At 41.8% G+C, this 72089-nt stretch overlaps 1 protein-coding gene across 1 annotated transcript; it reads left to right on the top strand.

Moving 5' to 3' along the window:
* The first annotated feature begins 10850 nt into the window (after window positions 1–10850).
* Window positions 10851–11543, top strand: LOC147425533 (eIF-2-alpha kinase GCN2-like). Its single transcript, XM_086500079.1, has one exon. The coding sequence runs from the start codon at window positions 10851–10853 to the stop codon at window positions 11541–11543; it is 693 nt and encodes a 230-aa protein (XP_086356205.1).
* Window positions 11544–72089: the final 60546 nt, after the last annotated feature.

Consider the following 72089-nt stretch of genomic DNA (forward strand, 5'->3'; position numbering starts at 1 on the left):
TTTTTGGACATGTCCTCTATTGGTAATCCCTCCTTAAGTTGACAAATGTTGGGAAGGATTGGACAAAGAACCAAGACTATTCCCTATCATTGTAGTTCTTTGACTTGAGTGGTTTTAGGATATAGGAACTACCAATTCCACTTCCATTTTTTAGAATATTGTCTAAACTTGATGTCTCTTTTAAAGAAAGGCTACATTTTGGACAACCCACTAGAGTACAATGTTCATAGAAATATAGTCTAAACTTGCTTACCAAGCCTTAAACTCCACAAATATTGGCTCACAATGCCTTAAAACTCCTTAGAGGTAAGTTTTTATATACGTTTGTGGAGAAACTGAGTAACACTCTCATTAAGTTTGGGTTTTAGATATAACCACTAGCCTGACATCATAATTTACTTAAATACTCATCACAATAATGAGGTAGTGGGACCATACACAATGGACCTACTACCTCATTGAGTATGGTTCCTAGGGAACGGTGAGTGAGTGTGTCTATGCGCGCGCGCGCGCACACACACACACACACACACACACACACACACACATAAACTTGTACATATGGTTGTCATTCTTTGAACTCAACCTATAATTGCATCATCTAACCTTCTCATAATGCTTGGACTTCTTATGAATCCTAAGCTCATAAACCTTTAAGAGATAAGAAAAATGATAAACTCAAATTTTGAAAGAAACATTGTCTAGATACTTTGAGGATGTTGTTGCCTCCTTGTACTGCACATTTTTGTTTTAAAAAACATTGTTTTGACAGAAACTTCTTAGCTAAATTCCAAACCACTAAAGTTTGTATTACATAGAATTGTAGTTATGCTAATATTTATAAATTTTTGATATGAATAACAATTGACAGGCTCTGTGACACATGTGATATGTATCAAAGGTTAACAAAATCTATAATCCTTGCTTAAATATGAGGGTCCTATATTTGCTTAAAGATGTTTAGGTTCTCTAGTGTCCGACCTTGAAGATGAGGACCTAGTTCATCTACTGATCTATTTCTTGTCCTGATGTATAGGATAATTAGAATGAGTATCCATTAATGACTAAAATGTATAGGATAGTTGGAATGAGTATCCATTTTAACTAAAATGTATAGAAATGCTTTGAATTTATTGAATTTGTTTAGTGCATGTGTTTTCTTGTTGTCTGGAGCTGGTTGTCTTTTGAACATGGTTTTTTAAGTAATTTATGTAGAATAGCAACACACAAGCACACACAATATTAAATTGTTTAATTAAGTTAATTAGGTTATATGAATTAAAATTGATGATTGACTTTTTCACACCTTATCTCAAGCACCTTAGTCAGCAAAAGCATGACAAAGAACCTCAAGCTTGGGTGGTGTTCCCACAAGCACCTCAAGCTCCCTAGTCGGCAAGCACGTCAAGCACCTTAGTCATCAAGCACGACAAGTACCTCAAGCACCTTAGTCATCAAGAATGACAAGCACCTCAAGCACCTTAAGCTTGGGTCAGGTTCCCAATTATTTTCTTTGAACATTAAGGCCCTTATGTGCTTGTCAGTAACATCTTTTTGCCTTTGTTGAGAGCTGGATTTAGCCTCCTTAATCTTTTGAAAATATTCTTGTAGGTCACGGCTATACTCATCGGCTGTGAGGATCTTCCCATGTACTTTAAGTAGCAAGGGACTTTTAGGTCTTCCCTCAATTATTTCAAAGGTGCTTTTCCCGTAGAAGTATGTGCATTATTATTGTATGCATACTCTACAAGAGGTAAGTACTTTTCCCATTGTGAGCGTTAATATACTTCGGTAACATAAGTCTTTAGTAGATTGAGTATCGCCAGATTGGCTATCTCACTTTGGCCATCCGTTTGTGGGTGATAAGCCGAAGAGAAATTCAATCTTGTACCTAGATTTTCAAAGAGACCTTTCCAAAAATTAATGGTCATTCTTGTTAGGAGCAGCTATGGTGGGTGCCACCTTGGTGTAGCCATGGCGTGCATGTGTAAGGCAAGGAGGGTGAACAAAAGCGAGAGAGAGCAGAGAGAGTCGACAAAATATGAAAGAAAAATACACGCCATGTTGATTATATCTCCTTTGTAAAAAATTACAATATATAGAAAAAGTGCCATGCAAATTGGCAAAAGTAACTGAAGCTTCATTTGCATGCTCCAAGGGTGTTTTCCACGGGTTGATACCAAAATTGAACGAGGGCTTGAACCCAACAATCTCCCCCTCAATCCCAAACTAGGCAGACCACTCTAATGATATTGCGAGTTTTTGGTGTACTTGTCAACCATGAGTTTTAGGTTCTCTCACAAGCAAGGATTTTTGGTGTATCCATAACCTGGTGCTATGATAGTAAACCCTCGGTTTAGGTGTACCCAGTAACCTCACGAGAAGTAGAACAAAAATGGGACTAAGAACAAATATGTTTGGGAGGTCTTACCACTTATGTGTGACAATGTGTATAACCCGTACAAATTTTGACATGGTTGTGATTGATAATTTGATAGGCTAAGAAACAAAGATTTTGATCGAATATAACTGATAGTTGATAAAATTGACTGACAACTAAGAAAATATGACATAGAGCATGGTAACAAAATTTTGAAAAATCTTTTGATGTATTGAGTACTCCAATCAAACCGTTGCATGAGTCTTCACATACTTTCTTTTTGCATGAGCTTTGAATTTGAAGTCATATACCACGTTCTTGAATCAAATATCCATGCATGATAGATGATTCTTCACATATAACAACATGACTCCAAAATATACTATTCTTCATGTGCCTCGAGCACACCTCATATATAAATCAATAAATTTTGGGAATAGCCTTCAACCCATATAGGGCATGTTGTTTTTGCCAATCTCTGAGGTCTTGCCAAATATTTGGGATCCTCAAGTCATCCTTTGCATTGCCGTTGGTGATTGGTAGCATTCTTGAGGTGGTACTCATAAGAATCTTTAGATTATGTGCCTTGCAAGGATGGTGTTTTAATCTTTCATATGCAATGAGTACCAAAAAAAACAATCCTAATGAATGTAGAAGCACGTTGAGATGCTGTGAGAGAAGCCGTTGGCATAGCGTGTTGAGAAGCTATGTGTGAGAGAAGTTGTCCTTGATGAGCTCCTTGACCTCTATTCTCATGTCTTGAGATTCTACCACCTTGCAACGTTTTGATATGCTGCTATGACTGCCCTGCTTGCAAATTTTCCCTATGCCTCTATGGCCTCTGCAGCGTATTGAAACACTTTGTCTACACCTTGAGATGCCGCTTGTGCTTGTTGACAACATTTTGAGAGGCCTGTCTGCCTGCAACAATTGAGCTTGCCCACCTAGTGGCTCTGATACCAAATGTTAGGAGCAGCTATGGTGGGTGCCACCTTGGTGTAGCCATGGTGTGCAGGTGCAAGGCAAGAAGGGTGAACGAAAGCGAGAGAGAGCAGAGAGATTTGACACAATATGAAAGAAAAATACAAACTATGCTGATTATATTTCCTTTGTAAAAACTTACAATATATAGCAAAAGTGCCATGCAAACTTGTAAAAGTAACTGAAGCTTCATTTGCATGCTCCAAGGGTGTTTCCCATAGGTTGATACCAAAAGTGAATGAGGACTTGAACCCAACAATTCTACGATCTCTATCTGACATGATGGATGTTGGTCATCCATGGTGTTTGAAAATTTGCTTGCTTGCTGAACCTGTCGACTATTGTCCATATTCCCATATTCCCATGGATAGATTTGGGTAATCCAAAGATGAAATCCATGGATATACTCTCCTATGGTGAATTTGGGATAGGCAATGGATGGAGTAATCCAGGTTACTTCCCTCTATCATACTTGTTCTTTTGGCATACTACACATTTTGAAACATACTCTTGTATGTCCACTTTATGGTAGGCCAATAGAAATACGTTTCTACTACTCAAAGAGTAGGTTGAATGCCTCTATGTCCCGCATAGGGAGGAGCATGGGATTCATACATAACTTTCTCACAAAGGGAATGGGTAACACATAGCCTATTTCCGTAGAGAAGATAACCATCCTACAAGGTGAATGGTTCCTCTTTCTTCCCCAAAGCAAGGGTTGACATTATGTCTCTATCATCAAGGTCAGTAGCATACTCATCTATCATAGAAGATAGATAATTGTGAGTAGCTATAAACACTGCATTGACTTTTGATCGTCGTGAAAGTTCAACGGCCACTTGGTTGTGCTTACCATCAATGTCAGCAATATGAAAATTAATTTGCAAAAGAAAAATTTCCCACCTCATTTGGTTGTTGGGGAGCTTTTTTTGCATCATGAAATACTTTAGACTTTGATGGTCTGCTTCTAAAATGAAAGGAGTCCCCAATAAATAGTGCCTCCATGTGTCTAGGACATATAAAACAGCTTAAAGCTCCTTCTCATTAATGCCTAATACTCGTACATCTGTATTGATCCTTCGGCTCTCATATGCTATGGCATGCCCTTCTTGAAGCAAGACTGCTCCAAGGCAATCACCACAAGCATCACATTGGACCTCAAATAGCTTTAAAAGATCCGGAAGCACGAGGACTTGTTGGGAGGTAAGCTTCTCTTTGAGCTTGTCAAAAGCATTTTTCTCCTTAGCAGTGCATGAATACTTAATGTTCTTCTTTGTTAAGTCATGTAATGAACCTGCTATTTGAGAAAATTTTGTTATGAAGCGTCTATAGTATGCACACATACCAATAAAGCTTCTTAGCTCATGTAGATTCCTTGGAATATGCCATGATTTTATTACCTCTATCTTTGATAGATCCATACGGATACCATCTTGAGAGATAATATGACCTAGGTATTGAATCTCTTGAAGGGAAAATTTGCTTTTCTTTTGATTGAGAAAAAGCTTGTTCTTCCTCAATGCTTGGAAAATGACTTGGAGATGTTGCTTGTGTTCCTCCAAAGACTTGGAGTAGATGATGATATCATTAAAGAACACTCCAGTGAATTTTTGGTAGGGTCTAAGGATTTTCTCCATTAGACAATTGAATGTGGCTGGTGTATTAGTCAAACCAAAAGGCATGACTAGATATTCATAAAGGCCAAACGTTGTACAAAACGTGGTCTTTAGAATATCTTCATCCACGATCCTTATCTGATGATAGCCACTTTTAAGGTCAAACCTACTGAAGTAGGTAGATCCTTGTAGCTTATCAAACAGATTTTCTACCCGAGGCATGGGAAATTTGTTTTTGATGGTGATATGGTTTAGTGCTCGATAGTCCACACACATACGGTATGTAACATCTTTCTTTTGCACTAAAAGTACTGGAGAACAAAAGGGAGAGGAGCTAGGCCTCACCATCCCTTTGTTAATCAATTCTTGTACTTGCCTCATAATCTCCTCTTGTTGAGCTTGAGAAACTCAATAAGGAGGCTTGTTAGGCAGTGAGCTTCCTGGTAGGAGCTCAATTGGACGGTCATCATCCCCTCGTTTTGGAGGTAAGTCCATAGAGATATCATCGATGAACACATCTTGGAACCTTTTTAGAAAATTAGACAAATCTAACTCTTCTTGATTCCTACCATTTACATTTGATGAAACGTTAAGATCTTTTAGAGACTCTTTGACAACAATCATGTATGCAAAAATTGAGCTCTTCATTGATTTATCAAAAGCAAGAGGATTTGTAAGTGGTATAGTGCGACCAAACTCATTAGCATCTATATACATGTTCTTTCCCTTGTAGGTGAAGTAGATTCTCCTTTCAAGGAACTTCATGTTGGCAGCCATGCGGTTGAACCATGGTGCCCCTAGGATAGCATCCTCATGTTGGAGAGGAGAGATGAAAAAGTCTTCTTTGTTGACATAGCTTTGGACATGGAGCCTCAACTTCCCAATCAAGGGAGTAAGGACGGCTCGCTGTCCCTTGAAATCAGTGTTGCCCGTTACAGTATCTCCCATCTCTAGAGCTTGAATGCCCAACTTGGTGGCCAACTCCGCTGATATGAAGTTGTGAGTAGAGCCAGAGTCAAACAAGATAAATGCATCATGCTTCCTTACCTTTTCCCAAGAATAGGAGAGAGGTGCACCTTTGCGATGACCATCCTAAGTCTTGGAGCTTCGATGGTGGAATCCCTAGGAGTCTCATTGCAAGAATTTTTCTTGGGGCAAGAATGATGGCCATGTCCTTGCTCTCCACACTTAAAACACTTATGGTCCTTGCAAAAATCTTGAAGCTCTTCAGGAGAGAGTTTTTTTTACCTTTGAAAACTCCCGTCTCCTTGGACCGATTGTTATTGTTGTTGTTGTTGGAATTGCCTTGGGAAGAATTTTGGGCATTGGTTTTCCCCTTGGCATCACCTTTGTCTTTATTTTCCATGGGCTTGACATTCCATCTAGCCCCTTGTTGGAAGTTGATGCACAAAGCAACCATGGTCTGGCGGATTACTTTGGTGATAGAACTAGGCTGTTGAGAGTTGATGTATTTGGCATCTGTTCAGGTAATCCCACACAAAAATATTGCTTTTGCTCGGCAAAGTCTATCTTTTGGAAGAAAGTAGCCTTGATATGTAAATCCCAAAACTTGTTTGCATACTTGACTCATGAGAGAGAAGCTTCAAAGTGCGCCATTCGGTAAGCACTTTTTCCTTTGCATCGCTTGGAAGGGACTGCATCATGATGGAAACTCGTAGAGTTTTCCATGTCTTTGGGGCTTCGCCATTTCCACGAAGACAATCCCATCATTGCCAAGCCAATTTCTGGAAGTGCATAGCTACATGGAATAGATTGGAGGACTCCGTGAAGCCCTCGTCTCCAAAGGCCGCATCAAATTGTTGGATGAAGGCCAACACTATGTCAATTGCACCAAAGGTGCCATCATAGGTGAGAAAAGAGATACTCTTTTCTCCCTCTTTGAATTTATTTAGCTTTTGTGACCTTTGCCATGCAGGGTATCATTTATGATGTCCTCCCCTCTTGTATTCTCTAAGAGAATAGCCATAGCTTTTATCGAAAGAGGAGAAAGGTGAAGAAGAAGGAGAAGAGGGTGACCACTTCCTAGTACTTTTGTTCCTTTGTTTTCATTCTTCCCTTTCAGAGTGATGAGGAGAAGGACTGTGGGTTGAAAATTTCCTCTTGGGAGGAGTTGGCAATCGTCTAGACCGCCATCTTCGTGGAGCCACATCTTCAGAGGAACTTAAAGTTTCATTGCTTTCTTGCTCTTTGGATTCCTCCTCTCGTATGGGAGAGAGTCTTCTTTTGGGGGTTTGTTTAAGAGTACTCCTAAGCTCTTTCTCCTCTTGGAGAGGTAGGGTAATCCTATAAGCACGAATTTGTTGAGTAACTTCGGCTTGCAAAGCAGGGTTTCCCATAGCTTGTTGCAACCTAGTGACAAGATAATTGACAAACATAGGGGCATCATCATTAGCACCTTCATGTGCAAAATCAAAGTTATCAATGTTCATTCTACTCTCTTGGTTATTGTCAACCATGTTAACAAAATCTATGTACTTACTTAGTGTATGCTTTGGCAATTCAAAACATTAGTTGCTACTCCTCTTAGCCTTTGAAAATTGGCACTTAAGTATCTACACACATGGCTCGAAGTGGTTAATTATAGAGAGTGGTGGAGTGGGTCTAATAATGCAAAATTGCCAAGGGCTAGGTCCTTTTGGACTTTTTATGGCTCAATAATGGTAAAGCCATAGGCAAGTCTAAAAGGACCCCATTATTAAGTCCAAAACTCTCGAGGTGTGCACCATATCTCACATAGTGGGCTCAACAAAATTGATAATAGATCCCAATCCCACTTAGCCTAAAATAATTTTCAAAATCAATCATTTATAGGCTACTTAAGGACCTCTCTTCTTAAGCAACAAAAGAGAAACCATCTGATACCAATGTAATGGAAATGGCCTATTAACTTTGAGAGTAGCAAAAATTAGAGATAGCATTTTTGAGAAGCTACTTTGTAAGCATATCGGGTGGACTTAATTGATGGTAGCAACATAAACAAAGCATTTAGCAACCGGGTTCCGTGTGATCATAAGGTCTTATTGACACATTTACATGTTCACAGTAAACATGATCACACGGAACCCGGTTAATGGTGACGTGCAAATCCACAAAATTCTCGCCGGGCTTTTCAGTATCTCCTGCGGGCCCGTCGGGTTTTATCATTTTCACTGCGGGCCCATTAGGGATACTGAAAAGCCCAGCAGGCTGTCAGCATTATATATACGCGGGCCCGATCGGGCCCGCTGGGTGTATGAGCGTCTTGCTTTCATCTTCTGAGAGAGAGAGAGAGAGAGAGAGAGAGAGAGAGAGAGAGAGAGAGAGAGAGAGAGAGAGAGAAAGAGAGAGAGAGAGAGAGAGCGAGCTTGCGACCACCTTTTCAAGTACGTCAAGAGGAGAGAGGAGAGAGGGGGTCGTGTTGGAGCATGCTCCGCGTTGCAGTGCGCGGTAGCAGCAGAGTACCTGACCACACGATCCGGGTATGTGTTGTGTGTGTGTGTGTGTGTGTGTATGCATTGTTTGGTAGAGTGCCTTTTGTCGTAGTGTGCGACAGTAATAAGGTACCTTACCACACAATGGGAGTGTGTGTGTAAGCTGTTCTACGGAACAATGATTATCACGGGGGCATCACCTTGGTGACGCGGGGAAGATGGTGTCCTTGTGGTAAGTATTGGCTTACTGTCTGGGTACTATGTCGGTAATGCCGTGAATCTAGTATCCTTATGGTAAGTCAACTTCCCTTCCCCTTTCCCAAAAAACATATGGACATCGGTCGGTAACGCGGCTATATGATGTTCGTATGTAGGGCATTGTTGGCTAATAGAGTGTCGTTTGTTAGAAGCATATTTTTGCATAAATGTGGCGTTTAGGTTGTTAACCCGGCCATACGAACTTCATATAATTTGTATATGCATGTGCAATTAATTTTTTAAGTATTAAGTATATGAAATACTTGGTCGGTAACGCAGCTGTGAAGAGTATTTCATATACAAAATGTATGAATTGTTTGGCTAATAGAGTGTCGTTTGTTAGAAGCATATGTTTTTGCATAAATGTGGCGCTTAGGCCTAATCGTTAACCCGGCCATACGAACGTCATATAATTTATATATGCATGTGCAGTTAATGTTTTAAGTATTAAGTATATGAAATACTTGGTCGGTAACGCAGATGTGAAGAGTATTTCATATACAAAATGTATGAATTGTTTGATATTGTTGTTTTTAACTGTCCATTTGAAATTATATACTAGCTAATCATATTCAAAAGAATACTTTATCATCGCTATTTTAAATGTTCCATTTATATAGAATACTTTATTCATCAATCATCGCTATTTTAAATGTTCCATTTATATAGAATACTTTATTCATCAATCATCGCTATTTTAAATGTTCCATTTATATAAATTACTTGTAAAAAAGTATTTGCATAGAAATTGCATGTTTAATATTCATTTTTAATCTTTATAAAGGACTCTCAAGCATTATCGCTATTTTTAATGCTTCATTTATATAAATTCTCTGTAAAAAATATAAATGCACACAATTTGCATGTTAAATGTTCTTTTGTATCTTTTTAAAGCGCATCAATTATCATCGCTTTTTGATTGCTATATTTACATAAATTCTATGTAAAAAAGTGTATGAACACAATTTGCTAGTCCAATTTGTATACTTCCAATGTTTTAAATGTTTTTGAAGTTTTTAAGTCGGTGTGTGCTGTTTGGATTAGTATGTGCGCACAGAGAAAAATATAAGTTAAAAATTCAATATATGTTGAAATGTTAGAGACCGTTAACATGTATTGTTTAATCTGAATTAAGTTCTTATAAACCACTTGTTTGAACTGCTTTTTACACGTGTAACAGATTGCAATTTTAAGTGAATATTATATTCAATTTTTATCAATATTTCCTTGCACGTTTGTTAAAGTCTTCAAGTGGCGGTTAAGAGTTTACCTGAGATAGTGTGAGAGTGTTAGTGTCATTCACAACCATGAATTTGTATTTGATATGCTGTTTTTGTATTGTCTAGTGCAAATATGACGCCAGATCAAAAGAAATGTATTATGCGTGCCATTCGTAAAGAATGTATTTAGGCAATCTCATCATGCGCAATTGATCGCATACAGCAGACTAGTGAAAGCGGTGTCTACTTCAAAGACATCACTAGCGCTAAATGGGAGAACACAGAGCGCAAGTTGCGACTTGAAAACCAATACGAGTTGTTGCGTCCAGCTGGGATACAAGAATTTGACCCCCACCACAAGGTCAGGACAGTGTTGGGCAATATGAAAGCATGTTGCAGAGACTCAAAGGAAGATATCCCACCTGCTTGCGACATGTCAAAATTAGAGCTGTGGAATAAATTGTGGGAAGAACAGAAGGTAAAGATGAAGCGTGTTACAGCGCAGGACCAAGTAGCCTTACCCAAGAGATTGAATATGGCCCAAGATGCGCAAGCAGCTTTGGGAGGTTGATTTGATGCCAGCGGCACCGGCACAATCATACGCACTGCTCTGAATGCAAAGTGCACTCATCTTCTCGGCATCCCTCACAAAGCCTTGGTAGAAGGTATGAGGATTGGAGCAGGCTCCTTCGGTGTGTGCATATTGTACACCATTAAAGGCATCTCATTTCTTCCAGAACACATTACGTATGTGGGAAAATGTTACAAGGGAGGGAGTGAGGTGAAATTTGACAGCAGCTTTCAGACAGAGCAAGGAATACAAATGCTTCACCCCTTCATTGTAAGGTGCATTGGGTTTACTACAGAAGCTCCTTGGATCATGATATTCCCATACTACAATGGGGGTACCATGAGCGACATGATGTGTCGCTTATCATTCGCTCACGGATTGTTCAGACGACACATGCACAGGCTACAACACGGCTGGAGGTCATGGCCTGTAGAAAACGACCTTATAAGCAAGATAGACACGGTGTGGATCAAAGCTGTGATCGAGCAGATGCCGAAAATTTTTCATGCCTTAATCGACGGCGTTGCGACTACCCACTCCACCGGTATAGTGCACAGTGACTTGCACCCGTTCAACGTAATGTTGGACTTTACTCGCGTCAATAAACCGTGCATTGGCATCATTGATTGGGATATGATGCTGAGAACACCTGCTAAGCGCATAGCAAATAATTATCGATCTCCAAGCGCACAATCGGACGAAGCAGTTTTGAATGCACAGAGAGCAGATAATGTCGAGATGGCTAAGCGACCGTGGATTACTCCCGAACTATACGATCCACGGTGCACAGATGCATACACAAAAGCGAGTGACATTTATGCATTGGGCTACCTATTCGACATGCTGGCAGTTTTTTGGAGTGCAGCCAGAAAAGTTTATTTTCCAGAAGAAGTTTTTCACCACCCGGACAAAGATGTTATGAGGGCTATTCGAATTAAGGTAGATTGTTGGATGAAGTTAAAAGAGTGGAACCAAAGAAGGAATGCTTCCGACGTGTTGAAATTTTTCAAAGAACATTCAAAGATAGACCCCAACCCTATCCAACATCCACTTATTGAGCTTGCACTATTATTTTATCCGATTTAAACATTTCTATGACATACATGACTTGTCAAGTGTATTAATTTTTTTATTGAAGTGTATTATCTAGTTTGAATTGGTTCACCTAATTGAATCAATTATCTTTAGTCATTTCAAATTTTTCATTTAACTGTCAGTATTTCAAATTTTCCTTGTGGTGCAATTAGTCGCATTTGTTGTGGTTTGATTTAGTGGATTCCGCGCAGTGTCCCCATGAGTGAGAATATATATTTGCTAATGATATTGAATATTTGTCTATCTGTTGACTGCAGCTCTAAGAGAAAACGGCCGATCAAGAACAAGATATTGGCACCCAATCATTGCCTGATGATCAACAACAAGCGGTTGTTAATGCATTTCAGCGCATGAAGTCTCTGGCACACGGCATTTCGGCACAACAAGCGATGTGTACTGCTCGTCAACTCTCAAAGTGGGCAAATCCAAACCATATGCAATGGAAAGAGATCAATAAAGAAGTGACAAAGGACATGATCAAGACAATATGGCCATGTGAGGACACAGAGAACAAGAAAGGAAGGTGAAAGGTTTCGAAGTGCAACCATGATGGTATCAAAGATAACGCTGAGAGGATTTTTTTTGGAGGTTTATGGACATCCCCTGCACAATGCAGATTGTGCACTATATTTTGCAAAAATGTTATATGTTCACTTTGTGCAACAACGACCAGTAGACTTCTCGTCAAAGGAGACAACTATTGCCACTCATGATTTAAGGGAGAGTTGTGTCACTTTCACCCGAGATGAGCTGGCATTGATAGTGGAAGGCGCCGATCACCTACAGTTAAAGAGCGAAGGATATTTACACGACACAGTTGGCAGAGAAAGATGCAAAAATAACACGTCTTTCTATAGCCACCCAGACACCGCAACCCTCACCCTCACAAGTCTGGATGGAGAAAATCATTCACCACTTAAGTCAGAACGTTCAAAACCTGACACAACGAGTGAATCCAACACATGTACAAGGGACACACATCAGCCACCTTGTCTTGCATTCGGATTTGGTCCCCTCGTCTACTTTAGATGCATCCTCATCTTCCCAATGTCCTGTTTGCTACAAGAATTTTTTGATGGATGAAGTGGGTACTATACATTGACATGTGGTCATTATTATCATTTAGTTTTTCTTATTTGTTTGATGCAAAATAGTAGTCGATGTGCAATCTATTCACAAGATATTCCACAAGGAATATATATTATGTTTGGCATGGAAAACGAATATAAATTCAAGCAAGCATGCCCAGATACCCCTAGCACAATTAGAAATCTGTTTGAGCAAGATGTTGCTTCAGGGAAACACAATTGAGATCGACAAACTATGTACTATCGAGAATATGAAGCATTGTAATTACTCAAAACACATTTGAATACAAGGTCTTTTACAATAGTTTTTGACATTTACTCATTCTACTCTCAAGCTATATTGAATCAGTTGAGTTATTATCTGGTTCTAAGTCTGAGTATTGTGGTTCTCCTTGTAATTCAACCTCCACATCAAATTCTCTTCTATTTCATCTACAATGGATTGAGATACACCAACATTGAAATCTTCTTCATCTTCGTTTTGACAGTCATACAACCAGGTTGGCATATCCTCCTTGTAGCCACCACTTTCGATGTGATTCAGTATCTTTTCGTTGCAATACATATACACTAATTTCTCTGCTCTATCTGCTAATAGTCAGTTGCAAATAGTGTTGTGAACATACTTGTACATACTCCAGTTTCTCTCTGAACTTGAGTTTGCTGCACATTGTGCGAGTACTTTCATTGCAAGGGGACGTAAGGTAGAGTAATGCTCTCCACCATTCATCATACATCACTTACATGTAGGTTGCTCTTTTGCCATTACCTGTACAAAATCATTCACAAAAGGACCTTCTTTTAATATAAATGCACTCATTTCTTTGATGCAATCAATTTGGTCCTGAACGTTGGAGTAGAACGTGTTGACCACGTGATAGAAATCACATACCACCTCTGTATTGGACATCAGGTCTAAATTCCAATAATCTGGATCGAGCATGTAAGCCACGCTATGGAGTAGACTATGAACGCTCTTCCACCTTGCATGAAAATACTTAGCCAAAATTTTTTGATGTTTGCCAGAGAATGGTAATCGCCACTCCTTCTCTACTACAGACTCTTTCAGCTCTTCAGGATTTTCAAGACTCTGTTGGACTGACCACCATGTCATCCACACTTTGCCCAAGTTTGGCGCCCTTTGATCAAGATTGTGGATCGCGAACATAACGGGAATCATTACGTGGTATGCATCCATTACACTCCTCCACCAAGCAACCTTGTTTACATTGCCACGTAGACATGTAATTTTATCTTTCACTCTTTCTTTCTACTCAAGCTGCCATTCATCAAAGGTCGCACAATTGAATGTGTCAATCACAACACATTTATTATGGAGAAGTGATTCCAAGGTATAAAAGTGTGTGCATAACCGAGTTTCAGCAGGAAGTTTCAACATCATTGACATGCGCATCCTATACAAATCGAGCACTCTTTGTCGTTTCAAGATAAATTTCACAACATGACGTGCTGTATCAATTATTTTGGTGAACCATGTGGTTTCTTCGCTAGTGTACCAATCTTTCAGCACCAAGTTCAAGCTGTGCGTATTACAACCATTGGCAAAAATGTGTGGAAAACACTTCTTTATTAATTTACTTGCATTTTTACAATTCTTTGCGTTGTCCATGACAACTTGAATGACATGTTCAACACCAATTTCTTGAATTACATTAATCAAGACCTCAGAAATGTATTTGCCACTTTTATTTGCACCAAATCTATCAATCGCCTTTATAAACATTTCTCCCCTTGGACAAACCAACATTACATTGATCAGCGGTCTTCTCTGAACATTTGACCAGCCATCACTCACAATCATACATCTTGAAAGCGAAATATTCCCAAGTATTATTTTGCCAACACCCTCTTTGACTTGATGTAACATTTGTCCAAGAAAACATTCCTTATCGTGTGATAAGAAGGAGCTGAAAATCCTGGACCAAACTCACCGATTTTTTTCCAAGTAGCCTTCCAATGATTGCTGTCTACCATGACCAAAGCACTTCCAGTAAAGAATATTGCTTTGGCGAGTGCTGTTTGTGCTTCTTCTAGAGACTGCACTCGAAAGCTTTGATGTAATGATTTTTGACGCATTTGACAAAGTCCACCTTCATTGTGACGTTTATAAGGAACACTAGCTGGAATTTCCTCTCCTTGCACAGGTTGTTCTCCAAGGTTAGTTGGCATCACTACAGGATCTGTGGAGTTAATATTTGGCTCTGGAACTCTTGACTTGAAGGCACAAAGCTATATATCTGTTGTCTCTTGCCACCCTTTTTGGTGAGCTCTTCTCTCAAACGCTTTGCAACTGCAGGTGCCTGAGAATGTTCACATTTCTTACAACTGTTTTTAGCGCTACCCAAAAAATGATCCCTAATACGTGGTGCACCGCCAGATTTTGTTGTGTGACAAAATTTACATTGCCACTCCATATATCGACCGCATATGTTGTGAGCATAATCCCACTCTTTGCCAAGAGCTTTTTTATTCTTTGGCTTCTTCGTACCACTTGTGCCCACATTTTGCTCCATTGCTTTTAAACTAAAAATAAAGAGAAAAGAACAAGATGCTCAGTTTGGAATTTTTTATTTTATTTTCAATATATATTATAATTTAAAAACCATTCAATATGAAAGTAACCATGATGCACAATATGAGATTTTCAATGCACGCTAGTCAATCCACATATCGATCACCTATATTGTGAGCAACCATACACATTGCAATGTAGTCTATACATGGCATAATAACTATAACAATGCTATGAATGTCTCTATGAAATTATTATTATTATGATTATTTATATGTCCACTTTGATTTGCAAACAATAAGACACATCTAATTTCATTTGCTACAAAAAAACAAATGAAAGCAATAAAATATATGATTGGTCATTTCATGCATTAATAATCTATCGTAATACATAATGCACTCTCTGTATAAACCAATGCATGAACTAACGCAAATAAATCTTCAATATAATCACCCAATTGGGGACTACTTGTACACAGTGAAGGATTGTAGCCCACCCATGCAACCAATTCAATATATAAGCTATTTTAACCCAATCAAGGATTATAGCTCTTATATTGTAAATCAACTCAAATGCAAGACTTCAAGGATCTTTATATGCCCGGTACACTAGTAGAGGACATCCGACCCTTGTCATTTACATATGGTCATCTTCTAAAATCAATTATAGCCCTCATTTGGACCAATGGCTTCTTCGCAATGAGCATGATTCTCCAAGTTTTCAATTGTTTTGGTTTCATACCTTTATGTCGGTAAACGAATTAAAATTTTTTAGAAGTGGTTACAGAATTAAGAATCACGTTCGGGCCAAAAAACGGACCTATGACTCTATAACCTTAGGTCAATTCACAAGGAGATGACAATACCCGGCACTCGGATACACTCCCCAAGGATTTGCCTAGCTAAAAGACCGGGGTTAGCACACTATTTACTATATATAATTACTCCCGCCGGGCTTTTTCATATTCTCGGGGGGCCCACCGAAAAAATGAAAAAGCCCGATGGGCCCCGCAGGGAAAATGAAAAAACCCGGAGGGCTAACCGGCTCTTTAGGTTTTTGCAGGTCAAAATCAAGGTCACGTTAACAATTAACGTGATCACATGATTTTTTTGTTTAAATACTAAAGTTATTTATGTAATCACCCGATCGTGATTACGTTAATGAAATCCCTGGCTGCGGTCCCCCCTCCAATAGGCATTTGTATTATGGTTTCTCCCATCAAGAAAGACTTGTTACAATACAATCTTTATGTTCCTTGTGACCTAGGTGATGCAATGAAGATGGAAAGATTCATGCATCACGAGCATAACATACACTTTGTGGAAAGAATTAACTATCCCAAGCCTCATTACCAAGGCCTCAAACACCTTTGAAGCTGGAGAGAGCTAGCGGGGAATGAGGATAGAGAAGAGGAAGAAGAAACATCTCATAGGAGAAAGAAATAGATCCTCACTTATCATCACTCTTCTTGCTAGCATACATAATAGCAAAGTAATGAAGATGGAGAAGATGGCAAGTTTAAGCATTGAAGCATGGCTCTTGGTTGGATTTTCATTCCATAGCAAAGAGTGTCGGTGTAGGCTCTCAATTTCTCTACTTGCTTGGAGAAGGAGATGGAGCTCTTCCACTTTGCATACCACACAATGAGTGTGTGTGTGTGTGTGTGTGTGGGAGATTATACCTCTCAAGCAGGCCCCTAGATTCCTTGGTCGACCCCCCCTTGTAGCTCATGCTTGAAGCTCATTGGACCCCTCCGGGCCTAGCCAATCACAAGCAAGAGGCAAATAATGCAAGCATGCTAGTCTTGGGACAAGTGTCCCCCTTTTCCCTTTCAGAGAGAGGAATTGATAAGTGCAAAAACAATTGATTAAATTAGCTAATTTATCATTGGACCCCTTGGGAGGTCAACCAATAGGCTTTAGGCACACTATGAGGGCAACATGAGGAGGAACTTGACAAGTGTCGCTTTTGCTTTCTTTGTACCAAGCATGCCTTGTGTGTGTGTGTGTGTGTGTGTGTGTGTTCTCTCTCATCCCCCCTCTTGTGTTGGGGTTAAGGCCTATGTGCCTTGACCAATCGCCCAGGTCATGGGCGCCCGCCCACTGTTACCCTATACTTATAGTGAGTATACTATATAGGGGGAGCTGCCACTTCACAGTCTATCCACCCACATCGTGTGTGTGTCTCCTTCTCTCTCTCTCTCTCACTCTCCGTCTGTGGTGCTCCTCGATCCCCTTCAATTGGTATCAAAGCGACATGTGTGAGAGCGTAGATGGACGGCTTCACGATGAACTCGTCGGCGGCTATGGCGGAGAGGTCACAGATCTGAGCAAAGAAATAGAGGAGGCTTGTGGGCAACCATACAAAGGCTTGCAGGAGAGCTCTCGGGAGCTTCCTAGTGCTCACAGATTAGTCTACAGTTCCTCTACAGATCCGCCCACTGTGTACAACATTTTCCCTCTTCTCGACAAGCTTTGCAACGGCTACATCGGCGACAGATTGGAGCTTGGAGCTTCCATAGACATGGAAGCATTGTGAGATTGATGCATTCAGCTCACGCATCGAGGTGGGAAGTGAGTTTGAGCCTTTCTATGAGCTCAAAGAAGCACAGAAGAAAGTCATTCAGTTTTTGACAGTTTGACAACAGTCCAGTGTTTTGCTCATAACTTGAGCTACAGAGCTCTGATTCCAAAACTTTTTTGTTCAAAATGGACCTGGCTTCAAGCTTACGACTTTGTAGAAGGAACTATTTTCTGATTCGGCGTGCAGAGAAGAGTATGTATGGTTGCGTTTAAGCACAGGTGTAGCTACGAGCAAGTGTTGCGGCGTGAGAAGCTACGCTCCGGGAGTGAGCCTTGTGGCCTTTGCAGTCTCTGTGATCATTGCGGCGTTTTTCGGTTGCCAGGCAACTTGATTTGAGTTTTGACTTGCGTTTTCTCATAGGTAAGAGATTCACAGATTGGATTCGAGAGAGCCAGAGAGAGATAGAGAGACGGATTCTCTCTGGGCCGTGGGTTATGCATCGGTGGATGCTACTCGCACAGGATACTGGTACTCTTGCTGCAGGTAGAGATCTCTCAGAGATCTGAGACAGCAGGTTGCTTCATGTACGCTGTATGTGGGAGCTTTATGCTTGTTTGAGCATGTTTTCTCTCTTGGTGGATAGGTTTCTTCCGATTGCCAGTATCTTGGATGGATTCTCTGACAAGTTTTTGCATTCTTCTCTGAGTAGATTTTGTGAGCTCAAGACTGAGGCACATGCATGTGACATGTATGGTCATATGAGGTGATTTACATGAGAGCTTACTTGACTCAGGTTTGTGTAGATTTGAGCATGCAGTGAGTGTGGATGATACGCATTTGGTAGCTCTGGTTGTGAGCTTGGTGTTCACTTTATGGTTATTTGGGTTTATAGCCATTTTATGCTGAAACTTTGGCGAAATTTTTCAAAGAGTTTTATGCGCATCATTTATGCGATCTAGGTAGAGATTGTGGGGTGCACTCACCATTTGCATGCGGTGTTCTCTACAGGTGGGAGATTTGTGCGTGTGTATGCATCGATACCGCACAGCGTGGGCTTGGTGATTAGCTCACAGATTGCAGTGTGATACTAGAGTAGGCGAGACTTGTATTGACATTGCGAGAGCTCTATTTTGGAGTGTGTCTCACAGGTTTTACATTGTGTTTCTAGCCATATTTGTAGACAGTTTCTAGGTGTTGTTGGTGAGGTGGTTTTGCTACCTATCTTGTTACTTGTGCTCATGGCAGAGACAGGTGATCGATCAGATTGTGACCTCTCACAGATGCGCGTGTTTGATGGGTCAGACTTTGCGGCATGGAGAGATTGTATGCTTAATGCACTGACACAGTGAGGGTTGCATCAACCATTAGTGGTGATGTAGGTAGACCTTTAAACATGTCTGACAATCAGTGGCAAGAGCTAGAGGAGATGGCACTATCTACGCTCTCTTTGCACCTTGCGAAATCTATATATGCTCTTGTTATGTATGAGACTACTTCAAGAGAACTTTGGTGCAGATTACATGATATGTATGATAGATCTGAGTCATCAAGGACTTGTGTGAAACATGTACATTCACGAGTACACCGACAAGTGACATGTTGGTATTGTGGGCATTCTGGACACGTTAGACGGCGCTGTTTTCATCGTATGTGACATCGTAGGAGACATGGCAGTCTCATAGATGTATGTAGTGATGCCATGGACTCAGTTGCTTTGACAGTTGAGGCAGATGTAGTGTCAGAGTATACTAGTGACGAGGATGTAACTTTTACCTCGAGCTATGAATGAGATGCTATACATGTGGATAGTGAACTCCCTTCGCAGTTGTTGCTAGACGCAGATGCTATGTTTCATGTCACGTCGCATTGTGAATGGTTTTGTAGCTATTCTAGCGGGATGCTTGGCAATGTACGTTTGACCGATGGATCGGTGCATGTGATAGCAGGTGCAGGAGATGTGAGACTGTCATTACCGAGTGGTGCATCTTACTTGTTACGACATGTGTGCTATGTACCATATTTGACAGTGAGTTTGATCTCGATTGGTCAGCTTAGAGATTGTGGATGTCAGATTTCACTTCGAGAGCGAGATTTTGTGATGCATTTGGGTTCTCTAGTGAGTGCGAGAGGTGCCATGAGTGGTCCAGGTTACCCATTGCATGTGGATCACGTGAGAGACGGTGTTGTCTCTGTGATCATGCAGCTAGGTAGACAGCGAGAGAGCAGGCGAGTCTCTTTTGCTTGTGGGTTGCAGGATGCTTTGCATGGAGTGCAGAGCAGTGACCTTGTTGTGCAGGTTGCATCTACGGATGCACAGGTAGAGCGGGACAGCTCTAGTGAGTCACAACAGGATGAGTCATCATAGGTGATGACAGAGATGACTCACATGGATGCTGAGATGTCGGGCTATTATGGAGTCATTTCTTGATGTGCTTATGCAGAGCTTGATGTAGATTTAGGACAGATGGATACTCTTGGTACACATGTGATATGCGGTGGGCACGAGGAGTCACTCCACAGCTCGGAGTCAGAGTGCCATGGTCTCTATGATAGGGGACATGATTGCCATGAGTTGAGTTCTGAGTTGGAGGTGGCAGAGGTTGCCAGGGTTGCATCAACATTCAGTGTCCTCATGTACGAGATGTTGATCTCGAGGCCCGACATAGCAGCTGCAGTGGGAGCATTTGCAGCAGGGTTGATTAGTTGTTCGATGACTGATCTTGGCATAGAGCATAGGGGAGGTTTGCAGGTATTGGACCGATACTTGCAGGAGTGCATGAGCTCTTGTAGACTCTTTGCAGAGCTTGGAGCTAGCTCTGTGTGGCTTCCGCAACGGGATGTTTGTCTATCAATAGAGCCGGATGCAGTAGCTCATCGAGAGTCAGTGGGCATAGGTTGAGAGAATCTCTCACCTTCTATTAGTTGTACACTAGTAGATCTTGCTTAAAGGCACATTAGCCTTTAAGTGGGAGGTTGTTGGGGTTAAGGCCTATGTGCCTTGACCGGTCGCCTAGGTCATGGGCGCCCGCCCATTGTTACCCTATACTTATAGTGAGTATACTGTATAGGGGGAGTTGCTACTTCACAGTCTCCCCACCCACAGCGTGTGTGTGTCTCCTTCTCTCTCTCTCTCTCTCCGTCTGTGGTGCTCCCCGATCCCCTTCATCTTGTAGGGCTCATCCCCTTCTTGTAGGGATTGATGATTGACTTTTGCACTCCTTATCTCAAGCACCTTAGTCAGCAAGCATGACAAAGCACCTCAAGCTTGGGTGGTGTTCCCACAAGTACCTCAAGATCCCTAGTTGGCAAGCACAACAAGCACCTTAGTCATCAAGCATGAAAAGCACCTCAGACACCTTAGCCATCAAGCATGACAAGCACCTCAAGCACCTTAGTCATCAAGCATGACAAGGACCTCAAGCACCTTAAGCTTGGTCCAGGTTCCCACCTCAAGCTCAACCCTAGCTTACCTAAGGTCAAAGGACTTTTTAACATACCTATATTCTAGCCCTTGTTTCTATTTATTCTCATACATGAAATGATCAGTTTAATATGATAAAATCATTTGGGTTGGTTAGATATTATTGGGTTGGTTAGATATTAGTTTTATGACAACATACCTCTGTTTCTTCCAATGACAGAAGCACATTGCTACTTGCAGAGTGACTTCCTTTCAATGTAATCTTTCTCGGTGTTTGGATCCACGATTACTCCCTTGCTCTTACAATGTGTCTTAATAACCCTGCACTCATAAGAAGAATTGGTCTAGCCCCCTTAACAAGCTATGGAAAAAGCAATGGCCAAAGGAAAGGTGGGAGCATGTAATGGAGAACATATGGAAGCCAAAGGTTCCACAGTACATGACGGTTTTCTTATGGAAGGTTATTTGGGGTGCTCTACAGACGGGGGTGAAGATTCAAGAGAGAGGGATTGGGTCAGATCGATGCTTGGGGTGCATGTTAGCTAGTGAAGATCTGGCCCACCTGTGCATGGACACCCAGCTATAAAAGGCCTCGCAGGGAAAGTATGCAAGTGGGTCCAGAGAACATGGAAAATTAGTTTTTTCAAGATTGACCTATGCCTTGGAGGTAAAATTCAGGTAGTCTTGCACTCCTCGTCAGCACTCAGATCGTCAGATACTTCTTCTTTCATAATGTATGGAAAACAAGGAACCGCCATGTTTTTGAAGGAGGATTGAGGTGGCAAGCTTCGTAGAAATTATATAGGAAAGCAAAGTGCTAATATGGGCACTCGAACGTAAGCATCACTCGGAGGATTGGTCTAGGACTACTTGTGCCTTGTTGTCAGCTGATGGAATGCCTGGGATGGGGGAAAATCTTGGCCATCGGTAATTAAAAAGATCCCTGAATGACAAGAGTATGGACCTTGGGTATCAAGGATGTGGAGGCGGAGTGGTAGGGGTGGCTACCCTAATAGCCGTTGTAATTACGATCCCTGGATGTTGTCATGGCTTAACATGAGCATGACAAAACCTTGTAATTTTTTGGGCTGCTCAATATAATCCACTCACAATTGTGAGTTTTGTTATAAAAAAAAAAACCCTACACTCAATCTTGTGTGGCTTAGGTACTTATAATGGGCAAGATTCCATGTAGTATTAATGATTTATTGTTCATGTTTTCTTGGTTGCAATTGAGTTTTCTTTAGTGTTTGACCATTTTGAGTTTCTTGATCGCATTTAAATTTTCTTGATTGCTTTTTTGTATGGTCACAATGTATCACATTAACTTGTAAGTTGTCATCATGTCAATTAAAATATTTTGTATCATCTCTTGATTACTTTATCGTAATAAAGACTATGTGATTGACACACATTTGATATCAATACTCTGTATAGCATTGCCGACAAGCTCACAAAACCAAAGCATCAGTTTATAGAGGAGTGTATATGCATGTAGCTTCATTTTACTCAAGAGGATAATCTCTAGAGCTTGTTTGAGGCCTCAAAATTCATGCCCTTTGTTTCACATGTGGTATAAAGAAGTCACTAATGCATAGTGAAATCCAATGCATCACTTTCCTTGAATTCTCGATCCACTTCTTGTAAGCTTCTACTCTTGCTTGACATGTTTTATGTGCTTCAAAATTCTCTCTATTTGGTTTCAAACCAACCTCGGGACACTCTTGTTTACCTGTGATATAATCCCATAAACCTTTGCCCATGATAAAGTTCTCCATCCTGTAAGACCATATGTTGTAGTTCTCTCTGATCAGCTTCTCTCCAACAATCTGTGTGACTTGAGTTGAACTTTCTGCCATCTTCACTCTTTCAATTGCTTCCAAAGGATTTTGACAAAATTTCGGCAGAGTTTCGTTTGTATTTGGACAATATCTCAAGTGACAATCTCAACCAAAGTTCTCATAAACACTAACAGAAAATCTCTGACTGCCAAGGGAAAATCCACTGACTCACTTTGCCACAGACTGACTCAATACTATGTATAAATACTCTAAAACAATGTCCACATGGATCTGTATGCAAATGCAATCCATACGCTATCCTGTACCACATATCCATACATCCACCTTCTTCCCATAGTCGTAAATGACATATGAGGTCTTTCGCGGGGCCAGTCGGGGGTTCGCTCCAGTACCTAATCCACCTTGCCAAGGTACCAAAGATCCCAAGGAAAGGCTTCAAAAAACCTCACTCGACCCTTACAAAGACTGCAGTTTTCCAAAATACATTGACCGCATATCCATACATAACCACAAAGTACTCAATCTAACAATATAACCGCCTCAACTGCTTCCCACAACCTTTCTTACATAGGCGGCTGTCCATAACGGACCCACAACAACCAAATATAATCTTTGATAACACAATATCATGATGCAAAAGCTCTATGTTGCTCTCCAAAACCTGTGTAAATGTTGAATTCTTTACCTGTAACCTGTAAATCTATCGTCGAGTGCAAAACTGGACATCTCCTATGCTTGTGTGAGCTGGCTGTTTGCTGTAGAAAATTGTATATTTTGGCAAATTTGAGTATGCCAATGCGTCCGAAATGCCCAAAAACATAAAGATAGACTCCTGGATCACTGTATTCCGAGGTCGGGTGAGGAAGTTATGACCAAAAAACCTCTCTTTTTGGTTGTTTTCCAGAGCTGCGGAAACCTGTGTATTGATTGTAGCTCCTTAAACTGAGCTCTGATACCACTTTGTAGAGTGCGCAGGTGATGGAGAAGGTAGGAAAGAAGACTACGCACACACACCAACACACATCGAGACACACACACAATTGTTACCCTGCAGCAGCAGCAGCCATTCAACGTGCTGCCCTTCTCTTCTTCTCTTTTAACTATTATCCAAAGTATATTTACAACATAGTATAGTCAGTGTCCAGCCGCCCATAGCACAATGGACATATTCTTTAACATCATATTCTTTAACATATATGGTCTATAGTGAGGAAATATAGTGCCTATTAGACATGCAAGCATCATTTCACTAGTAGGGATTTCTCCTTGCCAGTCACACCTACCTCTCTTGGTATTTTGCTTCTAGAATGGAGGGCGTCATCCTCATTGGCTATTTGGAGCAATTGTAGAAGGACCTTCTATGCAACAAGGCCTTGAAATATGTCAAGGGCACTATTGAGTATGTCAACACCAACATTTGGAGCATTATCCATGGCTTTTAAGCACTCCATTGCCTTCTTGCATGCAAACAATTGCACTTACAATTACATTCATGGAAGTAGCATCATTCTTCACTTTGGATGGCATGGCATTTATGTGGGCTTTTGTGACTAGGGACAAGCTACCCTCTATCCCATCAAGAAGAGGTTTCCTACTTTGACAAACCTGCAGCCATTCACATGAAATGAGTGGATGAATAAGTATTGATAGGTTGCACCTGAATGCATACCTACAAACCACCAATCTATAGCAAATCACAAGATGTATATGGACTAGTGAAGTATATATTAGAATTACTGAAGTACTTGCCCAATGATGACGATGGAGAGGGGGAATGGGGAACACGCCTAGCACACAAAGAAAGGCCTCCCTATAGCTCAGGGCACTCACAACACCCCTATCCTGTCAAACACATCTTCAAAACACGCACTGCTTGCTAGTAGAGTTCCATCTGCACATCACCTAATCACACACACCCTTAGCAGTACCACAATCAAACACACCCATGCCACAATGATCAATCCTTGCCCTTCAGCACAGACAACACACCTGTGTGTGTGTGTGTGTGTATGTGTGTGTGTGCAAATTCACACACTGATTGCTCGAGGTGTACACACACACGTACACGACACGGAAATTTGCACAAGAGCATAAGACGAGAGCAGGGAGGAAGGGAGAATTGACACCGAGAAGCGAGAAATGTTCCTTCACTTTCCTTCAAGACAATCTAGTACAACCGGCTCCGTCAGCACAACCTCGACGAGCACCCAAAAAAGAACCAAACATCGACAGCCTTCGTTGGCGCCATTGCGATGGTGGAGGTTTTTTCTTTGCTTCCTTGCTACCACACACGCACGAGAGCTTCCTCTCCTTGAGATTTCTTCCCTCCTCGATGAGCCAAAAACCCTTGAGCGTAAGAAGAAAAAGAACACCCTCCACCCTGAAGTCTTCTTACTTTTTCTTACATACTCTTTGCCCCTTTTAAAATCCCAAGGCGAAACGACTCCGTGCGCATCGTTGCTCTCTTCCCCTTATTACTTTTTTCTTGTTTTCAAACTTTCCAAAAAAAAGAGTCTTTCCAGCCAAGACTCTTTCTTTTGGGTTTTCTTTTGGGTCTTCACCTTATCCTTTTGCCATTTTTCTTTCTTAGCCTTAAGGCTTATCCTTTGCCTTTTCCTTTCTCCCCCCAAAAATACCCACCATTCAACTTTTGCATTTTCAAAAAAAACTCCCCAAGTACCAGTTGCGCATGCCATTGGTGCTCACACATACACACACTTTTAGTCAACTTTTGGGCCATTCTAAATTGGAGTTCCACCCTACTATCACCACACCCCTTGAACTCCGTTGCATTCAAACCGCCTCACGGCCTCGAGTGACGAGCCATAAATTTGAAAAATCAACCCGACTCGCCTCTATCGTGACTATTTTTCAACCTTAAACTGGGCGTATCTCAGCACCTATGTCTCCAAACATCAAGAAGCAAATTTAGCCAATTCCCCATGTTGCATACAAATTTTTAAAAGCCTTGGCAAGCCTAGAAAAACCTCTTTCCGGTGCACCTATTGAGGAAATCAAGTTGGCACACACTCGACCCCCAACCACATGCCATGACTTGCATGTCTGTGCTCCAAAGGGCAATCCAAAAAGACTGACATGCTCCACAACTCTAGCTTTACACGTGTATCCATGAATTCCAGTTGTTGCCACCTGCCTATACCTTCCCTGCTTGTCGGGGATCTACAAAATCATTCCATCGTCAGACAATCATAACTTTCACACCGGGACTCCGTTTGAGGAGCCATCTGGACCAACTTGCAAAGCATCTCAAAGACCATATTCTAGAGCACCAAATCAGCATCTTGGGCACCTTTACCTGTCACCCCCAACTGGACTATTTTGGGGCCTTTTTGACCAAAAAAACCGCGTTAGACATACACTTCCACTATCATTTGCCTACCCAGGTTCTCCACATTGGCCTTGGTCCCTTGTGCTACAATTGTTAGTACCCATAGCTTGGCATAGAGAACTTCCCTGCACAGACCGACTTTGGTTGCACCATCATTGCCCACCTCCTTGTTGAACATTCATGTTCAACCAAAAGTATCCTTATTGAACTTGAAACTTGCAACACTTTGCAAACACCCAGGCACAATCGAAAGCACAAAACCGTATGGACAATATGTATACTATGTACAAAATTGTATATCTTATACTCTTGAGTCCATTCAAGTGGGTGCCCAACCCCTTGGTCACAATCTGACTCACACCAGGCACCACTCCTCTATTAAAGTACTGCTTGAGCCGTACACCATTTACCCTATGCTTGAGAAGCTTACCATTAACTCTCACCAACTGATAGGTCCCATTCAAAAAGGCCTTTTGGACTTTGTACGGACTCGTCCATTTCTTCTTGAACTCCTTCAAGAAGGTGAAGTCCAAGTAGCTCTCGTATTTCATTACCAGGTCTCCTTCCTCTATCTTCTTGTTTGGTAGACTCTTATTGACTTTGGCCACTGGTATTTTTCGCTGCTTCACATAGTAGTCTGCTGCTGCTTCTCTATCCATCTGTAATGCCTCAAGGCCAACAATCCTATCTTGTAAGATAGCTTGTGGAGTGGCATTGGTGCGCCATATACCTTTCAAAGCACCCAACTGTGCATGCACTGGCAGCCCATAAACCAACTCAAATGGAGTAAAGTTGGTCACCACTTTGTAGGATGTCCTGTAGACCCATAGACACTTCTCTAGATTGATCTCCCATTCTGTCTCTTGCTTATACACATACTTTTTCATCATCTTATGATTTGTCCATTGGCACTCTCCACAAGACCATTGCATTGGGGATGATAAGGCAAGGAAAATCGATGCTGAATCTTTAGTTTCTCCACCAATGCCTGCATAAGCTTGCTTCTGAATCCTTGGCCTCTATAAAAAATGAGTACCCATGGCACTCCAAAACGGCAAAAAATGTTATCAAAAACAAAGTGGGCTACAGTCTGTGCATTTACCTCCTTCACAGCTTTGCCCTCGACCCACCTGGGGAGGTAGTCGATGGCTACCATAACATACTTCTTACCACTTGTAGATTTAAGGAGTGGACAGATGGCATCCAAACCCACTTGAGCAACAATGGCTCCCTGTGACTCGGCTACCAAACATCTCTCTCCTATAGTTTGGCATTTCATTGGCACGTCTTGCACCAATAGTGCACATCCTTCACTACTGAAGGCCACCAAAAACCCACTCTCAACACTCAAAATAGTACTTGAACTTTCCCCTAGTGCCCGCTCTCCTCGTGACGTTTCTCCAATACCAAGTTAATCTCTTATTGATAGAGCACTCTTCTCAGCATCCCGTCCCTGCCATAGGTCAATAGGTCTTCACCTACTAACATAAATTTACGAGCTTTCTGAACTATCCTCCTCCTCTGCAGTTTAGACAAACCTTGAGGACACTGCCCTGTACTCAAAAAATCTTCCACCTCCTTCAATGACTGTTGAGCCAGCAGAGGATCACACCCACATTTTTGCTCACACTCATCATTTTGTAGCCATTGATTGTAATAAATGTCTTTCCGACATTAATTTTGATTTGAGCCATTCATTAAGTAACGGGACTCAATTGAGTTTCCAGCTTGTAATCCCGAAGTAATTTCACTTGCTGATGTAAGTAGTTAGAGATGTTCTCACCTCCAAGGCTGAGGTATATAAGCCAAAGTTTTTGTAACCTAAGGGGATTCAGATTATTAATCAAAGTGAGTTTTTGAGCGCCGTGACTGTGTCTGAGAGAGAGTGAGAGAGAGAGAGTCTTATCTACTTGCTACGCGAGCTACGGAGCCGCCATTGGAGAAGCGACACCGCCATTGTGTTAGCAACGGCGAGAGCTACGCACAGATACCAAGAGTGCGCGCTATCGGCTTCTATGTGTGGTAAGTTCCTACGAGCTTCGGTGTGAGTTTTCTTCCAACTCGTGTGTCGGAATGGAGCGTGCAGCATATCTATAGAACCACAACGAGTAGAGCTACGCATTAGTACCATCGGGGTCAAGTTTCGGTCACCTGTATTTTTCGGCCTGTCTTCATACGCGTTTACCGCACGGAGTGATTATAGGTTGATTTTGCAGTTCAAGTCCTTAGGGTGTTGTTATTACCTAGTGAATAGACTTCCCCTTGAGTTTGAGATCGATTCAATGATTCTAGATCCTATTTCGTATAGCATTCGTTCGTAGTACGGATTTCAGTCACTTGCGTATTTTAGAACTTAGATTTGATTTCCTTAGTAGTGATTGTCATTAGAAGGTCGAGTAGGTGATTTGACACCCACCTAGTTGTTTCCATGCGCCTGCGGGTCAAGCTCCGTCCTCGTCTGACAAATTCTGTTGTTGGTTGAGTTCTCGCTATTTAGCTTCCGCTAGCGGCGTAACCGCCTTAACATTTGGCGCCGCTGCCGGGGACGAGAGCCCTAAGTAGGTGACCTTAGATTAATCCTACGAGGTGAGTCGTATAAACTACTTTGTATACTTTAGTTAGAAAAGATCTAGGAGTGGTGGACTCCGAAGATCTCGAGAGATATTAGGAAGTGGGGTATTCCTGGGTCTTCCGTGTTGACAGTATTTTTAGTTTAGCTTAGATTTGTTTGTTGTTTTGTTGGTGTTGAGTAGTTGTTGATAGAAGAAGAATTTGCTAGTCCGTGAGTGATAGTGGATCTCTTTAAAATCACAATTACCAAACCCATTTTATGATTAGGAATAGCTTAGGTAGGACTTCATTTGATCCTGATCTAGAGCTAGTAATCATTGGAGCATTTGCTTGATATGGTTGATTGCATGTTAGATCACTAAACCGTCGAGTTAGTAGTGAAACTTGCAATAAACAAAAGTCAGAGAAATTTTCTGTGTATCTGGGAGCTGCTGAGCACTTGAGAAAGCTTTAGGAAGGATTCTGTGCCAAAAAACTAGAAATCTGTAACTTTAGACATCATACGCGTATGATGTCTAAATGACCAAACAGAGACCAAAACAAAAATTTTGACTTTACCAAAGTGTTCAAAAGGGGGGTTATACCCTAATTTCAACTTAAAACAAGAGCATTAACACTCAAAGAAACCTAAAAAGACAAGTCGGAGTCCAAGAAACGCAAAGAATAGGAAATTTTGGATTCAGATCTTGTTTTTACATTCAAACCTGACAAAAACACTTGAAACTCAATTATAAACATTGGAGAAGGCTTAAAACCAAAAATAGTCAAAATCTGGGACAAAAGACATCATACGCGTATAATGTCTTTTAGCACATCCATTGCTTATTTTTGATATCTGACCTGACAAAATTGTTACAAACACTGTAGAAAGCATAAATATCAAGTATTGACCCAAATTGATGAAAAAAACATCATACGCGTATGATGTCTTTGACCTAATTTTGGACATATTTTGATACTTTGCCAACACAGATCCATTGTAATAGCTGTATAGAGGTTATATTTCAAGTTTCATCCCATTTGGATCACAATTGACCCAAAACGATTGACCCAAAACGAGTCAAAAGCGGAAAATTGCCAAGAAAAGCTTAAATTAGCCATAACTTGCTTAATCAGAGTTCAAACTGAATTTTGTGAGTGGACAGAGCATAAGGGGGCTACTGAGAGTGAGCATAACCAAAATAGTCCAAATCTGTGAAAAAAGACATCATACGCGTATAATGTCTTTTTGAGCATAACTGCAACAAAATTCTCACTTGATGAAACAGAAGTTGTCCAACTGACAAGATTAAACAATTGACCAAGTATCAATCAGATTGGATCAATTCTGACCACAAAAACTTGGGAAAACGAATTGCCGAGACGGAAAAGTTAAAGTCCTTTAGGGGAATTGATGAATTTGAGATCGGGCAGGAATCTCCAGAATAACCAACCAAAACAAGGGGAACAAGCAAGTGTCATATCAACCGAGGGAAGTGTAAATCAAAGTTGGGTGCAACCATTAGAGCCGATCTTTGAAGGAAGTGTTTCTGATACTTCTTCGGAGAGATCTTACGAGATTTTCACCGAACACTTGGAACACTTGAACCTGAACAATAGAGAAAATATGGCAGCAGGATCATCAAACCCTTCCGCCACAATGAAGCTATTGTTCATAAAATACCAGTACGACAATGAGCAAGGTGCCAAGATCTACAAAGATGGAATGGACCGCTATTGTGTAAAGATAGAAGAGAGACCTAGTGAGTTCAAGGACCTAGTGCCTGTGAGCTATAGCGGAGATAGATATCTAGATGACGAGGGTACCATGTACTTGGTAGTCCTAAACCCTAACATTGTGGACAAGTGGGGATTGATGGGCACCAAAGCCAAAGTAGATGAAGAACTTGAGGAGAAAGCACCAATAATGAACTTCCCTGATGCGAGGTTAAGAAGAGAGAATGAAACTACAAGGATCAACACTGATAACATCTATGTGGGGCTATACAAATATAATAATGGGGAGCAAGATCTCTATTATAGATGTGAAGAACCCTACACTGGAGAGTTGACAGACCAAAAAAGACTTTATGTCTTTACCTACACAGAGGGATCGGAAGTGAAATTGCCGCTTACGACAAGTATGGGAGGCAATACTCAACAATGGGCAAGAAAGAATTAGAAGGATATACATACTTTGGGGGACCACTACATCAGTATTATGTTACTTCTAGCTCACAAAGACCAGCACCAACAAATGGAGTGCAAAACCCAATGACAGCAGGAGGACAAAGAACTCAAGTTGCTGACTCTTTCAGTCAACCTCAGTACTCGAAGCCCGGACCAATGGGATCATTACATTCCAGAGAGTCAATGGATACGAATCGAGGTAGTGCAGTTCCAATCTCCACATATACCACTCCAGGTCCAAGGTTCGAAGCAGAACCATCACATTTACCTCCTAGTAGTAGATTCAGGGCAGGGGAACCGACAAGGGTAACCCATGAAGTCCATGATGCTAGAGAAAGCTTTAGCCGGGACACAGGAGCAATGAGATTGGTAGCAGACCATAGGCGTATGAGACCATCTCAAGTAGCCAAGTGTATGCCAAAGAAGTATGGTGGTTCAGGAGATCCGTATGCACATGTGTCACTCTTTAAGCAAGTCTTAAGAGCTGAGCAGATAACAGATTTCCATACACAATACGAGGGATTTGGTCTTACTCTAGAAGGTACGGCATTGACATGGTTTCAACCACTGAACATAGGGGGATTCCATGACATTGACCATTTGCTAAGAGAGTTTGCTGAGGAATTCTCAAAACGAGGGATTAAGCACAATACGGTCTCACAAATATATGCTTTTAAACAGAGAGAACACGAAAAAGTGAAGGAAGCTTCACTTCGCTTCAAACAATACATTGAGAGATGTCCAGTACGTGAACGACCACAAGATGACAGACTATCTGTTCTCTTTATTGAAGGATTGAGAAACGACACTCTCAAGAAGGACTTGCACTTGAAAGCTTGTACAAGTTTCGAGCAAGTAACGAGAGAAGCATTGTACTTAGTGGATAACTGTACGGTTTATGGAGAGGTGTCAGCGGATACAGATTTTGCATCCAGTAGCTCTTCCTCCGTAGTGAGCGAGACTACCACTAAAAAGAATGTTCAAACAACAACCATGTCAAATGTAGAGCAAATGATAGAAGATGCTCTAAAAAGGATGGCACCATACCAAAAACCATTGCCAAAAACACTGAAATGGTGTGCTATTGAACAAAAATGGACAAACCATCCAACAGAGGAGTGCTATTACAACAAAGGGTATGTAAGGGAGCGTCAGTATGCACCTCCTGCTCAATTAGCACCACCTCAGGTACATCCAGTACCTCGATACCCAACGGGAAATGTACCAGGACCTATGGGGATAGAAAGACCGCAACCGGTATTGGGACAACAACCGCCTTTACCAGGAGCAAGACCAGTGGGCATTAGATATGCACCAACCTTAGAGAATCACGAAGAACAAGCCCTAGTGCCTATTCAAGACTATTATGAAGAATCTGGTGCACACATGTCTCCAACTGTGTATTACCCACCAGAAGAACCCAAACAACCAGAACCATGGGGCATGATTGGGAATGTTGGAATACCAACAGTTACAAGTGCTTCTGATGAAGAGAGATACAATTTGGACGCAAGAACATTGATGTTCATAGCTCATGGAGGGTTAACAGGACAAAGACCATCCTATCCACAAAGGACGAATCAAATGGGACAAAGACCAGCACTAGGACCCTGTTACAAGTGTGGAGGTGACCATCCGATGAATGTTTGTCCACATACGGAAATCATTAGAATTAACGCTTATTGCACTGAGTGTGGGGTTACTCACTTCATTGAGGATTGTTCAAAGAATCCAAACAAAGTGCAAAAGACGACATTGAATATGCTAGAAACTATTCCTACCAGCAGTGGGTCTGAAAATGAAACTCTGATACCAACGCAAGTTGTTACTAGAGCTCAAGCTAAGAAAACCACTAGAGAACCTGAGAATGGAAAGTTAGCGACTGAAGTGGTTAGTCAAGGACCGCGGAGTCAGAGAAACACATGGAAAGCTAGAAAAGCACGCATGAAGTTGAGAAAAGAACGTGAAGACGCTATTCTAGCTGAGGAACTAAAGCAAACTAAAGATAGATTAGAAAAACTTGAGAGTCAAAACGGGAAACGAGAGATGAGCCCGGAAAGAACGAAACAAAAGAGTATCAAAGAAACAACGAGCTTAAGCTCAGGGGGATCAGTGCTAGTCGACAAAGTACACGAACCATTGGACGCACTGATGAGAGCTTACGAAGCTAGGTTAAAGAACAACCAAACACAAGAACAGAGGCGGATGACATACCCAAACGCGGAATTGGAAAAGTAGAGACTTGAAATGTGCCAGAGAATGATCCAGACTGCACAAGCCTTATTAGAACCACCAAAAGAAACAATGAATTGTGGAACGGAAAACCCAATTCAGCAAGAGACTATCGTTTCACGGGTAGCTGAAAAGACTCCCAGTGCACAAAAGCCTGAAAATACACACAAGGATGACCGCATAGTATTGAACACAACCGATCAGGAGATGGAGAGTTTTCATCCAATCATACAGAGGTCTTACGGAAGAGATGAGGATTACAATGAATTTTGGAAACAAGTGAGAGAGGCAAACTTTGCAAACGAGCTAAGTTGCCAAGCTAATCAGACAAATTGGGAAAGGACATCAGGAATCCTCCCATAGTGGAATTTGAGGCACGATCTCAAGTGGACTTGGATCTGCAATCTTACTGGGGAGATGGGGGCTCTGTTAGAACAATGGAGAGCAAACCTCATTCATTGAAAACCTTACCTTCATACTTAGGAGAGTATGAAGCAAAATCCGAGATTAGAGCACTTCCCTCACGAAGAATCTCATCAGAAAAAGTCATGGACTCGCAAGGATTGATAGAGATCTTGTCAACACCAGTGACATGCACTATCACTCTAGCTGAGCTTTTGAGGCTAAGACCACATATGTGGACCACTGTAGGAAAATGCTTGGAGAAATTTGGGATAAAAGACCCAACATCGAGACTGCAAAAGGGTATACAAGAGCTGAGCAAACCACAAAAGAACGCTAAGCCTGTACCCTTAAACAAGGTCGGAGAGTATTGCGAAGGTGAAGAGGGGAATACAACCTTACCAGTTGAATTCCAAGGCGTGAACATGATGGCAATACTAGACAGCGGAGCTGGGATAGCCATTGCTACAAAAGAAATCTGGAAAAAATGGGGGAAACCAGCAATAAGGAAGACTAGGTTGAAACTCCAATTAGCAGATGGACACATGGAGAAACCTATGGGGTTATTAGAGAAAGTCGTAGTGACTTCTTGCGGCATTGAATATGAACATACTTTCGCTATTGTCGATTTTGGCAAGGAGAATAACTATGATATCATACTGGGAAGACCATTCATGAGACAGTTGAAAATGGTCCAAGATTGGGGCTACGATCACATATACCTAAGAAATATGGAAACCACTACACGTGTGAACTTGAAAGACCATAGCTACAAAGATGTGAACCGAACACCGGTAGAGGAGTTTGATTCAGCTACTTTGGCGGGATCCGAATTTCCAGCTTGGTTAGGTAAGCCCAAGGAGTTATGGATGTGTGGGGCCTCGAAATGTGGAAGTCTGAGGCGAGAAGAATATGTTTTAGAAAGGGCTATCGAAGACGAAACTTATATAGGAGAACCCTTTCCAGAGGACACGCTTGAACCATTAACATGGACACACATTCTAGCAACCCTAGATGTTTGTGCAATCCCGGATGATCCCACAACGAAATTTTGCGACAAGGACGGGTACGACGTGGTTCCGTACTTCATGCTGAGAACTATACTCGAAAAAGAAACTAATAGAATAGATGACCTGAAAAAGCTAGACGAGCTTCGCCTAAAAGCAGTAGCTTCTATCTACGCTAAAAAAAGGCGACAAAAAGAATTTTTTGATAAGCATGTGCGGACTAAAGAGTTTAAGGTTGGGGATTATGTCCTAGTTTACACTCTGAAACAGCATGCTAAGAAGCTTAAAAAGAGAGGGATGGGACCTCTGGTGATTAAAGATCTATCACCAAGTGGAGCCGTCAAGCTTGCTACATTAGACGGAGAAGAAATGCCCAATTGGATTAGTGGATGCAGAGTGAAAAAGTATCTTTTGCCGCTAACCCAAGACATGCTTCTCAAAATACATCAAGAAAAGCTGCGTGTCCAGAAAAAGAAAAAGATTATGGAGGAAGCGCAAGCCGAGGCGAAGGAAAGAATGGAGAAAAGAAGACTACTGCGTCAGAAACAGCGCAATGGAGGAGCAATACGAATAAACGCAGTCAGTATAACAGAAAAGGATAATGACAAAGAAGAACCCATCATTGAATGCAAAGTAGGAACCAACCAAATCAAAGCCAGAGCACTATTGGATTCAGGAGCTCAAACTAACCTACTTTCAATCAGTTTGTATAGACAATTGACAAATGACACTAAATTACAAACTGCCAAGCAAGAGTTAAAGAGTTACTCTGAGAATTCAATGAAAACTGTCGGATGCACAGTTTTACATATACAGATTAACCAGTATGTGTATCCTCATATGTTTTACGTGGTTGAAGACCAAGCTACACAACATCCATTATTGCTAGGACAACCATGGCAGAAGCAATACAATGCAATGATTGACTGGAGTTCTAAATCAGTGCTTATCAAATACGAAGGTGAAATTCAATCAGTTAAGTTCACCAAAGAAGCAGAGCCAACTCCAAAGGAAGAATCCAAGAACAAAGGTAAACAACAACCAGAGAAAAAGAAGAAGCAATGGCAACCAAAAGTTTCTATACAACTGGATTGCTCTTCGACGAGGAACTCTCAACAGTGGATAAGGAAGACAAGCAATAATATAACAGCTCAAACTTGGGAAAAAACGGAGTCAAAGTTGGTATGGAGACCAAAAAAGGTTGTGACAGAGGAAACAAAGGTGGAAAACAGAGTCTTCAATACCAGACAACAGAGTGATTCCAGACAATCAAGGACAGCGAAACAGATCTGGATTCCAAAGAAGTTCATGACGGCACAAAGCTATAGCAAGCAAATTTGGATCCCAAAGATTTGTAAGCAGGAACTCCCTTCAGTACAATCAACAAAAACTCCTAGGTATTTCAAGGCGAGGAAATCAACACAAAGAACAAAGCAGGTTTGGGTCGCAAAGAGTTTGTGGCAAGCACAAGCGAAGCGGAAGCAGATTTGGATTGTGAAAAAGAAGAACAAGGTAAAGAAGAATCCGTCTACTGATTCTACTACCGAAGTGCCAAAACCAACCCAAAACCCGACCAGCAATTCTTCAATCAAACAAAGAGCAGCTTTATTGGAAAGACTGTTGTATCATCGCTCTACAATTGCATTGGGAACTTATGACCAAAACAACTTGTGCGCTCCTTGCCGCACTGTCGAAGCAAAGGACTTGCCGATACACCGTATGCGAGCCACAAATGGCTCCAAGCACACAACAAGCCTAAACTAGCAAGCTCAAGAAAACAAAGGGTGTGTCACTCACCGCTCTACGCTCGCCTTCGTGGTGGATTCCTCGCCGCGATGAAGAAGAAGCTGCAGTCGTGCCGCGCTCAACCGCTTCGCCGCCGTCGTGCCTTCGTAATGCTCGATCGCACACACACTCTCCCTCTCTCTCTCTCTCTCACACACACACACACAAGGAGGTGAAGAAGAAGAAGAAGATGGAGATGGAGCAAGAGCACTCTTCAATTGCACAAATGAGAGAATGAGTAAAAATTAGGTTTAGTTGGCTTTTATAGGAGCTCACCCCATTCACACTTGGGCGCCCATGCTTAACCAACTAATCCCTTGAATGTCCAAGTTAAAGTGCGCCTCTCATCGACGATCACTCTACCTTTCCCTATTGGTCCGACAAGCCCGGTACCTGACTCTACCAACTACATAATACGCGTCCATCGTAGGTGATGGGTGTCCGTGTGCCATGAGGGTTAACATGCCCCCCTTCCTGATGTAGATTCCGTCCTCGGAAGCTATTGAGTTGAAGCTGGGTCGTCGAGGTGGAAGAGCATTTGAGATGAATGTCCTTAGCCTTCTTCAGTCACTGCAAAATCAAACAACATTGGCACAGTAATTGCATTCTCTTAAAAAGCATATGCAGTTTTAGGTAGAAAAATTGATTGGTCAAAGAATTTCAAACAATTTGTTAGCAATGAACATTAAATTGCAATGTAATCAAATGCATAAACAGATGTAAAGGCAAAAAATTAAACAAGTCTGGGGTCACTAATTTGACGGTCGAAAAGCACTAGAGATCGAATATTAATACCATGGGTAAGCTTCTTAATTTTCTGTGGTCAATTAAGTTGTTTAATCGCGAGAGCCAAGTATTCATGTTCAAGGGCTGACTAGAGGCTATATCTAGAAAACCTTGTAGTTAAGCTACCATAAAAGGAATTTCTCATGCAATCATCGCCTGACTGATTACTTTTTCTTTGACCCCCCAAGGTCTTTTCACATTGATTCAATTATGATGTGTGTGCTTATTTTGTATGCCTTGGGTTTTTTGCTTTTCAAGGAAAAGCGCCCACACTGGGAACCTCTAGGGCTCTAGTACCATAGGCAATACATGTGAGTGAAGTACCAAATCAAGCTAGGATTTCTCTTCCAGCATAAGATTTTACATTGTGGCACTTTGATTTTTGCTTGTTCATTTTCAGCATTTAAATTTTGTAACTTTGGGGGGTCATATAACACTGTTACATTCCCCAGGCTCATCACATTAGTAAACTCCCTTTATAATACTTAAGCTAAAGGTCGATAGGGTTAAGCCCACTAGAAAGCCCTTGTACATTTCATACAATGCTGCCTAAATCGGATTAAGAACCTAAGTAACCATTGCTTATTAGGAAGGCATTCCCCATGGTATTAAGAGAAGATTTCTAATACCTAGCTTGGTCAAACTAGCTTAGTCGGACTGCTTGATTTTTACACCTAAACAAGTGATTATGACAAAAGATTGCATTGAATTAAATGTTGGATACTAAGCCAATGCGCTGAATAGTATGCTACCAATCACAATCAAAGCAGACAAACATGGATGCAAAAAAGATAAGGGCAATGCTAATGGATAAGAAACACCTGTTTGTGTTGATGGTCGCGCTTGATTTGAAGTGTGAACGAGAGAAAGGTTCCATGAAGGTCCAAATCCGATCAATAGCAACACGTTCCTGTACACACTAGGAAACAAAAGGAATACCTCCAGGAGGCACATCAGTGGGAAAAGAGAACTTTGCTAATCACTCAACTCTAAAACAGAAACACTCCTATCGTACTAATCTTACCTACCCTCCATCACTCAAGTGATGAGGATCGAAGGTGTTTTATGGCATAGGTTTCTGTTTCACTGTACCAAATGTGACAGGTGTAGGTCTGAGTCAATGTTTTGACTTTTATTGTGCATACTCGTTTGCTAATTGCTCTTGCTCTTTTTTTTTTTTTTTTGTGAGTATAAAGCTTTATATGTACATTCCCTAAGATTGGAATTGAGAGGTCAGGGCAAAAGGTTGAGAGGGAAACAAATGAATGATGACTGTCAGCAAACACTCCCCCCTTCCTTGGGTAGATCATACCGTTTGAAATGAGCTTGTCACCCTTTGAAACCAATTGTTCCAGTTGGTAATAGGTGAGGATTTTTGCCAGTAGTTTTCTATTACCCTAGGTGCCTCGTCAAGCTGCAAGGGTGGTAAGGTACTCTCCCAGGATCGAACTTGAAGTGGTTCATCAGGTGATTCTTGAACACTGGGAGGTGTGGATTCTTTTGTAGCTTCATGGAGGTCCACTACTATAGATGGAGGCTGTGTAGAAGCTTTTACCTCTATGGATGTATTACATGAGGAGCTAGAATCTTCATGGGACTCCCCCCTTCCTGAGCTAGGTGGAACAAATCGTTCTTTCTTTGGTACCCAAACTAGCTCTGGACTAGGTGTGTAGCATTCTGTGATTTTTTTCTTTCCACGATCATTGATTCGTTTTGGAACTAAGGGATTGGGCTCACTTGGGTCAGGTGATAGGTAAGAGCACAATCTACGTTTTGGCACCCAGATTTGATCATTTCCTTGATAGTAGCGTTGGGCTTCCAATAGTCGTTTAGGGATCCATCGCAACATTTTCTTACTTTTCTTGGAGCGAGTGGTACGTTTCTTACAAGGCTTCTGCTTTTTAGCACTAGTTATGGTCACTAAAGAAGCTTTAGGGACCCACTTGTATGTTTTCTTCGTGACATTAGGATGAGTCTTGTCGGAAGCGATATGCATTGCTTGTAGCATATTTAAGGGTATATGCATTTCATCCCCCTCAGGTGTTACCCAGGTCGTCCCCCTATTTCCCCAAGTGTCTATGGTTGATGCTAGGTGGACCCAATCCACATTGTCTGATTCCGTCATACCCGGTAACACATCCATGTAAGGAGAATCTTGGACAATGTCTGTATCCTTCTTACAAGTGTAACAATATTGTAGTGGGGCCGAGTGAACTGTGGTGTCAGAGCGATGATCAATAATGGTTTTACTCCCTAAGGGGTGTACCTTACCAGTCACCAAATCCACTCTAAGGACAGAGTCTTGGAATTGCAAATAGACATGATTTTTAGACCAATCATGAACCATTTGTGCTTCCCTCATGAATGGTCGTCCTAAAATCATTTCATATGACATAAGGTGTTTAGAGAAATCCATTACAATGAACGTATGTCGCACCTTGTATCCTAGAACTTTGATCTTAAGATCCTTGAGCATCCCCATAGGTTTGGCTATGGTACCATTTGCCATCTTTACCACAATGTTAGTAACACTGAGGCGGGGTTTTCCCATGGATTCCCAACAATCTTTTGTAACGATGCTAACTCCCGCACCACCATCAAGAATTCCCTTTATAGTTAATCCCTTGGTAGTGATGGGTAGGGTCGCATTAGACTCGTCGCCTTCAAAATACTGCCCTAATTCGTTAATGGGTACCTCGATCACAGACTCGTGTCCATCTAAGTCAAGTGATTGCACATGATTTTCCTCATCAATCATAATCGAGTCAGGCCTATTTGGTTGCGCAAACTGCGGTAATCCCGTTCGTAGCTCTCCGTTAAGGAATGCTCGAAGTGCAAGGAATAACTCAGGATCTCCATACAGCTTTGCTATGATCGTGGTTCGGACCTCAGAAGACATGAAGTCCACTAGTTTGGCAACATTCATTGGCGTTTTGCAGGGTGTAGGTCCTTGACTAGGAACTGGTGAGGATGGAATCTCATATTCCTCAATGGGATCAGGTATTCCTTCGTTAAACATCCTTTCCAACAAGAAGGGTGTATGCTCACTTTCTGATGTCCCGTCCTCACTCCCTTCTTGGATGATACTAGATATGGCTAACGGTCTATGGTTCATGTGGGGTGGATGAACTTGCGTGGGAAACACTGTGTCATGAATTTTTACATGCATGGGTTCTGGTTCTAGTTTCCTTTGAGTCTCCTCCACTAAACCTCTTAGATGTTTCACCTGCTCAATCTCGTCTACTGGGTTTGGATACGTCCCAATCTTCTTTTTACGATTTTTTCCTTTTTGCCCCTGCGGTTTATCTTGGGGGTCTTGGATTGGATTTGGAAACACTTGTGGTGTTTTCAGAGGCTCTTTATGGTTTTCTCTCATTCGGTTTTCATTTGGTTCCATGTTACGGTTTTCTTTGTCGGTCTTTCCCTTTGTGGTATTGGTTCTAGTCTCCATTGTCTCGACTGAATCTGAATCATCCTCGAGGTCATTCATATACACGGGGTCATCTCCTGTTCCTATGTTTGTTTTGGAACTTGGCTTTGAATTTTCCGTATTCTGCGACTTCTTCCTTCGTGTCTTCTTTTTCTTTGCTTGGATAACTGACGCGGTATCTCTCTCTTCGAGGATATGTCCTGGCCCTTGAAGCATGGACCGTGTAATCGCATAAGCGGGTGCAACGGGTGGTATTGGCGATGTCACACTAGCAATTTCGACCAAATTCAGGGGTGTGATTTTAGGCGCATTTGGGTTATAGGGGCATTGGGCAATCAAGTGATCTATGCCACAACGATTACATGTGAGTATTGGCATTGCAGACGTGCTCCCTTGATTCATTTGCATCTGTGCAGCATTCTTTTGCAGCCTAATAGGGCACTCCGCTACTCGATGTGGTCCACCACACTCGTAGCATTGAAGAGGTGGCCTCCTAGCCTGGGTGTTGATATTTTGACATCTGGGTGCGAGAGCAGCAGCTTGATAAACCGGCTTGACTTGTCCCCAACAATCTTCCATGTAGTATATAGGACACTCTTCCAATGTATCAAGTCCGTAGGCAATACTAGTGTCTATTTCCTCCTCACAACCATCTGCATAAGCATTTGATGGCTCGCAACCCACTTGGTTCATAGGGGCGACTCTTGGATGCGGGGGCTGCGGTCCCAGCACAGGAGGTGGTAACGGTGTAGCTTGTACAACATTTTGAGATCTAGGGACCATGTGTTGCGGTAGTTGCTCAACAGGTGGAGCAGGCATCAATACAGGAGCTCGAGGCGCATCCGTCCAGGCTACAGGTGGTCTATTTGCCATCATACGTTTGATCATTAAACAATCCTTAGCTTGGTGACCATACCTACCACATGCGTTGCAAGTTCCATTAAATTTTACTCTAAACGTAGGGCACTCACTAGTGCTATGTGGACCTAAGCAAATGGAACACCATTGTTGCTCCCTTCTTGGATACATGTGACTATTTTGAGGGGGTCGATTATCCTTAAGAGACTCTTGGATTGCCTTGGTGAGGTCTGTCAAGAATGTCTCAAATACCTTTGGCTCATTGGCAATGGGCTTTGCAGTCATGGGTTCATACTCAATGGCTTGTGAGCTAGTGGATCTCGTGTCAGTAGACACCCTCATGCCTGCTATCATCAAGTTGTCCTCTAATTGGATTGCATTGGCAGTGACATCTTCCCAGGTTGTGATACCTCTAATCACTAGTCCATTATAGATTCCTTCATTCCTCAACCCTCGAATGAATCGATCAAGCAGTTGGTTATTGTTGAAGCGCTCATTTACAGGGCAGCGAGAGTTTAAGTGCTTTAGACGACTAATGAAGTCCCTTACTGACTCTCCTTCCTTACGTTCGGCCTTCTGTAGCTGAGATGCTACACCCCAAAGCACACCTTCTCGTATGTACTCCTTTAGAAACAACCTTCGAAGGGTAGGGTAGATTGTTTTCTCGTCCACCCTTAGGGTCCTATACCAATCTCCAGCCTTCCCACTTAATGTCAAGCTTAAGGCATTGCACTTATGTAGTTCGTTGCGTTCCCCTAAGGAATCACATACTTGTTCAAACACTTCAATGTGTTTTCTAGCATCTTCGTCCCCATTGAATTTTTGTGTGAGTTTGGCAATTTGTACTGCCTTACTTCTAGGCTCTCTATCAGATGCATGACGCATATTTTCCGCGATAGATCGACCTATGGTTTGAGCAAACGCTGCCAAGTCACCTATGTGAGGAGGTAGGGCCGGTGGAGGTACTCTTGGAATCATATGTGGGAGAGGAACGGGTACCGGTCTTGGCATATGTGTGGATGATGCAGGATATGGAACATAACCGGGCATAGGTCCACTCGGATAAGAGCTAGGGAGCGGCACTCGAGGAGCATAAGCAAGTGGTACAATTGGAGGTGTGGGGGCCATGTGTGCATAAGGGGCTAGAGGCACATATGGTCGAGGCCCCATATTAGGTACTACGACACTAGGTAGTGGCACTGCGCTAACCGTAGATGTCATCGGTACATTCTCTGTCAGGCTTATCCCTGGAGTGAGCACTGTGTTTTCCTTGATAGAGGGTTGAGCCAAGTTAGGGAAGCTAAAGTTTTCGCTCGGAGGCTCAGATTGCATAGAGACCCCAGGTGAAATGACGTAAGATGGGTCCATGGGGCTCATTAGAGGAGTCTCCATTTGTGATAGAGTAGGCTGTTGAGCCTTGCTCGTATCCAGAAATCTCATGGGGCCAGTTGAGAGTATATTTACCCCTCGGTTTTGCCTTTCTGATTGAATAATGCCATGGATAACATTACAGATCATTTTCTGTTGATCTTCGATGCTCGTGGCACTAGAGGTGGATTGTACAATCTCTATCCATCCTACATGGTAGGCGTGGCCATAGTGTAGATCCGTCAACACCTCAGTGTGGAGGTCGTATGTCCAATGATCATTAATGAACAATCCTTCTAGAGTCGACGTGTTAACGGTTTCTTGTGAGGTAGAAGCAATGTTGCTCCCCGTGGTTTTACTTGCCACCAACGGTACTCTAGAGGGAACTTCTGAAGGAGGCAGCTCAACAGGGCCTTCTTGGTAAGAAGTTGGTAGGATATCCACATGGACACTCTTTGGGGGTGTGGGGTCCACGTGCGATGTGAAAGGAGATTCCACTTCCCCACCCCCTTCGGTACTTCATCTGCATCAGGTTCCGAGCGAGTAGCTCTACCTAATGTTTCCATGAAACGGCTAAACATACTAGTACTAGGCTGTGGAGCTTCGGGAGGTGCATGGCCTTCTCTCTCAGTGTTTTGGGTAGGGTATGCTTCCATGATTTCTGAGTCGGAGGAGGAATCACTAGCGGCTATTTTAGGGTCTTGGGTGGTGCTACCTTGTGTCCCCGCTGAGGGTTTAGAGCTTATCGTGGATGGGTAATGGGTGTCCGTATGAACAGAGGCACCCTCAATATGCTCGTGTTCTAGCACCCGCCCAGAGCGTAAGTGCATGTGCTTTTGATACCCTAAGGTGTCAAAAAGCCGCTCTAGGAGGCCTTGTGACTAGTTTTTAGCGTGTTTTTTGTTTGTTTTTTTGCTAGATTTTTTAGAGCGTATCGTGGAATGGGCCGTGTGATAGCTCAAAACGAGCGTATCGGTCAGATGGTCGTGCCGTGCTTTACAGCCCTCCGTTTGGTCACTCTATGCCCTCGGAATCCCTAAAACTGTCAATTTCCAGTAGGAAACTAGGCCCAAACTAGAAAGTCTAAGGGTGCAAGTGGGAAGAGAAAGGAGGAGAGTGGAGGACTTGTCCCACATGCTCTCATTCTCTCTTGAGGGAGTAGGGTATATATATAAGAGTGAGTCTAGTATATATCACAAGACTGAGGCCTGAGGCCTGGGCTTGGGCTTGGGCTTGGGCTTGGGCTTGGGCTTGGGCTTGGGCTTGGGCTTGGGCTTGGGAAAATGATCCCAATCTATCTTTTATACAAACCAACCCGTCCGTTTTAAGAGTCACGTTTTTTATTTTCGAAAAATTTCGCCACCCACTCGCTCGCGTTTTTAATTTCCGAATTTTTTCCTTTTAAATTTATTTTTTTTTCCAAAATATTTTTCCCTTTTTTTTTCTCAAAAAGCTTTTTTTTTTCAAATTTTTTTTTAAATTTTTTTGTTGATGCAAAAAAACGCAGAAATTGAAAAAAATGCAGGAAAACGCAGAAATTGCAGAAATTGCAGAAAAAACGCAGAAATTGCAGCAAATTAACAGAAAAAACACAGAAATTGCAGAAAAAACGCAGAAATTGCAGAAAATTGCAGAAATTGAAAAAACACAGACAATAGCAGAAATTGAAATTTGACAGCAATTGCAGAAAACGCAAAAAACAGAAATCTTCCACACACTCCTTCCCTACCTTTCCTATGATAGAAATTGCACCACAAGGAAGCGTAAAGTGCTAACCGAGCTTAGTGTAGGGCATATCCCCGGCAGCGGCGCCAAAAATGTGCGCTCCTTGCCGCACTGTCGAAGCAAAGGACTTGCCGATACACCGTATGCGAGCCACAAACGGCTCCAAGCACACAACAAGCCTAAACTAGCAAGCTCAAGAAAACAAAGGGTGTGTCACTCACCGCTCTACGCTCGCCTTCGTGGTGGATTCCTCGCCGCGATGAAGAAGAAGCTGCAGTCGTGCCGCGCTCAACCGCTTCGCCGCCGTCGTGCCTTCGTAATGCTCGATCGCACACACACTCTCCCTCTCTCTCTCTCTCTCACACACACACACACACAAGGAGGTGAAGAAGAAGAAGAAGATGGAGATGGAGCAAGAGCACTCTTCAATTGCACAAATGAGAGAATGAGTAAAAATTAGGTTTAGTTGGCTTTTATAGGAGCTCACCCCATTCACACTTGGGCGCCCATGCTTAACCAACTAATCCCTTGAATGTCCAAGTTAAAGTGCGCCTCTCATCGACGATCACTCTACCTTTCCCTATTGGTCCGACAAGCCCGGTACCTGACTCTACCAAATACATAATACGCGTCCATCGTAGGTGATGGGTGTCCGTGTGCCATGAGGGTTAACACAACTACAATGCTTCGCCCACAGACAATTCATAGTCGTCCAGGAGGACTCAGACTAGGAGGGGGGGAGGTATACAGGTATACAGGAGCTACAAAGCAGCTACAAGCGACAAAAAAACAAAGAAAAACCAAAAATTATATTACAAGGGCAGTGTCTTACATGATTTTGTAATTTTTATGTTTGATTGCAGATATTGATAATATTTATGCCCTTATATACCTTGTTTTGCAACAAGAAGAGATCAAATGATGAATTTGGGTCTCTAGACGTGTAAATATCACTAAATAAGAGTGTTTTTGGAGCTAAAAAGTGGAAAAAAGTGGTAATCCAAGTCCAGAAATCACAAATAAGTGTATATTCATATACACAGGGTTACCAGCTATTTATTGCGTACGTTTGGAATTTTTTGGCTTCAATTTGCTATTTTCCTTTATTTTTTATGATTTTCTTGATAAAAGTAAAAGAAAAAAAAAAAGCAGGTGAAACGAGATTAGAAAAAAGAAAAGAATAGATGGTGATGATCCTAATGACAAGGGAAACCCATGGTAAAAATTGAGTACAATTCGGGAAAAGTTGCGGAAAGCCCGAAATGACAGAATTTTGGCAAAGTGGACAAATTTCTCAGAAATAGGTCAAATGGAGTCCAAATTGAGAAATTTCAAATCCTAAAGTGCATTTCACGACGAGATAGGAGCACATGTCAAATTTGGTAACAAGTGATCCGGGAAGTCCGAAGTTAAGTATTTTTCACATCACTTTCAAGCTCATTTTCACTATTACCTTCTTGAAGAGAGCAAAGAGCACACAGGAGCATCCAACCTTCTACAGCCTTCTACGACTGCTACGAGAGCTCAGAGGACACCAGACATGAGAGGTAGACTCGTTGCCATAAGCTTTTGATGCTTATCATTAACTTTTGTCGCGAAAACTGACCAAAACCAAGAAACAAGAGCAAACGGGGAATGGGGAAGAACGCTAGGTAGTGGCACAACCGCCTAACCAAACCTTGCAAGAACTTATAGGTGGGTTACCCTAGTATAGAAGATGGGTTTCTAACACTCAAAGCTCGAGAAAGAACGACTGGAAAAACCCTAGGTCAACAGAGCCTGCAAGAGGCAAACAGGAAAAAGTTGTCGAAACGACACAAAACTTCTCATGAAGCTTAACAACATCAAGGGCAATGCAGCCATGGAGCATCTCCAGGTTTGGACCACCAAAAGTAGGTCGGAACAACCGATTCGGCTGCGGACACACAAAGCGTCATTTTGGCATAACGGCTGAAATTGACGACCGAATGAAATGAAACTTCACAAGCAGCTTCAAATATACATGGATGACTTATGTTTGCAAGCAAAACCCAAAAGAAAGCTGATTCACTTACCGATGGTGAAAAAGACGCTTTCGGGCAACCAAAAGGAGAGAGATGGATAACGGGGAGCCAAAGTCAAGTTCAACCAAATAGATGGCTTCACAACATATCCAATGAGCTGGAAATGCAACTCTCGAGAAGAAAAGTTGAAGAAATTCAACTCCAAGGCAAAGAGACGACTTCGGAGACTGAAATGCCTATAAGGGGGCTTTTTAGCTAAACTAATGACTTTTTAAGTTGAAAACTAGTTAGCAGGGCTTAGGGCACTAGCACAAAGCATTCTTTGCACAAAAAGACCAACATTTCAAGAAAAGACATCATACGCGTATGATGTCTCACATCATGAATTTCACATCCATTTCAACATTTGAGTGCATAGCCTCATTCCACATGTTAATCACATCCTATGAACCAAGTATCATGAGAATTGGAGTTAGAAAACCCAAGGAAAACCAAAAAGACGCAAATTAGGCCATAAAATTGATTTTTGGTCCTAATTTTGTCAAAGTAACTCCAAACTCATTGAAACTTTGTAGGATTGTTGATTAACACATCTACAAGCTATCTGGAACCAAAAAGCACCATTTTGACACAAAAGACATCATACGCATATGATGTCTATTTGCACTTACAGAGCCAAAACTGCTCATTTGTCATCATACATCCATTATATATATCTAATACATGCTACATATGAAATTTGGAACCATTTGGTCAAGAGGATCACCCCATTAGCCCAATTGAGGAAAATCCTGTACCTAAAGCCTATTTTTGACCCAAATCCAACATACTCAAGTCCAAACCAAGATTTGAGTAGAGACAATCCTTCACTAGTACATGGGGAGTCCACAGAACCAATCCCATGCAAAATTGATGAAAAAGACATCATACGCGTATGATGTCTCCAGAGCCATTTTTAGCCCAAAATCTATCCAAACTTCATAAATCCACTGAATAAGCCTATCTAAAGCCAAATCCAAGCTTATAGAGAAATTTGGTCCAAAAATACACTAAAAGACATCATACGCGTATGATGTCTCACTGTGTGATTTTGGCACCTCAGGGCTTCAACCACCAAACAGAAGTGATCTACATGCCATTTGAAAGTGAACCACCAAGTTTTATCCAATTTGGATCATAAAATCCAAATCCCTTTCAAAATTTTGCCAAGAGCCAGAATTGGACTAAACTGGCCAAAACTTGACCAAATGGGATCCAAACTCAAATCCAAGCATATGATACTCATGTATACACTATCAGCTACAAGCACAACCAATATGAAGTCATTTTGACACAAAAGACATCATACGCGTATGATGTCTCCAGCATAATTTTGAGCCCATTTTGCATATTTTTTCACCTACCTTGCATCCTTAGGCCCTGAATAGCTCATGTTTCAATTTTCAAGTCATTTGAATAGTTAAAAGCTTCATTTCGGCTTTCAGTACTAAAAAGACGCTAACTTCTGAAATTGGAGTTACAGGATCCATGGATTCTGCCAAGTCATCGGCAACGAAGAGAAAAAGACCGACAATCAAAGATGCTCTTGCAGAAGCGGAAACCTTTGACATTCCAGCAAAAACCCTCAAGCCAACCAAAACTTGGGTGGAGGAAGCAGTATTGGAGAAAGAGGGAATAAAGATCTACCAGGGGACTTTCAGAGATCCTCAAGGGCAAGCGGTGGATGTACCGATGATCCCACAGGAATTGGTAGATTATAGCAGGTCAGAAGACATCAGCAGGTACCTGGAAAGGGCAGACTTGCACAGTTTCTTCACCTCGAGACCATCAGGTGTGGATACAAGAAGAGTGTACGAGTTGGCAACATCTATTCAGAAGGATGGAAAAGCCACATTGACAGCCATGGATGGAGAAAAAGTAGAAGTACAGATCACTCCACAACTCATTGCAGACGCATTGAAGCTGCACAACAAAGGGAGCTTGGTCAGGGAAAGAAGGGAGGCCATAGAGGTCTATGGGCCCAAGAAGCAAAATGCAACCTATGGAGATATGGCAGACCCAAGAGCGGCAACCCTTTGCCGGCTGTACAACCAATTTCTTCATGTTTGCAGTAAAAGACCGCAAAAGTATATGACACCACCCCATGCCATTGCGACCACCATCACATGGGCATTAAAGAGCAATATGCCAAAAGAGGTGAATTACGCTCAACACATCCACGAGCAAGTAATTGCCATGCACAACGAGAAGCCAAAGTACATAGGAGGAGCGGAAATTCTGACAAGAATAGCTTGTGAAGCTATTGGAGCTAGAGATCAGTGGCCAAAGGTTCCCTCCCAGAATGAGTGGCTTAGAGAAGCCGACGAGGAGGAAGAACAGCCCGAAGTATCCAAGAGGGCATCCACAAGAGCACGCCGGAAACTAGAAGCAGTTTCAGAACCTGCAGAGGATGTGGACGAGCCGCTTAAGAAGAAAGTAAAGAAGAAGGTTGCTCCCAAGCAAACCAAAAGTCAGAAAGCGGCAAGAATGGAAAGACTAGTGGAGCAGTTTAGAGCGGAAAGAGCTCTAAAGGGTGACTTTGAAGAAAAGTGGGTGCCAGACCCCACTAAAGTCGGAACTAGCTCAGCCAGGCCACATATTGATCAATACGATCAATATATTAAAGCTTATGAGGAGTCGGAGGCTATTCTGGAGTAGCAACCTGTCGAGCCATACACTGAAGAGGAGGTACAGCAATTAAAAGCTGAGCTGAAAAAAGACGACAAGGGGAAAAGGAAAGTAGATGAGTCTACTAAGCCTCAAGAGATAGACGGGCAAGCCGACAAAGGGAAAGCCAAGGAAGCTGAGGACAAACATCCCTCTTTTATTGATGTACCAAGCCCGAAGAAGACGGAAAAAATTGTGGAAGAGATCACAGTAGAGGTAGACACAGATGTTATGGAAAAGCCAGAAGCCGAGACCAAAGAAAAGAAGATAGATCCAGTTTAGCAAAAGAGAAATGATTATGAGGATCTGGTAGCGATAGGATACACTGAAGAAGAGGCCCTTGAGGCAGTTTATGGGATCACCCTACAAAAACAAGATGAACGGAGAGGGACGGAGGAAAAAACAAAGAGTACAAAAGAAAGTGAAGAGAAACTGGACGAACGGAAAGCACTAGAAGAGCCAAAGCCAGTAGAGGTGGTGGCAGAAAGAGCTTTAGAGTTGACAGATGATGATGAAAAAGACATGCACATGGTGCATGAACTGCTCAGCACGATAAAAGAAAGGTCTAAGGCAAAGGAAGTAGAGATTGAGACAGCCAAACAAAGGGAAGCGGAGTTGCAGAGAAAATTAGAGAATGCTATGACTGAATCTGAAAGTCATAAAGCATCACTCTATGACGCGGAAAACGAGAGAGACGGCTTGATACTCCAGCTAGCCGAGGCTTCAAGAGAAGTGACAAGTGCACAGGAAGCAAGGGAGCGGCTAGAGGATGAGTTGGAGGCGGCCAAGGATGAGCTCATTGAGCTAAGGGAGAGAGTCGAGCTCCAAGAAAGAACAATCACTAGACTCAGGACTACCCCTAGAGCTAGCAGAGCAGGAACCGAACAAGAGGGAGTTATCATACCAGCTTTGGAAGACCAGGTCCGAAGCTTACAAAGAGAGCTAAGATTAGAGCAAGTGCAAAGGTTGCACATTGCGGAGGGATCATTGGCCGCAGAGGAGAGGCTCACATTAGAAAATCAAACACTACGGACAGAGAATGAGGCCCTCCGCAAACAGCTCCAAGATCTACAAGAGCAACAAAGAAGAGAGACAAAGACACCACACGAAGAATCAGGTGGAGCAGCCATAGAGCTACCAGAAACTGGAGAGGCAACCACAATTGAAGATCCAGCCCCAGCTCAAGAGGTGGCCTCGACTTCAAGAATCTCTGAAGAAGAAGAACAAAGGCTCCATGACCAAATAGAAAAGTCAGCAGAGGAGAGTGCCAAGGCGGAAATGGAATGGGAGAGGAGACTCCTAATCTCCATTAGACTTCAGGGACTTGACACAAAAGTGCTCCATGAACAGTGGATGCAACCCAGCCTGCCTTTCCCTTTGATGAAATTTGAAGTGCTAAAGACGAAAAAGAGAATAGAGGAGGAGCAGTATGTCGCTCTTTACGAAGGCAACATCACAAAGGAGGAACAATCAAAGAAGATAGTAGATTCACAACCTAGATGGAGGAAAGGTTGGCTGAACAAATACCCATCCTACCTCATCTACTTGGTGGAGGCACCAAAGGAGATCCGGGAGGATGCAACCTTCTGCCCGGTGCCAAGAGTCAGAAACTGGAAAGAGCATGGCAGGATTGCAGAAAAGAAGCCAAATTGGCTTAATTATCCCAGGATGCCAGGACCAAAGGTAGGAGAGAGAATAAGTAAAGCCTACATGGTGAAAACCCTAACGGGCACCATCAAGCTCTTTACTGGCTCTCCTGACCTTTCATGTCAGATGCTCAAGAAAATCTGCAGGACTCTCTTAGCTTGCATTGAAGTGTTCGCGCCAGATAAAGCCACGACCTCGAGTCTACTATCGACGGCCGACACGGTGACTGATATGATGTATGATCTTTCATTGCAGCCTTCTCCAAAAGTGTTACACCTCCTATACCAAAGGATTATGTTTTTGCCTAGCTTCCACATGCAAACATTCGAAGAAGCTTTATACACTGACTTTTTCACCAACGAAAGCAAAATATTCGGCCCAACCTTGACCATCGGCAACCTACGATACGAATCACATTTGCAGATGCTCAAGACGACAGGACTTTATTGACTAAGCATAAAAGTCATGTCAGGGATGACATGAACGCGGAGGGGGGGAGTGTTGAGCCAGCAGAGGATCACACCCACATTTTTGCTCACACTCATCATTTTGTAGCCATTGATTGTAATAAATGTCTTTCCGACATTAATTTTGATTTGAGCCATTCATTAAGTAACGGGACTCAATTGAGTTTTCAGCTTGTAATCCCGAAGTAATTTCACTTGCTGATGTAAGTAGTTAGAGATGTTCTCACCTCCAAGGCTGAGGTATATAAGCCAAAGTTTTTGTAACCTAAGGGGATTCAGATTATTAATCAAAGTGAGTTTTTGAGCGCCGTGACTGTGTCTGAGAGAGAGTGAGAGAGAGAGAGTCTTATCTACTTGCTACGCGAGCTACGGAGCCGCCATTGGAGAAGCGACACCGCCATTGTGTTAGCAACGGCGAGAGCTACGCACAGATACCAAGAGTGCGCGCTATCGGCTTCTATGTGTGGTAAGTTCCTACGAGCTTCGGTGTGAGTTTTCTTCCAACTCGTGTGTCGGAATGGAGCGTGCAGCATATCTATAGAACCACAACGAGTAGAGCTACGCATTAGTACCATCGGGGTCAAGTTTCGGTCACCTGTATTTTTCGGCCTGTCTTCATACGCGTTTACCGCACGGAGTGATTATAGGTTGATTTTGCAGTTCAAGTCCTTAGGGTGTTGTTCTTACCTAGTGAATAGACTTCCCCTTGAGTTTGAGATCGATTCAATGATTCTAGATCCTGTTTCGTATAGCATTCGTTCGTAGTACGGTTTTCAGTCACTTGCGTATTTTAGAACTTAGATTTGATTTCCTTAGTAGTGATTGTCATTAGAAGGTCGAGTAGGTGATTTGACACCCACCTAGTTGTTTCCATGCGCCTGCGGGTCAAGCTCCGTCCTCGTCTGACAAATTCTGTTGTTGGTTGAGTTCTCGCTATTCAGCTTCCGCTAGCGGCGTAACCGCCTTAACAATGACTCCCTACCTGTGTATGTGGCCGGGGCCATGGCCGGGGCCACATATATACCTGCGATAGGTACCTTTGGCATGCCAGTTGCTTGATGACCAATAACGCATCACCTTTGACCACCAATCTAGAAATGCCAAACTCGATGTATTGTTTCAAACCTAGATGGAGGGCGAGATATTACGCTTCATTGTTGGTATGGAAGTCCTCCAAACATAGGCTTTTGAGAATATTACCTTGCCGTGTGGATCATGTATCACCACACCTCCACCTGATTTCTTTATCACCCTCCTATATGCACCATCAAACCACATGGTAAAAGCTCCCACAAGGTCTGGCTCCTTGCTAGCTTCATCTCATACCACTCTTGGATAAATTGGCAAATCTACGGCCTTGCTGACCAAAATGTCCGCCAAATGGGATCAACTTGTATGGTCGATCTTGAACTGGAACTCAAATTCTTGCAACTCTATTACCCACTTCATGATCCGCTTCCCTGGCTTTAAGTGTAACACCACTTCAGGCAACAGATTATTAGCCGTTAACACATAAAACTTACGCACGATGAGGTGCACTTTGAACTTTGTGCAAGCAAAAACCAATGCCATGACCCACTGTTCCACTTCAGTGTAAGTCACCTCTCCAATACTTATGACCCTGCTTTCAAAGTAGATAGGCTTACAACTCCTTCCTACCTTTTGCAGTAACACCACCCCAATAGCCATTGTACCTACCGTCATTGGCACATAGAAATCATCCTCTTGGCTTGGAGGGCACAAAGTTGGTAGTTGACACAAAATTTCTTTCACCATGTCAAAAGCTTCTTGAGCATCTTCATCCCATTCAAATCCATGCACCCGTTGAGCCCTCTTTTAAAGAGGATACAGATACTGTGACAACATAAAAAAAAAACGCGACAAGTACTTTAGCTTGTGTACAAAGGAGGCCAAACCTTGCGCATTAGAGGGAGGCTCCACCAAGACTAGCGCCTTGACCTTCTCCGAATATGCCTCAATTCCATTTTGTGACACCACATGGCCTAGCAACTGTGCTCGATGTTTTGCTAGCTTGCACTTCTTAGGATTCAACTGACCTCCTTCTTCGTCCAATCTTTGGAAACATAGCCGGAGCTTTGAAAAATGATCTGCCCTTGAGCTATAACATCCAATATCATCCATGAAGACTCTAATGAACCTGCCCAAATAGGGACCAAACACCCAATTCATCCAGTCTTGGAAGGTGGCGTAGGCATTCACCAAACCAAACGACATCTTGCGATAGGCAAAGCACCCCCATGGAGAGATAAATGTTGTCTTCAGCTGGTCATCAAGAGAAATCCCTATCTGAAAGTACCCTGAAAATCCATCCCTAATAGAGTACCTCTCATGACCTGCCACTTGATTTAAGATTTCATCTTGGAATGATAGCAGGTAGTGGTTCCTCTTAGTTTCCGCATTCAATGGCTTGTACTTGATGCACACCCGCCATTTCCCATTCTTCTTAGGGGTGATAACCACCGGAGAAACCCATTTTGACTCTTTCACGGGGTATATGATACCTGCATCTAACAACTAGTTAATCTCTTGCCAAAGAGCCTCCTTTTGAATCTCCCCTAACCTCCTTATCTTCTGCACCTTTGGTTTGCACCCTCTTTAAGAACTATCTTGTGCTCTGCACCCTTTGCATCTCGTAGATCCTTGTACTTTGTCACAAATAAATTTGGAAAAGAGGCACACAGCTTGACATAGCCTACTCTCTCTTGCCTGGTCAAATCCTCACTTAGCATAGCAGTTACCTCCTCCGCACCTATGCCATGAACCTGTGGTTGCACCTCTTCTTTTGCATGGGAGCCTTCAATAGTGACCCAAACAAGTCGGCATCTATCTTAGCATATCATCCTCACTTTCCTCTTCCTCAGTATGCGTGTTGCCCTCATCATAGGCTGTCTCAGTCTCATATTCATAGCTTGTTGTATCATCTTCATATTTTTCTGCCACAGGGTGAAAATGGCTCTCTGTGGTCTTCAAATCAAGCACCACCTATCTCCCTCTCTCTTTGTCAGGCAGGGTAAACACTCTGCTCCCCCAATCCTTCCCCACTCTCAATGCCATGTTTTGTATTGCATACGCATTTCCCTTAGCCTTTGGCAGCCTTGTGCTAACGGTTGTAGACCATTGTCTTTGCAACTTGGGATTCAAAGCCAAAAACTGACCAAAGGTAATGTTAGAATTTTGATATTGAACATCGCTTACCAGGTGGGTGACCTCTATCCATCACGCTTAGCCGCAATTCCTGCATTTGCTCTGACAAATCCTACACGGTTCGCACCCAATTTTGTGGCACAACAGCTACACCTCGGTTTGCATGGTTCTCATCATGAACAACATCCCCCAGACCCTGAGGTTGGACCACCGCTTCATAGCCCGACACACTTTGTTCAATCTTCTTTTTGATTTTCTTGCTTTTTGCCTTTGCAATGGCCATTGTACCATTATAGTTTTCTAGGCTCTCAAAATCCACCCTCTCCCTCACTTTAGGATGCAAGCATGCCATGAATTTATCCAGTTTGAAGTAGTCGCCATTGGCCAATTTCATGGCACCTGCTAACTCTACCCAGCACACTTCAAAACAATCCAAAAACAAACTAAATTGTTCACTTACGTCCTGTTTGAGTGCCTTCACTTTGGCATCCATCTGATTGGGGACGCCTCTTTGTGGAAATCATGTAGAAAATGCGCCCGCAGAGCCGGCCAAGCATGCCTCGACTCACCTTCCAAAGCTTTGTACCATATCTTTTCTTTCCCGCGCATCACCAAAGGAAATGTCTGCATCTTGCTGTCCTCGTTCAGCATACGCAACGACAACATATACAGCTCAAAGTCTACAACCTACTCATCAGGATTCTCTTCATCTGTAAAAATCAACCCATAGCTTCGAGATGCCATGTCGACCAACACCAAAAACTGCTTCTATTCACTTAACTGGAACCAATCAGTGTGCTCCTCTGTGGGGGCACCAAAAGATGGAGAGGAGGAATGGGGAACATGCCTAGCACACAAAGAAAGGCCTCCCTATAGCTCAAGGCACTCACAACACCCCTATCCTCTCAAAAACACCTTCAAAACATGCACTGCTTGCTAACAGAGTTCCACTTGCACATTACCTAATCACAACACCCTTAGCAGTACCACAATCGAACAACACCCATGCCACAATGATCAATCCTTGCCCTTCAGCACAGATGACACCTCTCTCTCTCTCTCTCTCTCTCTACAAATTCACACACTGATGGCTTGAGGCGTACACACACACGTAGGCAACACCACGAATTACACAAGAGCATAAGATGTGAGCAGGGGGGAAGGGAGAATCGACACCGAGAAGCAGGCAATGTTCCTTCACTTTCATCAAGATGATCTAGTACAACCGGCTCTGCCGGCACAACCTTGACGAGCACCCCAAAAAAAAAACCATACCTTGACGAACTTCGTTGGCGCCGTTCCGATGGTGGAGCTTTTTTCTTTGCTTCCTTGTTGCCACACACGCGCGAGAGCTTCCTCTCCTCGAGCTTTCTTCCATCAAGCCGAAAACCCTTGAGCGTAAGAAGAAAAAGAACACCTTCCACCCTCAAGTCTTCTTATGCTTTCTTACATACTCTTTTTCAATCCAAAGGGACAACGACGATGCCATCGTTGCTCCCTTCCCGTTATTGCTTTTTCCTTGTTTTCAAACTTTCCAAAAAAAGAGGCTTTCCAGCCGGCTCCCTTTCTTTTGGGTCTTCACCTTATCCTTTTGCCATTTTTCTTTCTTAGCCTTAAGGCTTATCCTTTCCCTTTTCCTTTCTCCCCCCACGAATACCCACCATTCAACTTTTGCTATTTCAAAAAAAACTCCCCAAGTACATGTTGTGCATGCCATTGGTGTTCACACGTACACACACTTTTTGCCAACTTGTTGGGCCATTCTAAATTGGAGTTCCACCCTACTATAACCACACCCCTTGAACTCCACTGCATTCAAACCACCTCACGGCCTCGAGTGACGAGCCATCAAATCTAAAAAAAATCAACCCAGCTCGCCTCTGTCGATCGTGACTATTTTCCAACCTCAAACTGGGCGTATCTCAACACCTACGTCTCCAAACATTGAGCCGCAAATTTAGCCAATTCCCCATGTAGCATACAAATTTTTAAAAGCCTTGGAGAGCCCAAAAAAACCTCTTTCCGGTGTGCCTATTGAGGCAATCAAGTTGGCACACACCGACCCCCAACAAATATTCCACAAGCCGCCTGGGCTCCAAAGGGCAATCCAAAAAGACTGGCATGCTCCAAAGCTCTAGCCTTATGCGTGTATCCACTGATTCCAGTTTTGGCCACCTGTCTGTACCTGCCCTGCTCGTCGGGGATCTGCAAAAGCATTCCATCTTCGGACAATCATAACTTTCACACCAAGACTCCGTTTGAGGAGCCGTCTAGACCAGCTTGTAGAGCATCTCAAAGACCATATTCTAGAGCACTAAATCAACATCCCAGGCACCTTTACTAGTCACCCCCAGTTGGACCATTTCCCGGCCTTTTTGACCAAAAAACCACGTTAGACATATACTTCCACTATCATTTGCCTACCTAGGTTCTCCACATTGGCCTTGGTCCCTTGTCCTGCATCCGCTAGCACCCATAGATTGGCATAGAGAACTTCCCTGCACATACTGACTTTGGTTGCACCAACGGCACCAATTACCTCTAATGGTGTCAATGTACAAGCAACACCTTAGCTTGATCCTTCACCCAATTGTTTTAAATTGCAATGATACACACACAATCTTGTCAATCTTAGATGGCCTAAAGTGGATAGGCCATGGATTATCGGCCATAGCAAGGTTATGGTCATATGATGATTGATAGCCATCGTGGCTTCATCAAACCACAAACCCCATGTTTTTCATTGATAGGAAATGGCCACAAATGTGATTCTAGATTTCCTTCGGATTGCAACTTTTGGCAGAGTGGGTTATCGTGAAATTCTTGCCACAGAAACTCTAGCAAATTCAAACTTGCCTCTTTTGGGCAAGACATGGAGCCCGAAGGACATGGAGCCCTTCAGGCTCCAGGGAGAGCCTTGCCCTTTGTGGTGGGTGAAGGCCACTCTTCTCATAGTGTTTGGACATGCAAAGCACTCAAAACCACTTAAGCTTTCAAACTTGTAGCATAAGGGTTTGACAAGGTGGTTGTTGGTATGCTTTATCCTAAAAGAGAGCATGTAGGCAAACAACAACCAGATTTTCATATGTTTCATCTAGCAAATTTTTGTACAAAATATCCTATGATGAAGGGTAAACTAGGCAAAATACCTACACAATGCAGGTGTGGGCTTGTGAAAGGACACAAAAAGGTCAACATGGTGAAGAGAAGAGGCTGGCCCCCAATGAAGAAAGAGGCCTATTTTTCTCTTATGCTAGAGGAGCATGACCAGATGATGCAAATGAGCATCCAAGGGGCCCCATTGGGGAGCCAAGGAGAGAAGAGTGTAGCATCTCTACTGAAAAAGCTTGCAGAGAAAGAGTCGTAGATAGCTAAGCTTGAGGCCAACATAGCTTCTCTTGAGATGATCGTATCTTGTCAAAGTACGGGCCTCTAACCATCCTAGTTGCAACTGTCCGACAATGACTTTGTCATCGATGGGCTTCTAGTTAATGAGTATGAGCACCAAGGCATATGAACTAGTATATATTGTACTGTTTATGAACCATGATCATCACTCAAGCCCTTTGTAATTGCAAGCATCAATATAACAGGACAAATACATTTAATGAGTCTTCGGTTTTTTTTTTCAATAAGCATGTATACATGTGCAATTATTGATTTGAATATTTAAGAAAGTCAAAGAGATCTTATTTAAAAAGAAAATTGTGTCGCTACAAAGCTTAGAGTAGGTCACTCTTGACACCCATCTATCTCAGACACTTGATAGCCAATCTCCTCTACGTCAAAGTTCTCATTTCATCATCACTCACTCATTCTGTGGTCATGTGTTGCCTTTGTTGCAATTTTTGATGAGGCATGAGTTAAATGCATGTTACAAAAGATATGCACAAGGTATTTATTGTGCTCAAGATTAAGGTCGTTCCTATGCTTGGAGTGAATGAAATCATAGGAACAAATAATACATGTTACAAAAGATATGCACAAGGTATTTATTGTGCTACAACCAATAATACTCGAATGGCCACATGTTGGAGTTCCACTTTGTCTCCCCCATATTCTTTCCACCACATTGGAGTTGAGTGCTTCTTGATCCCTTCAATGTAACATTTTGGTGGAAACCCTATCTACCCTTGTCACCCAGAAGCAGCTATTTGCATACCATTTTGAGGTCTCCCATGACCTTCCTACAAGAGTTTCGATCATATAGTTCAAATTTGGGATCCAAAACAAATGCCAACCCGTACAAGCCTGCATGCATTTGGGCCCAACACCTTTCTACATCCCCACTATTCACATCTTCTCTCTAGCAATAAAGTGGTTTAATTCTTCTTTTTCTCTAATAGCTTCAAATTTCAACCGATCCACCTTGCCAACAAAAAATTCTTTGGTGTCAAAATTCCTTAAGAGCTCCACATAAGTCTTGCTAATACCACATAACTTCTCTATATTGCACCAAAAAATAGGTGATTGGACAAGAGACACACACCTATGGGTGACGGCTTGATAACATGAATACTTTGAGAGACATACCTCCCATCTTTGATTGACAAATGTCTCTATCAATGTTGCTTTAATAGCCTGTAAATACTATGCGAAACATAGTACACAATTTCAAAGTGGTTTTCACAAACGATTTGGAGGGCTTTGTTAGGTGACTTGACCCAAAATAGGACAGGTGAACTTATGCTCCCTAATAAATTTTACCACATGGATGGCATCTAGCAAAGCTTTCTTTATAAATGGAATTTTTCAATGTCTTTTAAGAGTGGGTTTGATGTATGGGCCACACATGGTATCCATGTGAGCCTAGGGTACTTCTCTTGTATGTCCAAGCATGGGCCCTTGTAGTTGGAGTCGCACTTGTTGTAACACTTTAGGCCCACCTATGTGGTTGATGGCACACTCATACACCTTTGTTAAGAAGTTCCCTATTTTCTCTTCTAGAGGTATCAATTGCCTCCAAAAACATTGAACCATTAGGGAAAATTACCATTATGATGATCAATGGTTTTTTTGGTAGTTAGTCTACCCATTAAATGCTATGGTGCAGCCAAACATTGGCACAAAATCAAGCATTGTTTTCTTGAGTACCTACTCCATGGTACCCTTAACCTTATCCACATAATGTTTGTGTATTTTGTTATAGTAAGGTAAGACAAACCCTTTTTATGTAGTAGAAATCAAACCCTCCTTGAAAAGGGGATTTTTAATGATGTTGAATGAAATCCCACATGCCATGAAAGTCTTTGTCCACTTTAGGTGCGATGAGTATAGTGTCAAAGTCGATGATGCGGAAGCGTAGAGACCAAGGAGAGTGAGCAAGTGTGTGTGTGTGTGTGTGTTAGAGAGAGAGAGAGAGAGAGAGAGAGAGAGAGAGAGAGAGAGAAAGAGACTCTCTTGAACCAATCAACCTTGGAAATGAATATAACTTGAATGCGTGTAATGCAATGGAGGCAAGCGGTTTCATATATATCAACCTTATTTAATTGACCTACCTAGACTTTGACAAATAAGTAAAATATATAACTAAAAGCCAAAATAAATAATGGGATCACTCTAGGCAGCTCACTTGAGATGCTAAAACTCTAACACCCAATCTAGAGCTCATAGTGGACACAAATAGTGAACCAAGTCGATGAAGAAGCTACAATGGACACCCCATTAGAGGTATCTTCTACTTGGTACAGCTCGGATTTTCTACCCTCAACTTTTTTCCTTAGAAGAATGCCATCTTGAGCATCGGTTGCCTTTTAGAAAGTTTGAAGTGGAATACACTACATCCTAGAATCCTCGTTTGTGGACTGTGAACACATCACGTCCAAAATTTCTCCAAGATAATGAACTGTGGAACACATCCTATCCATGATTCAACCAACAACAATGGATTGGTGCACTCATTCATAGTGTTTTAGGTACATTTGATTGGTTCCATGCCAGATGCATGTGCCTTGAACTCCAACCCATGGGTTCAAACACTTATAACTTGAAGTCTGACACAAGACCCATCCAAATATATTATACGGAGCACTTCTTGCCCCTCTCTACCACTCAGACACCTCTCTTTGGCTGAAGCTGGTGACAACACCAATCTCCATGTGCCTAGAGGGCGGGATTTGTCAGCCACTATCACTGCTTTTCTCATAATGCTTGCTTTTACCCTTTTCCTTTGTAGAATCTTTGTCTTTGCCTCTCGATCTGCAATCTTTAGCCAAATGAACATGCTTTCCTGTAACAACGGCTCTTGGTCTTCTTTCTGGAAATCGAAGCAGCAAGTGCTTCACCACCTTTCTCAAAAAATTGAATTTTGCCTTGAGTTATCAACACGGCTTCCTCATCAATGAGAAAAGATATGAGATCATCAAATTCCAGATTTTCCTTCCTAATTTGTTGTTGAAGTGTCCTAGACACCGTTTCATATGCCTCAGGCAACTTCGTGAGAACCAAAGTAGCTAATTGAGTACTCATCATTGCACTTTTCATAGACGATACTTGATTGTGAATAACTTTAGCCTCTATAAGAAATGATTGCATGGAACTTCCTCACGGAAAGTAGATGGCAAATAGTTGTCCAAGAAGGGTGACTGCTTGCATCTTAGGATCCGGATCAAACATTCCAACGAAATTGAACCACATATTGTTGGTAGTCTTCAAAGTCCGAATGGCTAGAGAAATGTCCTTTGTAAGATATTTTGAAATGGCTTGAATCCAAGAGCTTTCTTATAATATCTGAGAGAATCTTAATAGAATAAGAGAAAATCTAGCAATAATGGAGAGAAACCTATAAGAAATTATGTGTCTGGAGTTAGATAACCATGACTTATTCCCATGTGGACAGATAGGCTCCATCAATTTGGCCATATCTCCCAAATCATAGTTCCAAAAATTATATTACAATTAGAGGCAGGCAGATCAGATCAACGCCTACAACTTTGCTGTTAAAAACATTTTCAAATTCAAAATAAAAAAATAAAGAAAAATCCCACAAAAATATGTGTCTGTCTTTTCCTTTCCATAAGTCTTCCATGCGGTCCCCTCTTGACTCCATGTGCAAGTCTTGTGTCTACAAGTGAATTACACTTACATTTGATAATATTTTGTTGACTTTAACTCCATAATACATAATATTCTCCTCCCTTTCACTATTGACTCTTATTCTTCACCTGTAATGACCGTCAAGTAGTGACCGTTAGGTAGAATCAACATCTAGTGAATTTTTTGTTTTCATAGGGTTTGTTCCTACCTCTCCTTATTTTCGAGATCCAAATGTGTCAAAACCATAGATATGTACAAAATATATACATAGAACTTTTTGTGATTTTCATGTGTTAGGTACCTCCTCTTTTGCAAATCCTTGAAGCCTTGCCATCAAGTGCATACCAATAGAGAGGTGCACCAAAACTTGGAAATCGGCCCTCATTAGCCCTCCCCCTAAAGCTAGAGTCATGTATGCCTCTAGTTTCATAATTGAGTTGATTGAGTACTATAGGAGCCGATATCTAGTTGCCTTTTGAACTAGCCATTGCATTTTGCCATTAGTGACATATCTAGGACATTCATCTGTTTTCAAGAAAAGAAATACGTCTTGACAAGGCTCCCTGGCTAGATCATCAATGATCAACAACTCAAACTCCCGAGGGATTCGCTCTATATACAAAAGGGGATGCCACCTGCGAGTGGATAACTTTGATAAAACCCCTATATATGACTCATATTAAGAAATATTATCCCCCTTTCTACGCTTATATGACAATCAATGAAGAAAACTATCATACCCCTATCTTACATATAAATTTTAGGTCTTACATGACCTAACTAAGTAAAACTATTCAAAGAGTGTGTAACATAGTGAGACTCGCAATGTATTAAGGAATCACTTGTGTTGATAACTAGATGTACCCTCAATGTGTCTTAGTTTCACTCTTGAACTATGTGCTCAATCAGCTTGCACTCTGGCTACTCGTCCAATTTTGACCCATCCAAAGCTGGTGTAAATCAACCCTTGACTTGCTCCAAATCAGCCCTTATCTATGACCGTTTTGATACAAAATTTGATGGGTGACTTGATAAAAAACTTCTCCAAAATTCATGTGAGTTCTAGTGCACACCAATGACCAATCATTACAAGTAATCAACCTGGGTCACCCCCCCCAACATAAATATGATACCCCCTCCCTTATTTTTAATCTAGGGAGATAAATCATTGGGGGCCTGCCCCTAACTTATACGCTTATGTAACTTGTAAAGAAACCCCCCTCCCTTGCACTTACGTGGTGCGATAAGTTTTTCATGGTGAATCCCCCGGGCTCAAACTTCCTTTGAGTAAATGGGAAGCCTATGGCTTCCAAAATTTTGTGCCAATGTCCAGTATCCCAAGTAAAGTATAGAATAGTCAGTTGCAATGTCCTACTAATAAGATTTCTTGCTTCATGCCAAAAGGATAGGATTTGTAACCACCATAAGTGAAAGGATAATTGATTACTTTAGCCCCTTCCAAGAAAAAACTTAGAATCATGATCCCCAAGATTGTACCAAGAGTCCCCCATCTATGGTTTCCTTGTTGATATGGCAAGTCCCAGTTTTCTTCAGAATTACCTAGCTTACCCATGTAACTGAAGCAAGCAAAAGAGTCACTATCCTCTTGGGTGCTGTAAAAAAAGGTCCATTGACTTTCTTGAAATTGGTAATAATCCACCAACCTTGTAGCTCAAAGGCAAGCTTGATGCATGTTGTACCAAAGTGCATGGCATATACAAAAGATAGGCTGCAATCCATCCGTTGAAAAACACTTCATCCTGAATATATGCATGCAAGACCATACTCCAATATTTTTCATGTTGGGATTCATTCTTAGTGACTCTTATGAACACCCCTTGTGCTAAGGGATATTTAGATCTTTTCTTAAATGCATCAAACATAGTACGATTAAACACAATCTCTACATCTAGGTTGCCAAACCAAGATCTCCAATAAGTTGCCACTGCATCCACTTGCTTAAGAATCTCCTTAGGGTGAACTTCATTGTCCCATTCCTTGGTAACAACCATCCCAATTTTCTTTCCAATAGCTTCCTCTAATTGGGGTAGTGCCAAAGACTTCATGCTTCCTTCTTGCAATTGTATATCTAGTGGATCCACCTTGTGGCGATCAATGAGAATGAGACCCATGATTTCGAGAGTTTTCACTATCATATGTTGTTGTAGATTCCTCCTATGATGTTGCAGTAGAATTTCTAGGGAGCTCATCTGTAGTAGTCCCTAGGTCTATCTCTTGTTACTTAGTACCAGTCTTTGAGTTGTATAGAATCTCCTTGTCCTTTCTACCTTGCATCTTGAGAATTCCTGTGTCTAAATATTGCTTTGCTCTCATGGACATGAAGCATGGTCTCTTTGAGATAATTGGGTAGCTCTCCCCCTTAGGGACCTTTGAGTCCTGCATAGAAACATCATTCACAAGATTATAGGGTTCTGTAGACTCACCAGTTGTGAAATCTGAGATGTTAGTTCTCCATCGTGGCTTAGACGTTTTTCTTGACTCCCCTTTAGCCTTCATCTTTTCTTTCTTTTTTGAAGCTTCCTTATGTATAGTGTGCTTAAATCCCATGATGTATACCTCTTTAGTATAGTTCTTACTCTCCTCTACTCCCTTGATGTGTTTCTCTACTTTCATCTTGCCCCTATCTTCAAGATTGATGACACTCACTACCTGGTTTCCAACTAGTGGTGGTGGTAAATGTGGAATGAGGGTATGTGATGGTGACTGTGGTTGCAGAGGTCATTGTAATATTTGCACATGTGGTGCTTGTTGTGGTTGCCTTGGTGGTGGTTGTCTTTCTCTTGGTGGTGAGAGCTGATTTTGTCTTGCTCCTCTCTTAAAATTCTATCTCCTTGGTTGTGGACAATAATACACACCATGGCCATCCTCTCCATAATTGTAGCAGTGGTATTCTTGGCTCTACCTTTGTTGTCCTCTCCCTTGCTCTTGATTGTGATTGTGTGTGTGCCCTTGCTACACCAAATGCACAGACAGATTCTCTAGTTGAGTAGTGATGCGGCTCAATAGGTCTTGTTGGTTTTCTTATTCCTCTTGTGATTGGGTCCTCTGAGTGGCTGTTACAGTAACCAATGTTAGTCGGATTGATTGATTTCTTTGACTCATTGACTCTTACTTGCATGTGTAGTTTCTTGTCTTTAAGGAGGGCTACTTCCACTGCCAACTCATACGTTGCATGGAATCTCCCCTTCAACTTCTCTTTAAGCGGTGACCACAGGCCAAGAATGAAATGGTCCTTCTTTAATAAATTAGGCACTCCTTCACCTTCCTCCAGTGAGGGAACCCATCGCTTCCACAAATCCACAAACTTGGATTTGTAAGTGGCATAATTTGGTTGACTGCCCTGCTTTAACTCTGTTAGTAGCTGCCATAACTTTTCTAAAGTTGTGTCTCCACCAAACCTCTTCAATGCAGCACGTTGTCATGCTGTGGCATGTACATAGTGGGGAACGCATGCTACAAGATCTATCTTGCAACTTTTTAGATAAATAATTATATTTTCTATAATGTACATATGCATATCTAAGTATAATAATAAGCTTTCTATCATCTCAAGGATAACATATTCTTTGCTCCACCTCTTTAACTTGGGGCAAAAAACATTGATTCTTTAGTTCTACTATCTCATTATCATCTCACACCCTAGTTAGATCCTATATATAGGGTAACTTCAAATATATATATATTCTATTTATTTTTTCATATTTTTCTTATATTTATTTTAAATAGCTACTAGGAAGGAATCAAATGCTAGTGGGACACTAGCTTCCATGATTTTCAAAGATACCCCTATTTTAATGCATTATTGTAAGCATGATTACAAAACTTTGTCAAGGAGCAATTTCACGCTTTCATATGGCATGAGGTGTCCATTGTAATGAAATAAAGTCTAGGCTAAGGGGACCACATGAAGACTTTTGCTGCCAAAACTATACCCTATTTTGATGATTTTTTTACACAAGGTTCCAATTTGAATTCGAAACAGTATATAAAATAAGAGTCATATCTAATAAGCTCAATTTATTGCCCAAATTTTTACTTTTTAATTTGGAGCCACGATTGAGGAGATATGATCAAAATACTGGACCCTAGTCTGCACACATCATGCAGCGACAGCTCATTTCCAACTTTTCCAGTTTCTGTTCACACTGGCTCTTCTCTTCTTGTGTAAACCCTTGGGGGTTCCCTTCACCTATAAAATGGGACCTCTTTTATATTGAAAACCATTGAAGCATTCAAGCCATTCATGAGATGAGTTGATGAGGGAGTGAGAGTAGTAATGCCTAATTGTACTTAGCCATAAACATAAGCCTAAGCCTACAATTACTCCTAGAGGAAGACTAGCCAATCTTGTATTGTATCCTTGGAATAGAAGCTCTAATCAAATAAGGACTTGTACTTGGTGCATTAATCAAGGCTTGAAGTCTTCCCTCTTCTTCTCTCTCCAACATAATGGCGAACAACTCCCAAAGACTTTGTCAAGATTTGTTTTACTTTGATATTTTGTTAATTTCTTGTTGTTTTCTTTTTCATCTCTAATCCATCATATATCTCTAATTCAACATATATCTCTAATTTCATCTCTCTTCTCTAACCAAACCTATTTCTCTCACTCTTAGAAATTCATTGTCTCTACAAATTCTAGGTTCTCCTTGCTACAGGTACATCTCTCCCCACAGTATCCTTATTGCCTACGGGCAAGAATGGGGCTTGGGAGGGAAATTCTCTTTTCTTCTCTTCTCTCATATCTACATACTAGAGTTATCCTAGATGAATAATCCACATGATGAGAATTTCTATCGTTTCCACTTTGTGCGATCTATTAGAATTAATGTATGGATTAGCCATAAAATACACTTTCAACAATGTATAGTGTTTCTCTTTGGCCCAGAAAGTCTCAATGAAGTACTTCTTTCACCGAATCTCATCATACTACCTCTTATAGACTATAAATTTTCTTTTGACATAGTTATTTTGCTATAAACCAAGAGGATTTGTACACACAGTTAATCCCAATCACTAGAAAAAACACATATATTATGGTAAGCACAAAACTACAATTCCAAAGAACAATTCATAGCCTATTTGGTAAGCAAAGATTGAACGCCATTAACTCATCTATTAACCCTTTCATATTACCCATGATAGGATATGACCATAGCCTTGATGTTTTCATATTTGTGCTATTTTGATATTCTCTTGTATGTTCTTTCTTTGATTGTGTGAGTGCAAGGGAGAAAGAGTGTGGCTTCTTTGATTGCACTTCCTTCCAAACCCTAGACTTCATGGAATCTATGGTTTAACTCCTTCATATAGTTTTTAGAGTTCTCTCTTAAACTCTCACAGCCAAAAGCCCAGTGATTTCCTGGAAAAACCGCAATTTCTCAACATATTTTTGGTGAACTAGATGCGAAACTTCCAGGGTGAGAGTTTTTGGGTAACCATGGATGATCATGTTGAGCAACAGGGTATGCATTTTGACCCAGCAACAATGCAAATGTTTCAAGCATTTGCAACGTTCATGCAACAACAACATGCCACTGAAAGAAGGGAGATTTCAGCAACCAGGGCCATACAAGTGGTCTTCAACAGAATGGATCAGTTCAATGGCAAAGATGTAACCAAGTACTTACGTGAGTATGTGAAGGAAATGGAGCTACATGGTGTGTCAGAAGGTGAGATGATTCAAAGCTTTGAGCTAGTTGTTTCTCGAGAAATTAGGGAACGTGTTACGACAATTAAAGATGGGCATGGGAGAAACTGGGAAGAACTCAAAGTAGCTTTAAAGGAGGAATATTTCATGGAGGACTCTGAGAGAGTGACAAAAAGGACATTCTTAGAATGGGTAGTCAAGCCAAAGCAAGGAATATCAATAACGGAGCTACGTAGGGAATTTGAGCGGCGCTATGCACAACTCAGCAGGACAGAAAGGGCCACACTAGATGCAGAGAAAATAGGTATTTTCTTACAAGCTATAGGTAAAGAGTTTCAAGAAAATTTTGAGCTTCTTCTTGAAGATAAAGATGCTGAGCAAGGACTAAATACTGGACTGGAATGAAGTTGAAGGTGCTGTCTCACTGCTTGCCAAACGACAAAGAAGAAGGGACAAGATGGTAGTAAACACTACAAGTCCTTCCACCTCAACTTCTGACAAAATGGTATAGCCTACTTTTATCGCTTCTAAGTTTGATGAGTCCATGCTAGATGAGCTTGTGAAGGGAATGCATAACTTGAAGGTGAAGCTTGCAAAGCTTGAAGAAAAAGGCCAACCATCAGGGTCACTTCCTAGGCAAAGACAACAGTCCAAAGAAGGGTTTGTTAATAGATATATTTGGTGTGATAGTACAGACCATGTAAGAAGGGATTGTGACAATTTTAGTGATGCTTTGTCAAAAGAAGTTGTCTTTTTTAAGGATGGTAAAATCCACTTAAGAGAGACAGGTCTACCCTTGCAAACTAACTTTGGGAAGGGGGAAATGCAAACCTTAGTTGAAGATATGGAAACTAACCATGCCACCTCTTCAATTGAGGTAGCTACTTATGGAGTAAAAATTGAGCATCTTAGTGATGAAGAGGTGAGTGACCATCATGATCAAATTTGGACAAATGTCATGCAATTAGCTAAAAAGGTAAAGCTTACAAAAGAGATTCTACATGAAGCAGGTGATTGCATACGTCTAGAAACAGGATGGAATGATCCAATGGACTCATTGTCAGTACATGCCTACGTTACAAAATGCCAACAAAATGAGGCTATTGTAGAAGAGAAGCGCAGACATGAGAATGCTGATGAAGGACCATCAAAAAGAGCTTCTAGAATTGGGTGAAGAAGAGACTCGATGCCTTCTCCAACACCCCCGACACAAGGAGCATCTCCACCTGAAGTAGTCATGGAGGAGTCTACAACAGGAAAGAAGAAAGAGCCAGCAAAAGGTAAGACAAATGGCCCAACTTATAAACTACAATCTGATATTGAGGTTGCTACATATTTAAAGAAAGTCTTGGAGGAAAGGATCTTGAATAGAAAAATTGAATTTACTCTGGGAGAAGTTCTTGGCATTGCAAAGCGTGAATTCCATGAGGAGATCATTGACATCATCAAGAGGAAGAGGCAAACTCTTGCTGAAGTTTCTCGTCCTCCACAGGTTGAAGGGGAAACCTTGAAGACACAAGGGATGCAGTTTCAAAATAAGGAGGATGATGGAGCTGTGGTAGGATGCTACCAATCTAGTGCGAGAGTGAAGCAAATGTATTTCTCAAATGATGATGAAGAAGTTGAAGGTATTCCTAGGAGCTACTATTCACGAAGTCACTGTGCAAGGGCTACTACAAAAACTTTGGTCAAGGTAGGTAATCTTGAAGAGACATTTGTTGCCTTGATTGACCATGGTTCAGAAATAAAGATAATGTCAAAGAGTCTCTACAACAAGTGCAAATGGCCGATGGAAACAGATCATGGCTGGATGGTAAAAGTGGCAAACAATTCATCCTGTGAATTGTATGAAGCATGTCCAGGTGTGAAGGTGACAATAGGTGATGTAAAGATTGACCAAAACCTCTTTGTACAAGATACATATTCATATCATCTCATCCTTGGACAGCCCTACATTGTGGGAGTTCGAACGGAAACAAAGGTAATGGACAATGGTTCAACATATGCTAGGATACGCAGCAAAGATGGTAAACGTGCTATCCAATTTCTCACAGTTTGTGTAAACCATGAAAGAAATCGTGACAACCTCACAATCATCCTCTACCAAAGGTGAGCAAAGAGTTTCATGAACATAGGGAAATGATGGGTTTTGGCCAAGTACCATTGAAAAGCGGGATTGCACTGTTACAAAAAGAAAAAGGGTCTCACCTGATCCAAAAATAGGTGAAGCTTTCCCAACGGGATCCTTGGTAACAAGGAATGGATCAGTATGTTTTACAAAACTTGAAGATTTGAAGAGATGTGAGAGGCAGTATGTACATAATGTACAAATAGGCATGAAAGAGAGTGGGTTGCTAGAGCCTACTGAAAATGTTTTGGGTTTGTGTGAGCAAGTTTCTTTTGTACATACTATGGGTGAGCTTGATACTATAATGGAGTCTAGTTTGCATCTTGAAAATAATGTTGTGGAAGTATGCTCTATGGAAATGTATCAAGTAATAGAAGCGTTTAAAGAAAACCAAACAGTTTGCCCAGAAGTCCATGTTGAAACTAAATACAAGAGTGTGTCAAAGAAGGTGAAACCAATAGCTTCACCCTTACCACCCAACAACAGGGAAAAGATTGAGCAAGCTTCTTTGCAACCAAGTTTAAGGAATCCTACAAAGATCGGGCATACCTTCACAAAGGAGTCTTTTCAAGAGTTGCAAATTAGTTGCGAGGAGTTTCTAACACAGGAGGAGACAAAGTGCTTCAAATAAATTCTTTCAAAGCATGGTAAGGCTTTTGCATTTGAGCCACATGAGATAGGATGTGTTGATCCTTCTATTGTAGCTCCTATGGTAATTTTCACAATACCTTATGTGCCTTGGAATCTGCAGCCTATTCCGGTTCCAAAGGCTCATTTGCCAAAGTTAGTAGAGCAAACAGGTGGTTCAGAGCTCCAAAGAAGAATGGTTCTCTACGCTTCATCCAAGATATGCAACCAGTGAACAAGGTGACAATTAGAAATGTAGGTACAGGTCCAATTGTGGATGAGTTTGCAGAGGTGTTTGCAGGGAGGGCAATCTACTCAATGGGGGACCTCTACTCAGGGTATGATCGATTTCAGCTTGCAATCGAAAGTAGAGACTTGACAACCATGAGGACACCTTTGGGTTTGGTAAGGATGTGTACCTTGCCACAGGGAGCAACCAACTCGGTTGCACATATGATGAATGGGATGAATAAGGTCTTACGTGACTTTAATCCTCAAATCACAATGCCTTTCATTGATGATTTGCCTATCAAAGGATGTGAGAAAGTGACAAAGATGAAGCTTTGGATCTCAAGGGATGTCATAGATTTGTGGTAAATCACATAAATGATTGTGATAAAATTTTGTCTAGGTTGGAGGAAGTGAATCTTACTTTGTCAGGGAAAAAATCTATGTTTGGTGTCAATGAAGTGCTCATTGTGGGACACATGTGCGGGCCATATGGTAGGAAAACTGGTCCAACAAAGGTAGATGCCATCCAAAGAATGAAAGAAACATGCAGTAGCATCACTGAGGTGAGAAGGTTTCTGGGAGCGTGCGTTTTATGTTATTTGGATTCCACATTATGCACATGTAGCTGATCCTCTTTATCAGTTGCTTAGAAAGAATCAAAAGTTTAAATGGACAGAAGCACATGTAAATGCCATGAAAAGGCTAAAGGAGTTTCCACAGTTAGCACCAAGTTTGAGAAAGGTAGACTATGAGTGTCAAAGGCCAGTAACTGTGAGAGTAGACACCAGTCCTACGAGGATTGGATGGGCAATAGGACAAGATGGCGGAGAAGGACGCAGGTATGTGGTAAGATTTGGAGCAAAGGTACTAAGTGCTCACCAAAGAAACTATCCAAGGATAAAGAGAGAGATATGGGGTATGCTTACAGCCTTGAAAAATGGAAAAGAGTACCTAATTGGTGCATCTGTGTGTTAATTGAGTCAACGTCAGTTAACAGAAGCTGCTAAAGACCGAAGATGTACAGATGAACATCGAGGATGAATATGAAGAAGCAGTAAAGATTGGAGTTACACATTTTACATGTTTTCCCAAAATGGTCACATTTTGTAAATTCTTGATTTATTTCAAGCCATTGTAATATTGTTAATGTGTTACGGGCTCAATGGGAGTTCCAAGATGTAAAGAATAGGTTAGTTATTGTGCCTAGGTTGCATGATTTAGTAAATGGTGGAGCCCTAAAGGCCTTGGGTGCCCGGACATTGCATATTTTTACCCTAGGTATATAAGGCAGTGTGTAAAATAAATTAGGGTTCTCAAGCTCATTTGTTGAGAGCACTCTTTGGTGAGAGCTCTTGAGGTGTGTGGCTATGGAGTCCTTGAGCTTCTCCTTGCTCATGAGACTTGATTAACACTAATCAATGATTCACTCTCTCTCACTATGCCTCTCTCTTACCTCTTAGGATTGCCTATGATGCTTAGATTAACTAGATCTTAAATAATTAATGATTAATCCCTCTCTAATCTTGTGTGATTGCTCTCTTTTTTTTGTGTGTGCATATAGATTTGATTGGAGTGTGGTGCTCGATAGATCTATGTGTGTGTGCTTGCGATTAGTGTGTTGCATGATAGGATTAGTGTTGTGTGCGTCTTGCAATCGTAGTGTGTGTGATTGGGTTGATTGGAGGTGAAGAGAAGTGGATATGGAGATTGCCCTTCATTGTGGCTTAGCTCCTCCATAGGCCGAGAAGCTCACCTCGTAGAGTCAACCATATGTGTTGCCATGATTAGCTCACTAACCGTGTGAG

Source organism: Adiantum capillus-veneris, chromosome 25 (genome assembly GCF_014529385.1).
Source record: "Adiantum capillus-veneris isolate H3 chromosome 25, ASM1452938v2, whole genome shotgun sequence".
In the NCBI taxonomy this organism is placed as follows: Eukaryota; Viridiplantae; Streptophyta; class Polypodiopsida; order Polypodiales; family Pteridaceae; genus Adiantum; species Adiantum capillus-veneris.

Coding starts and splice junctions, on each gene's coding strand:
- LOC147425533 (XM_086500079.1), top strand. CDS start 10,851: ATGCACAGGCTACAACACGGCTGGAGGTCATGGCCTGTAGAAAACGAC.